The sequence below is a fragment of the Ranitomeya variabilis genome, chromosome 3 (assembly GCF_051348905.1).
Source record: "Ranitomeya variabilis isolate aRanVar5 chromosome 3, aRanVar5.hap1, whole genome shotgun sequence".
NCBI classification, from domain to species: Eukaryota; Metazoa; Chordata; class Amphibia; order Anura; family Dendrobatidae; genus Ranitomeya; species Ranitomeya variabilis.
Window position 1 is genome coordinate 471,393,840 of NC_135234.1, and position 72,089 is coordinate 471,465,928.

Consider the following 72,089-nt stretch of genomic DNA (forward strand, 5'->3'; position numbering starts at 1 on the left):
AGCATCATGCCCAGCCCCTCACAGGCAGCACCAGGCTGCCAGCATCATGCCCAGCCCCTCACAGGCAGCACCAGGCTGCCAGCATCATGCCCAGCCCCTCACAGGCAGCACCAGGCTGCCAGCATCATGCCCAGCCCCTCACAGGCAGCACCAGGCTGCCAGCATCATGCCCAGCCCCTCACAGGCAGCACCAGGCTGCCAGCATCATGCCCAGCCCCTCACAGGCAGCACCAGGCTGCCAGCATCATGCCCAGCCCCTCACAGGCAGCACCAGGCTGCCAGCATCATGCCCAGCCCCTCACAGGCAGCACCAGGCTGCCAGCATCATGCCCAGCCCCTCACAGGCAGCACCAGGCTGCCAGCATCATGCCCAGCCCCTCACAGGCAGCACCAGGCTGCCAGCATCATGCCCAGCCCCTCACAGGCAGCACCAGGCTGCCAGCATCATGCCCAGCCCCTCACAGGCAGCACCAGGCTGCCAGCATCATGCCCAGCCCCTCACAGGCAGCACCAGGCTGCCAGCATCATGCCCAGCCCCTCACAGGCAGCACCAGGCTGCCAGCATCATGCCCAGCCCCTCACAGGCAGCACCAGGCTGCCAGCATCATGCCCAGCCCCTCACAGGCAGCACCAGGCTGCCAGCATCATGCCCAGCCCCTCACAGGCAGCACCAGGCTGCCAGCATCATGCCCAGCCCCTCACAGGCAGCACCAGGCTGCCAGCATCATGCCCAGCCCCTCACAGGCAGCACCAGGCTGCCAGCATCATGCCCAGCCCCTCACAGGCAGCACCAGGCTGCCAGCATCATGCCCAGCCCCTCACAGGCAGCACCAGGCTGCCAGCATCATGCCCAGCCCCTCACAGGCAGCACCAGGCTGCCAGCATCATGCCCAGCCCCTCACAGGCAGCACCAGGCTGCCAGCATCATGCCCAGCCCCTCACAGGCAGCACCAGGCTGCCAGCATCATGCCCAGCCCCTCACAGGCAGCACCAGGCTGCCAGCATCATGCCCAGCCCCTCACAGGCAGCACCAGGCTGCCAGCATCATGCCCAGCCCCTCACAGGCAGCACCAGGCTGCCAGCATCATGCCCAGCCCCTCACAGGCAGCACCAGGCTGCCAGCATCATGCCCAGCCCCTCACAGGCAGCACCAGGCTGCCAGCATCATGCCCAGCCCCTCACAGGCAGCACCAGGCTGCCAGCATCATGCCCAGCCCCTCACAGGCAGCACCAGGCTGCCAGCATCATGCCCAGCCCCTCACAGGCAGCACCAGGCTGCCAGCATCATGCCCAGCCCCTCACAGGCAGCACCAGGCTGCCAGCATCATGCCCAGCCCCTCACAGGCAGCACCAGGCTGCCAGCATCATGCCCAGCCCCTCACAGGCAGCACCAGGCTGCCAGCATCATGCCCAGCCCCTCACAGGCAGCACCAGGCTGCCAGCATCATGCCCAGCCCCTCACAGGCAGCACCAGGCTGCCAGCATCATGCCCAGCCCCTCACAGGCAGCACCAGGCTGCCAGCATCATGCCCAGCCCCTCACAGGCAGCACCAGGCTGCCAGCATCATGCCCAGCCCCTCACAGGCAGCACCAGGCTGCCAGCATCATGCCCAGCCCCTCACAGGCAGCACCAGGCTGCCAGCATCATGCCCAGCCCCTCACAGGCAGCACCAGGCTGCCAGCATCATGCCCAGCCCCTCACAGGCAGCACCAGGCTGCCAGCATCATGCCCAGCCCCTCACAGGCAGCACCAGGCTGCCAGCATCATGCCCAGCCCCTCACAGGCAGCACCAGGCTGCCAGCATCATGCCCAGCCCCTCACAGGCAGCACCAGGCTGCCAGCATCATGCCCAGCCCCTCACAGGCAGCACCAGGCTGCCAGCATCATGCCCAGCCCCTCACAGGCAGCACCAGGCTGCCAGCATCATGCCCAGCCCCTCACAGGCAGCACCAGGCTGCCAGCATCATGCCCAGCCCCTCACAGGCAGCACCAGGCTGCCAGCATCATGCCCAGCCCCTCACAGGCAGCACCAGGCTGCCAGCATCATGCCCAGCCCCTCACAGGCAGCACCAGGCTGCCAGCATCATGCCCAGCCCCTCACAGGCAGCACCAGGCTGCCAGCATCATGCCCAGCCCCTCACAGGCAGCACCAGGCTGCCAGCATCATGCCCAGCCCCTCACAGGCAGCACCAGGCTGCCAGCATCATGCCCAGCCCCTCACAGGCAGCACCAGGCTGCCAGCATCATGCCCAGCCCCTCACAGGCAGCACCAGGCTGCCAGCATCATGCCCAGCCCCTCACAGGCAGCACCAGGCTGCCAGCATCATGCCCAGCCCCTCACAGGCAGCACCAGGCTGCCAGCATCATGCCCAGCCCCTCACAGGCAGCACCAGGCTGCCAGCATCATGCCCAGCCCCTCACAGGCAGCACCAGGCTGCCAGCATCATGCCCAGCCCCTCACAGGCAGCACCAGGCTGCCAGCATCATGCCCAGCCCCTCACAGGCAGCACCAGGCTGCCAGCATCATGCCCAGCCCCTCACAGGCAGCACCAGGCTGCCAGCATCATGCCCAGCCCCTCACAGGCAGCACCAGGCTGCCAGCATCATGCCCAGCCCCTCACAGGCAGCACCAGGCTGCCAGCATCATGCCCAGCCCCTCACAGGCAGCACCAGGCTGCCAGCATCATGCCCAGCCCCTCACAGGCAGCACCAGGCTGCCAGCATCATGCCCAGCCCCTCACAGGCAGCACCAGGCTGCCAGCATCATGCCCAGCCCCTCACAGGCAGCACCAGGCTGCCAGCATCATGCCCAGCCCCTCACAGGCAGCACCAGGCTGCCAGCATCATGCCCAGCCCCTCACAGGCAGCACCAGGCTGCCAGCATCATGCCCAGCCCCTCACAGGCAGCACCAGGCTGCCAGCATCATGCCCAGCCCCTCACAGGCAGCACCAGGCTGCCAGCATCATGCCCAGCCCCTCACAGGCAGCACCAGGCTGCCAGCATCATGCCCAGCCCCTCACAGGCAGCACCAGGCTGCCAGCATCATGCCCAGCCCCTCACAGGCAGCACCAGGCTGCCAGCATCATGCCCAGCCCCTCACCGGCAGCACCAGGCTGCCAGCATCATGCCCAGCCCCTCACAGGCAGCACCAGGCTGCCAGCATCATGCCCAGCCCCTCACCGGCAGCACCAGGCTGCCAGCATCATGCCCAGCCCCTCACCGGCAGCACCAGGCTGCCAGCATCATGCCCAGCCCCTCACCGGCAGCACCAGGCTGCCAGCATCATGCCCAGCCCCTCACCGGCAGCACCAGGCTGCCAGCATCATGCCCAGCCCCTCACAGGCAGCACCAGGCTGCCAGCATCATGCCCAGCCCCTCACAGGCAGCACCAGGCTGCCAGCATCATGCCCAGCCCCTCACAGGCAGCACCAGGCTGCCAGCATCATGCCCAGCCCCTCACAGGCAGCACCAGGCTGCCAGCATCATGCCCAGCCCCTCACAGGCAGCACCAGGCTGCCAGCATCATGCCCAGCCCCTCACAGGCAGCACCAGGCTGCCAGCATCATGCCCAGCCCCTCACAGGCAGCACCAGGCTGCCAGCATCATGCCCAGCCCCTCACCGGCAGCACCAGGCTGCCAGCATCATGCCCAGCCCCTCACAGCCCAGCCCCTCACAGGCAGCACCAGGCTGCCAGCATCATGCCCAGCCCCTCACCGGCAGCACCAGGCTGCCAGCATCATGCCCAGCCCCTCACCGGCAGCACCAGGCTGCCAGCATCATGCCCAGCCCCTCACCGGCAGCACCAGGCTGCCAGCATCATGCCCAGCCCCTCACCGGCAGCACCAGGCTGCCAGCATCATGCCCAGCCCCTCACCGGCAGCACCAGGCTGCCAGCATCATGCCCAGCCCCTCACCGGCAGCACCAGGCTGCCAGCATCATGCCCAGCCCCTCACCGGCAGCACCAGGCTGCCAGCATCATGCCCAGCCCCTCACCGGCAGCACCAGGCTGCCAGCATCATGCCCAGCCCCTCACCGGCAGCACCAGGCTGCCAGCATCATGCCCAGCCCCTCACCGGCAGCACCAGGCTGCCAGCATCATGCCCAGCCCCTCACCGGCAGCACCAGGCTGCCAGCATCATGCCCAGCCCCTCACCGGCAGCACCAGGCTGCCAGCATCATGCCCAGCCCCTCACCGGCAGCACCAGGCTGCCAGCATCATGCCCAGCCCCTCACCGGCAGCACCAGGCTGCCAGCATCATGCCCAGCCCCTCACCGGCAGCACCAGGCTGCCAGCATCATGCCCAGCCCCTCACCGGCAGCACCAGGCTGCCAGCATCATGCCCAGCCCCTCACCGGCAGCACCAGGCTGCCAGCATCATGCCCAGCCCCTCACCGGCAGCACCAGGCTGCCAGCATCATGCCCAGCCCCTCACCGGCAGCACCAGGCTGCCAGCATCATGCCCAGCCCCTCACCGGCAGCACCAGGCTGCCAGCATCATGCCCAGCCCCTCACCGGCAGCACCAGGCTGCCAGCATCATGCCCAGCCCCTCACCGGCAGCACCAGGCTGCCAGCATCATGCCCAGCCCCTCACCGGCAGCACCAGGCTGCCAGCATCATGCCCAGCCCCTCACCGGCAGCACCAGGCTGCCAGCATCATGCCCAGCCCCTCACCGGCAGCACCAGGCTGCCAGCATCATGCCCAGCCCCTCACCGGCAGCACCAGGCTGCCAGCATCATGCCCAGCCCCTCACCGGCAGCACCAGGCTGCCAGCATCATGCCCAGCCCCTCACCGGCAGCACCAGGCTGCCAGCATCATGCCCAGCCCCTCACCGGCAGCACCAGGCTGCCAGCATCATGCCCAGCCCCTCACCGGCAGCACCAGGCTGCCAGCATCATGCCCAGCCCCTCACCGGCAGCACCAGGCTGCCAGCATCATGCCCAGCCCCTCACCGGCAGCACCAGGCTGCCAGCATCATGCCCAGCCCCTCACCGGCAGCACCAGGCTGCCAGCATCATGCCCAGCCCCTCACCGGCAGCACCAGGCTGCCAGCATCATGCCCAGCCCCTCACCGGCAGCACCAGGCTGCCAGCATCATGCCCAGCCCCTCACCGGCAGCACCAGGCTGCCAGCATCATGCCCAGCCCCTCACCGGCAGCACCAGGCTGCCAGCATCATGCCCAGCCCCTCACCGGCAGCACCAGGCTGCCAGCATCATGCCCAGCCCCTCACCGGCAGCACCAGGCTGCCAGCATCATGCCCAGCCCCTCACCAGCATTCTGTGCCACCATGTGCCTCGGCAGCACAAATTGAGAGACTAGTAATGATACTGAGATGTCATATAGAACAGTCCAGCTGTAAATGCATCTTATAAAGTATACTACACTGTTTAATATATATATTTTTTTCTCTCCATAGGTCGAATGCTGGCAAGAAATATGTCGCCTATGCCAAGCTCTTTTATAACCGTTTTCTTGCTTGACATGTTATTTTTGACTTATGCCTAATTTCTTACAATAAATAAAATGTTATCAATGTTTGACATGTTTTTTGCCTCTTTATTATAGTAGTTGGGTGTAATGTTAATTGAATATAGTTGGGGATATTCAGCATGAGACTATATCTTTTTCAACTGATAATGCATCTTGGAGGCTGCTGCAACATGCATTATTGTTATGAAAATGCACTGGACACATGCAATTCAGCATCCAGGTTTATGCGAGGAAATAAGGGAAACACTCCCCACACACCTGCAGTAGTGACACCTGTCTTTTTGTCTTCACCAACAGTGATGCATGTGTGGGTGTCCCCAGTGTTCCCCACCCAAAAATATGCATCACTGCATGTGATTGGGCAAGCAAACCATGGGACATTCTTGCATGTTGTCAATGTGGGTGTAAACACCCATTGTATGTGGGTGAGAAATGACACCCCAGGAATACCCACACATGTGCCCTTGCCCACTATTAGTGATGAGTGAGCATGCTTGGCACTGCTCGACAATCGAGTAGCACCATTATTTAAGCAACATGCTCGGCTCACCATTGCTGGAAGTGATGTCCCCAGTATTCTCGGTCTACTGTGGATAAGTAAACGGAACACCCCAATCACCACTATGGTAGGGGACAGCTTGGCAATTCCCCCACAAATGGCACTGCATTCCTAGGCTGTGTCCACCAAAAGTAATGACTTGGGGTAGCCCAAGATTTACTCGCCCACTGGAAATTAGTAATGCATGCTGGTGGAGAAAACTGGGGACACCCTGCATGTCATCATTGTGGGCAGGAACAGGCCAGGAAAGCCAAAACACACATCGCTATTGTGATGGTTCTGGAAAAGTTCCCAGGCTTCCCCTGCAGTAACGTGTGCATGGTGGATTTGAGTATCACAGCTTAGATGCAACAATAATACAAATTCAGATGTAATGAAGAATTCTGGTGGTTTATTCAACGCATTTCACGGTCTCCGACCCCTTCATCAGGAAAACACAAAGACAAGGGGCCTTTAGGAGGCAGTGTGGCCTGCCACACAGGCTCAGTAACACAAATTGAGAGACGTCACGGGACGGAAATATGCCATAATGAACTGCTATGATTGTTGCCGATCAGCAACAGAAGATGTGAGTCCTCTCTCTCGCTTTCTGTGCCTCTGCGAGCCCCTCTCTGCCTATATGTGCTTTTCAATGACTATCGGTGCCTTTCTCTGCCTCACTATCATTCTCTGCCTTCATGTGCCTCTCTGCGCCTCACTGTGCCTCATTGCGCCGCTTTGTGCCTCTTTCTGTGCATCCCTGTGCCTCTCTCTCGCTCACTGTGTCTCAGCAATGCAAATTGAGAGACTGGTGAAGTGATTCAAATATGTCACATTGAACAGCCCAGCTTGTTGCTATTCAGCAACAGAAGATGTGAATCTTGTCTATCACATTCTGTGCCTCTGTGTGCCTGTCCCAGCCTATATGTGCTTTTCAATGACTATCGGTGCCTTTCTCTGCCTCTCTATCATTCTCTGCCTTCATGTGCCTCTCTGTGCCTCATTGCGCCGCTCTGTGCCTCCCTGTGCCTCTCTCTCGCTCACTGTGTCTAGGCAATGCAAATTGAGAGACTGGTGAAGTGATTCAAATATGTCACATTGAACAGCCCAGCTTGTTGCTATTCAGCAACAGAGGATGTGAGTCTTCTCTCTATTGCATTCTGTGCCTCAATGTGCCTCACTGTGGCTCTGTGCCCATCCCAGCCTAAATGTGCCTTTCAATGACTCTCCATCTTTATCTGCCTTCATGCGCCTCACTGTGCCTCATTGCGCCACTCTGTGCCTCTTTCTGTGCCTCCCTGAGCCTCTCTCTCGCTCACTGTGTCTAGGCAATGCAAATTGAGAGACTGGTGAAGTGATTCAAATATGTCCCATTGAACAGCCCAGCTTGTTGCTATTCAGCAACAGAAGGTGTGACTCTTTTCTCTATTATGTTCTGTGCCTCTCTGTGTCTCACTGTGCCTCATTTTGCCTCTGTGCATCTGAAAATGTTCAAAAGATGAGAGGCAGCTATTGCGCTCATGTTTGGCACAATCAGCCAGCTATCACTGTTGAAAAATGACATACTGAGGATGAGAGCCGTCTATTGTACTCATTTTTTGCACAATTAGCCGTCTCTCCCTGAACAAAATGACATACTGAGGATGAGAGCCGACTATTGTACTCATTTTTTGCACAATTAGCCGAGTCTCACTGATGAAAATGACATACCGATGATGAGAGCCGTCTATTGTACTCATTTTTTGCACAATTAGCCGAGTCTCACTGATGAAAATGACATGCTGAGGATGAGAGCCGTCTATTGTACTCATTTTTTTGCACAATTAGCCGAGTCTCATTGATGAAAATGACATGCTGAGGATGAGAGCCGACTATTGTACTCATTTTTTGCACAATTAGCCGAGTCTCACTGATGAAAATGACATACAGAGGATGTCACATTGAACAGCCCAGCTTGTTGCTATTCAGCAACAGAGGATGTGAGTCTTCTCTCTATTGCATTCTGTGCCTCAATGTGCCTCACTGTGGCTCTGTGCCCATCCCAGCCTAAACGTGCCTTTCAATGACTCTCCATCTTTATCTGCCTTCATGTGCCTTTCTGCGCCTCACTGTGCCTCATTGCGCCACTCTGTGCCTCTTTCTGTGCCTCCCTGAGCCTCTCTCTCGCTCACTGTGTATCGGCAATGCAAATTGAGAGACTGGTGAAGTGATTCAAATATGTCCCATTGAACAGCCCAGCTTGTTGCTATTCAGCAACAGAAGGTGTGACTCTTTTCTCTATCGTGTTCTGTGCCTCTCTGTGTCTCACTGTGCCTCATTTTGCCTCTGTGCATCTGAAAATATTCAAAAGGTGAGAGGCAGCTATTGCGCTCATGTTTGGCACAATCAGCCAGCTATCACTGTTGAAAATGACATACTGAGGGTGAGAGCCGTCTATTGTACTCATTTTTTGTACAATTAGCCGAGTCTCACTGATGAAAATGACATGCTGAGGATGAGAGCCGTCTATTGTACTCATTTTTTGCACAATTAGCCGAGTCTCACTGATGAAAATGACATACTGAGGATGAGAGCCGTCTATTGTACTCATTTTTTTGCACAATTAGCCGAGTCTCACTGATGAAAATGACATGCTGAGGATGAGAGCTGACTATTGTACTCATTTTTTGCACAATTAGCCGAGTCTCACTGATGAAAATGACATACAGAGGATGTCACATTGAACAGCCCAGCTTGTTGCTATTCAGCAACAGAGGATGTGAGTCTTCTCTCTATTGCATTCTGTGCCTCAATGTGCCTCACTGTGCCTCATTGCGCCACTCTGCCTCTTTCTGTGCCTCCCTGAGCCTCTCTCTCACTCACTGTGTATCGGCAATGCAAATTGAGAGACTGGTGAAGTGATTCAAATATGTCCCATTGAACAGCCCAGCTTGTTGCTATTCAGCAACAGAAGGTGTGACTCTTTTCTCTATTATGTTCTGTGCCTCTCTGTGTCTCACTGTGCCTCATTTTGCCTCTGTGCATCTGAAAATATTCAAAAGGTGAGAGGCAGCTATTGCGCTCATGTTTGGCACAATCAGCCAGCTATCACTGTTGAAAATGACATACTGAGGATGAGAGCCGTCTATTGTACTCATTTTTTGCACAATTAGCCGTCTCTCCCTGAACAAAATGACATACTGAGGATGAGAGCCGACTATTGTACTCATTTTTTGCACAATTGGCTGACTCTCACTGATGAAAATGACATACAGAGGATGTCACATTGAACAGCCCAGCTTGTTGCTATTCAGCAACAGAGGATGTGAGTCTTCTCTCTATTGCATTCTGTGCCTCAATGTGCCTCACTGTGGCTCTGTGCCCATCCCAGCCTAAATGTGCCTTTCAATGACTCTCCATCTTTATCTGCCTTCATGTGCCTTTCTGCGCCTCACTGTGCCTCATTGCGCCACTCTGTGCCTCTTTCTGTGCCTCCCTGAGCCTCTCTCTCGCTCACTGTGTATCGGCAATGCAAATTGAGAGACTGGTGAAGTGATTCAAATATGTCCCATTGAACAGCCCAGCTTGTTGCTATTCAGCAACAGAAGGTGTGACTCTTTTCTCTATTATGTTCTGTGCCTCTCTGTGTCTCACTGTGCCTCATTTTGCCTCTGTGCATCTGAAAATATTCAAAAGGTGAGAGGCAGCTATTGCGCTCATGTTTGGCACAATCAGCCAGCTATCACTGTTGAAAATGACATACTGAGGATGAGAGCCGTCTATTGTACTCATTTTTTGCACAATTAGCCGTCTCTCCCTGAACAAAATGACATACTGAGGATGAGAGCCGACTATTGTACTCATTTTTTGCACAATTGGCTGACTCTCACTGATGAAAATGACATACAGAGGATGTCACATTGAACAGCCCAGCTTGTTGCTATTCAGCAACAGAGGATGTGAGTCTTCTCTCTATTGCATTCTGTGCCTCAATGTGCCTCACTGTGGCTCTGTGCCCATCCCAGCCTAAATGTGCCTTTCAATGACTCTCCATCTTTATCTGCCTTCATGTGCCTTTCTGCGCCTCACTGTGCCTCATTGTGCCACTCTGTGCCTCTTTCTGTGCCTCCCTGAGCCTCTCTCTCGCTCACTGTGTATCGGCAATGCAAATTGAGAGACTGGTGAAGTGATTCAAATATGTCCCATTGAACAGCCCAGCTTGTTGCTATTCAGCAACAGAAGGTGTGACTCTTTTCTCTATTATGTTCTGTGCCTCTCTGTGTCTCACTGTGCCTCATTTTGCCTCTGTGCATCTGAAAATATTCAAAAGGTGAGAGGCAGCTATTGCGCTCATGTTTGGCACAATCAGCCAGCTATCACTGTTGAAAATGACATACTGAGGGTGAGAGCCGTCTATTGTACTCATTTTTTGTACAATTAGCCGAGTCTCACTGATGAAAATGACATACAGAGGATGAGAGCCGACTATTGTACTCATTTTTTGCACAATTAGCTGACTCTCACTGATGAAAATGACATACAGAGGATGTCACATTGAACAGCCCAGCTTGTTGCTATTCAGCAACAGAGGATGTGAGTCTTCTCTCTATTGCATTATGTGCCTCAATGTGCCTCACTGTGGCTCTGTGCCCATCCCAGCCTAAATGTGCTTTTCAATGACTCTCCATCTTTATCTGCCTTCATGTGCCTTTCTGCGCCTCACTGTGCCTCATTGCGCCACTGTGCCTCTTTCTGTGCCTCCCTGAGCCTCTCTCTCACTCACTGTGTATCGGCAATGCAAATTGAGAGACTGGTGAAGTGATTCAAATATGTCCCATTGAACAGCCCAGCTTGTTGCTATTCAGCAACAGAAGGTGTGACTCTTTTCTCTATTATGTTCTGTGCCTCTCTGTGTCTCACTGTGCCTCATTTTGCCTCTGTGCATCTGAAAATATTCAAAAGGTGAGAGGCAGCTATTGCGCTCATGTTTGGCACAATCAGCCAGCTATCACTGTTGAAAATGACATACTGAGGATGAGAGCCGTCTATTGTACTCATTTTTTGCACAATTAGCCGTCTCTCCCTGAACAAAATGACATACTGAGGATGAGAGCCGACTATTGTACTCATTTTTTGCACAATTGGCTGACTCTCACTGATGAAAATGACATACAGAGGATGTCACATTGAACAGCCCAGCTTGTTGCTATTCAGCAACAGAGGATGTGAGTCTTCTCTCTATTGCATTCTGTGCCTCAATGTGCCTCACTGTGGCTCTGTGCCCATCCCAGCCTAAATGTGCCTTTCAATGACTCTCCATCTTTATCTGCCTTCATGTGCCTTTCTGCGCCTCACTGTGCCTCATTGCGCCACTCTGTGCCTCTTTCTGTGCCTCCCTGAGCCTCGCTCTCGCTCACTGTGTATCGGCAATGCAAATTGAGAGACTGGTGAAGTGATTCAAATATGTCCCATTGAACAGCCCAGCTTGTTGCTATTCAGCAACAGAAGGTGTGACTCTTTTCTCTATTATGTTCTGTGCCTCTCTGTGTCTCACTGTGCCTCATTTTGCCTCTGTGCATCTGAAAATGTTCAAAAGATGAGAGGCAGCTATTGCGCTCATGTTTGGCACAATCAGCCAGCTATCACTGTTGAAAATGACATACTGAGGGTGAGAGCCGTCTATTGTACTCATTTTTTGCACAATTAGCCGAGTCTCACTGATGAAAATGACATGCTGAGGATGAGAGCCGACTATTGTACTCATTTTTTGCACAATTGGCTGACTCTCACTGATGAAAATGACATACAGAGGATGTCACATTGAACAGCCCAGCTTGTTGCTATTCAGCAACAGAGGATGAGTCTTCTCTCTATTGCATTCTGTGCCTCAATGTGCCTCACTGTGGCTCTGTGTACCCGTCCCATCCTAAATGTGCATTTCAATGACTCTCCATCTTTCTCTGCCTTCATGTGCCTCTCTGCTCCTCACTGTGCCTCATTGTGCCACTCTGTGCCTCTTTCTGTGCCTCCCTGTGCCTCTCTCTCGCTCACTGTGCATCGGCATTGCAAATTGAGAGACTGGTGAAGTCATTCAAATATGTCCCATTGAACAGCCCAGCTTGTTGCTATTCAGCAACAGATGATGCGAGTCTTTTCTCTATCGTGTTCTGTGCCTCTCTGTGTCTCACTGTGCCTCATTTTGCCTCTGTGCATCTGAAAATATTCAAAAGATGAGAGGCAGCTATTGCGTTCATGTTTGGCACAATCAGCCAGCTCTCACTGTTGAAAATGACATACTGAGGATGAGAGCCGTCTATTGTACTCATTTTTTGCACAATTAGCCGAGTCTCACTGATGAAAATGACATGCTGAGGATGAGAGCTGACTATTGTACTTATTTTTTGCACAATTAGCCGAGTCTCACTGATGAAAATGAGATACTGAGGATGAGAGCCGTCTATTGTACTCATTTTTTGCACAATTAGCCGAGTCTCACAGATGAAAATGACATACCGATGATGAGAGCCGTCTATTGTATTCATTTTTTGCACAATTAGCCGAGTCTCACTGATGAAAATGACATGCTGAGGATGAGAGCCGTCTATTGTACTCATTTTTTGCACAATTAGCCGAGTCTCACTGATGAAAATGACATGCTGAGGATGAGAGCCGACTATTGTACTCATTTTTTGCACAATTGGCTGACTCTCACTGATGAAAATGACATACAGAGGATGTCACATTGAACAGCCCAGCTTGTTGCTATTCAGCAACAGAGGATGAGTCTTCTCTCTATTGCATTCTGTGCCTCAATGTGCCTCACTGTGGCTCTGTGTACCCGTCCCATCCTAAATGTGCATTTCAATGACTCTCCATCTTTCTCTGCCTTCATGTGCCTCTCTGCTCCTCACTGTGCCTCATTGCGCCACTCTGTGCCTCTTTCTGTGCCTCTCTCTCGCTCACTGTGCATCGGCATTGCAAATTGAGAGACTGGTGAAGTCATTCAAATATGTCCCATTGAACAGCCCAGCTTGTTGCTATTCAGCAACAGATGATGCGAGTCTTTTCTCTATCGTGTTCTGTGCCTCTCTGTGTCTCACTGTGCCTCATTTTGCCTCTGTGCATCTGAAAATATTCAAAAGATGAGAGGCAGCTATTGCGTTCATGTTTGGCACAATCAGCCAGCTCTCACTGTTGAAAATGACATACTGAGGATGAGAGCCGTCTATTGTACTCATTTTTTGCACAATTAGCCGAGTCTCACAGATGAAAATGACATACCGATGATGAGAGCCGTCTATTGTATTCATTTTTTGCACAATTAGCCGAGTCTCACTGATGAAAATGACATGCTGAGGATGAGAGCCGTCTATTGTACTCATTTTTTGCACAATTAGCCGAGTCTCATTGATGAAAATGACATGCTGAGGATGAGAGCCGACTATTGTACTCATTTTTTGCACAATTAGCCGAGTCTCACTGATGAAAATGACATACAGAGGATGTCACATTGAACAGCCCAGCTTGTTGCTATTCAGCAACAGAGGATGTGAGTCTTCTCTCTATTGCATTCTGTGCCTCAATGTGCCTCACTGTGGCTCTGTGCCCATCCCAGCCTAAATGTGCCTTTCAATGACTCTCCATCTTTATCTGCCTTCATGTGCCTTTCTGCGCCTCACTGTGCCTCATTGCGCCACTCTGTGCCTCTTTCTGTGCCTCCCTGAGCCTCTCTCTCACTCACTGTGTATCGGCAATGCAAATTGAGAGACTGGTGAAGTGATTCAAATATGTCCCATTGAACAGCCCAGCTTGTTGCTATTCAGCAACAGAAGGTGTGACTCTTTTCTCTATTATGTTCTGTGCCTCTCTGTGTCTCACTGTGCCTCATTTTGCCTCTGTGCATCTGAAAATATTCAAAAGGTGAGAGGCAGCTATTGCGCTCATGTTTGGCACAATCAGCCAGCTATCACTGTTGAAAATGACATACTGAGGATGAGAGCCGTCTATTGTACTCATTTTTTGCACAATTAGCCGTCTCTCCCTGAACAAAATGACATACTGAGGATGAGAGCCGACTATTGTACTCATTTTTTGCACAATTGGCTGACTCTCACTGATGAAAATGACATACAGAGGATGTCACATTGAACAGCCCAGCTTGTTGCTATTCAGCAACAGAGGATGTGAGTCTTCTCTCTATTGCATTCTGTGCCTCAATGTGCCTCACTGTGGCTCTGTGCCCATCCCAGCCTAAATGTGCCTTTCAATGACTCTCCATCTTTATCTGCCTTCATGTGCCTTTCTGCGCCTCACTGTGCCTCATTGCGCCACTCTGTGCCTCTTTCTGTGCCTCCCTGAGCCTCGCTCTCGCTCACTGTGTATCGGCAATGCAAATTGAGAGACTGGTGAAGTGATTCAAATATGTCCCATTGAACAGCCCAGCTTGTTGCTATTCAGCAACAGAAGGTGTGACTCTTTTCTCTATTATGTTCTGTGCCTCTCTGTGTCTCACTGTGCCTCATTTTGCCTCTGTGCATCTGAAAATGTTCAAAAGATGAGAGGCAGCTATTGCGCTCATGTTTGGCACAATCAGCCAGCTATCACTGTTGAAAATGACATACTGAGGGTGAGAGCCGTCTATTGTACTCATTTTTTGCACAATTAGCCGAGTCTCACTGATGAAAATGACATGCTGAGGATGAGAGCCGACTATTGTACTCATTTTTTGCACAATTGGCTGACTCTCACTGATGAAAATGACATACAGAGGATGTCACATTGAACAGCCCAGCTTGTTGCTATTCAGCAACAGAGGATGAGTCTTCTCTCTATTGCATTCTGTGCCTCAATGTGCCTCACTGTGGCTCTGTGTACCCGTCCCATCCTAAATGTGCATTTCAATGACTCTCCATCTTTCTCTGCCTTCATGTGCCTCTCTGCTCCTCACTGTGCCTCATTGTGCCACTCTGTGCCTCTTTCTGTGCCTCCCTGTGCCTCTCTCTCGCTCACTGTGCATCGGCATTGCAAATTGAGAGACTGGTGAAGTCATTCAAATATGTCCCATTGAACAGCCCAGCTTGTTGCTATTCAGCAACAGATGATGCGAGTCTTTTCTCTATCGTGTTCTGTGCCTCTCTGTGTCTCACTGTGCCTCATTTTGCCTCTGTGCATCTGAAAATATTCAAAAGATGAGAGGCAGCTATTGCGTTCATGTTTGGCACAATCAGCCAGCTCTCACTGTTGAAAATGACATACTGAGGATGAGAGCCGTCTATTGTACTCATTTTTTGCACAATTAGCCGAGTCTCACTGATGAAAATGACATGCTGAGGATGAGAGCTGACTATTGTACTTATTTTTTGCACAATTAGCCGAGTCTCACTGATGAAAATGAGATACTGAGGATGAGAGCCGTCTATTGTACTCATTTTTTGCACAATTAGCCGAGTCTCACAGATGAAAATGACATACCGATGATGAGAGCCGTCTATTGTATTCATTTTTTGCACAATTAGCCGAGTCTCACTGATGAAAATGACATGCTGAGGATGAGAGCCGTCTATTGTACTCATTTTTTGCACAATTAGCCGAGTCTCACTGATGAAAATGACATGCTGAGGATGAGAGCCGACTATTGTACTCATTTTTTGCACAATTGGCTGACTCTCACTGATGAAAATGACATACAGAGGATGTCACATTGAACAGCCCAGCTTGTTGCTATTCAGCAACAGAGGATGAGTCTTCTCTCTATTGCATTCTGTGCCTCAATGTGCCTCACTGTGGCTCTGTGTACCCGTCCCATCCTAAATGTGCATTTCAATGACTCTCCATCTTTCTCTGCCTTCATGTGCCTCTCTGCTCCTCACTGTGCCTCATTGCGCCACTCTGTGCCTCTTTCTGTGCCTCTCTCTCGCTCACTGTGCATCGGCATTGCAAATTGAGAGACTGGTGAAGTCATTCAAATATGTCCCATTGAACAGCCCAGCTTGTTGCTATTCAGCAACAGATGATGCGAGTCTTTTCTCTATCGTGTTCTGTGCCTCTCTGTGTCTCACTGTGCCTCATTTTGCCTCTGTGCATCTGAAAATATTCAAAAGATGAGAGGCAGCTATTGCGTTCATGTTTGGCACAATCAGCCAGCTCTCACTGTTGAAAATGACATACTGAGGATGAGAGCCGTCTATTGTACTCATTTTTTGCACAATTAGCCGAGTCTCACAGATGAAAATGACATACCGATGATGAGAGCCGTCTATTGTATTCATTTTTTGCACAATTAGCCGAGTCTCACTGATGAAAATGACATGCTGAGGATGAGAGCCGTCTATTGTACTCATTTTTTGCACAATTAGCCGAGTCTCACTGATGAAAATGACATGCTGAGGATGAGAGCCGTCTATTGTACTCATTTTTTGCACAATTAGCCGTCTCTCCCTGAACAAAATGACATACTGAGGATGAGAGCCGACTATTGTACTCATTTTTTGCACAATTGGCTGACTCTCACTGATGAAAATGACATACAGAGGATGTCACATTGAACAGCCCAGCTTGTTGCTATTCAGCAACAGAGGATGTGAGTCTTCTCTCTATTGCATTCTGTGCCTCAATGTGCCTCACTGTGGCTCTGTGCCCATCCCAGCCTAAATGTGCCTTTCAATGACTCTCCATCTTTATATGCCTTCATGTGCCTTTCTGCGCCTCACTGTGCCTCATTGCGCCACTCTGTGCCTCTTTCTGTGCCTCTCTGAGCCTCTCTCTCGCTCACTGTGTATCGGCAATGCAAATTGAGAGACTGGTGAAGTGATTCAAATATGTCCCATTGAACAGCCCAGCTTGTTGCTATTCAGCAACAGAAGGTGTGACTCTTTTCTCTATTGTGTTCTGTGCCTCTCTGTGTCTCACTGTGCCTCATTTTGCCTCTGTGCATCTGAAAATGTTCAAAAGATGAGAGGCAGCTATTGCGCTCATGTTTGGCACAATCAGCCAGCTATCACTGTTGAAAATGACATACTGAGGATGAGAGCCGTCTATTGTACTCATTTTTTGCACAATTAGCCATCTCTCCCTGAACAAAATGACATACTGAGGATGAGAGCCGACTATTGTACTCATTTTTTGCACAATTGGCTGACTCTCACTGATGAAAATGACATACAGAGGATGTCACATTGAACAGCCCAGCTTGTTGCTATTCAGCAACAGAGGATGTGAGTCTTCTCTCTATTGCATTCTGTGCCTCAATGTGCCTCACTGTGGCTCTGTGCCCATCCCAGCCTAAATGTGCCTTTCAATGACTCTCCATCTTTATCTGCCTTCATGTGCCTTTCTGCGCCTCACTGTGCCTCATTGCGCCACTCTGTGCCTCTTTCTGTGCCTCCCTGAGCCTCTCTCTCGCTCACTGTGTATCGGCAATGCAAATTGAGAGACTGGTGAAGTGATTCAAATATGTCCCATTGAACAGCCCAGCTTGTTGCTATTCAGCAACAGAAGGTGTGACTCTTTTCTCTATCGTGTTCTGTGCCTCTCTGTGTCTCACTGTGCCTCATTTTGCCTCTGTGCATCTGAAAATATTCAAAAGGTGAGAGGCAGCTATTGCGCTCATGTTTGGCACAATCAGCCAGCTATCACTGTTGAAAATGACATACTGAGGGTGAGAGCCGTCTATTGTACTCATTTTTTGTACAATTAGCCGAGTCTCACTGATGAAAATGACATGCTGAGGATGAGAGCCGTCTATTGTACTCATTTTTTGCACAATTAGCCGAGTCTCACTGATGAAAATGACATACTGAGGATGAGAGCCGTCTATTGTACTCATTTTTTTGCACAATTAGCCGAGTCTCACTGATGAAAATGACATGCTGAGGATGAGAGCTGACTATTGTACTCATTTTTTGCACAATTAGCCGAGTCTCACTGATGAAAATGACATACAGAGGATGTCACATTGAACAGCCCAGCTTGTTGCTATTCAGCAACAGAGGATGTGAGTCTTCTCTCTATTGCATTCTGTGCCTCAATGTGCCTCACTGTGCCTCATTGCGCCACTCTGCCTCTTTCTGTGCCTCCCTGAGCCTCTCTCTCACTCACTGTGTATCGGCAATGCAAATTGAGAGACTGGTGAAGTGATTCAAATATGTCCCATTGAACAGCCCAGCTTGTTGCTATTCAGCAACAGAAGGTGTGACTCTTTTCTCTATTATGTTCTGTGCCTCTCTGTGTCTCACTGTGCCTCATTTTGCCTCTGTGCATCTGAAAATATTCAAAAGGTGAGAGGCAGCTATTGCGCTCATGTTTGGCACAATCAGCCAGCTATCACTGTTGAAAATGACATACTGAGGATGAGAGCCGTCTATTGTACTCATTTTTTGCACAATTAGCCGTCTCTCCCTGAACAAAATGACATACTGAGGATGAGAGCCGACTATTGTACTCATTTTTTGCACAATTGGCTGACTCTCACTGATGAAAATGACATACAGAGGATGTCACATTGAACAGCCCAGCTTGTTGCTATTCAGCAACAGAGGATGTGAGTCTTCTCTCTATTGCATTCTGTGCCTCAATGTGCCTCACTGTGGCTCTGTGCCCATCCCAGCCTAAATGTGCCTTTCAATGACTCTCCATCTTTATCTGCCTTCATGTGCCTTTCTGCGCCTCACTGTGCCTCATTGCGCCACTCTGTGCCTCTTTCTGTGCCTCCCTGAGCCTCTCTCTCGCTCACTGTGTATCGGCAATGCAAATTGAGAGACTGGTGAAGTGATTCAAATATGTCCCATTGAACAGCCCAGCTTGTTGCTATTCAGCAACAGAAGGTGTGACTCTTTTCTCTATTATGTTCTGTGCCTCTCTGTGTCTCACTGTGCCTCATTTTGCCTCTGTGCATCTGAAAATATTCAAAAGGTGAGAGGCAGCTATTGCGCTCATGTTTGGCACAATCAGCCAGCTATCACTGTTGAAAATGACATACTGAGGATGAGAGCCGTCTATTGTACTCATTTTTTGCACAATTAGCCGTCTCTCCCTGAACAAAATGACATACTGAGGATGAGAGCCGACTATTGTACTCATTTTTTGCACAATTGGCTGACTCTCACTGATGAAAATGACATACAGAGGATGTCACATTGAACAGCCCAGCTTGTTGCTATTCAGCAACAGAGGATGTGAGTCTTCTCTCTATTGCATTCTGTGCCTCAATGTGCCTCACTGTGGCTCTGTGCCCATCCCAGCCTAAATGTGCCTTTCAATGACTCTCCATCTTTATCTGCCTTCATGTGCCTTTCTGCGCCTCACTGTGCCTCATTGCGCCACTCTGTGCCTCTTTCTGTGCCTCCCTGAGCCTCTCTCTCGCTCACTGTGTATCGGCAATGCAAATTGAGAGACTGGTGAAGTGATTCAAATATGTCCCATTGAACAGCCCAGCTTGTTGCTATTCAGCAACAGAAGGTGTGACTCTTTTCTCTATTATGTTCTGTGCCTCTCTGTGTCTCACTGTGCCTCATTTTGCCTCTGTGCATCTGAAAATATTCAAAAGGTGAGAGGCAGCTATTGCGCTCATGTTTGGCACAATCAGCCAGCTATCACTGTTGAAAATGACATACTGAGGGTGAGAGCCGTCTATTGTACTCATTTTTTGTACAATTAGCCGAGTCTCACTGATGAAAATGACATACAGAGGATGAGAGCCGACTATTGTACTCATTTTTTGCACAATTAGCTGACTCTCACTGATGAAAATGACATACAGAGGATGTCACATTGAACAGCCCAGCTTGTTGCTATTCAGCAACAGAGGATGTGAGTCTTCTCTCTATTGCATTATGTGCCTCAATGTGCCTCACTGTGGCTCTGTGCCCATCCCAGCCTAAATGTGCTTTTCAATGACTCTCCATCTTTATCTGCCTTCATGTGCCTTTCTGCGCCTCACTGTGCCTCATTGCGCCACTGTGCCTCTTTCTGTGCCTCCCTGAGCCTCTCTCTCACTCACTGTGTATCGGCAATGCAAATTGAGAGACTGGTGAAGTGATTCAAATATGTCCCATTGAACAGCCCAGCTTGTTGCTATTCAGCAACAGAAGGTGTGACTCTTTTCTCTATTATGTTCTGTGCCTCTCTGTGTCTCACTGTGCCTCATTTTGCCTCTGTGCATGTGAAAATATTCAAAAGGTGAGAGGCAGCTATTGCGCTCATGTTTGGCACAATCAGCCAGCTATCACTGTTGAAAATGACATACTGAGGATGAGAGCCGTCTATTGTACTCATTTTTTGCACAATTAGCCGTCTCTCCCTGAACAAAATGACATACTGAGGATGAGAGCCGACTATTGTACTCATTTTTTGCACAATTGGCTGACTCTCACTGATGAAAATGACATACAGAGGATGTCACATTGAACAGCCCAGCTTGTTGCTATTCAGCAACAGAGGATGTGAGTCTTCTCTCTATTGCATTCTGTGCCTCAATGTGCCTCACTGTGGCTCTGTGCCCATCCCAGCCTAAATGTGCCTTTCAATGACTCTCCATCTTTATCTGCCTTCATGTGCCTTTCTGCGCCTCACTGTGCCTCATTGCGCCACTCTGTGCCTCTTTCTGTGCCTCCCTGAGCCTCGCTCTCGCTCACTGTGTATCGGCAATGCAAATTGAGAGACTGGTGAAGTGATTCAAATATGTCCCATTGAACAGCCCAGCTTGTTGCTATTCAGCAACAGAAGGTGTGACTCTTTTCTCTATTATGTTCTGTGCCTCTCTGTGTCTCACTGTGCCTCATTTTGCCTCTGTGCATCTGAAAATGTTCAAAAGATGAGAGGCAGCTATTGCGCTCATGTTTGGCACAATCAGCCAGCTATCACTGTTGAAAATGACATACTGAGGGTGAGAGCCGTCTATTGTACTCATTTTTTGCACAATTAGCCGAGTCTCACTGATGAAAATGACATGCTGAGGATGAGAGCCGACTATTGTACTCATTTTTTGCACAATTGGCTGACTCTCACTGATGAAAATGACATACAGAGGATGTCACATTGAACAGCCCAGCTTGTTGCTATTCAGCAACAGAGGATGAGTCTTCTCTCTATTGCATTCTGTGCCTCAATGTGCCTCACTGTGGCTCTGTGTACCCGTCCCATCCTAAATGTGCATTTCAATGACTCTCCATCTTTCTCTGCCTTCATGTGCCTCTCTGCTCCTCACTGTGCCTCATTGTGCCACTCTGTGCCTCTTTCTGTGCCTCCCTGTGCCTCTCTCTCGCTCACTGTGCATCGGCATTGCAAATTGAGAGACTGGTGAAGTCATTCAAATATGTCCCATTGAACAGCCCAGCTTGTTGCTATTCAGCAACAGATGATGCGAGTCTTTTCTCTATCGTGTTCTGTGCCTCTCTGTGTCTCACTGTGCCTCATTTTGCCTCTGTGCATCTGAAAATATTCAAAAGATGAGAGGCAGCTATTGCGTTCATGTTTGGCACAATCAGCCAGCTCTCACTGTTGAAAATGACATACTGAGGATGAGAGCCGTCTATTGTACTCATTTTTTGCACAATTAGCCGAGTCTCACTGATGAAAATGACATGCTGAGGATGAGAGCTGACTATTGTACTTATTTTTTGCACAATTAGCCGAGTCTCACTGATGAAAATGAGATACTGAGGATGAGAGCCGTCTATTGTACTCATTTTTTGCACAATTAGCCGAGTCTCACAGATGAAAATGACATACCGATGATGAGAGCCGTCTATTGTATTCATTTTTTGCACAATTAGCCGAGTCTCACTGATGAAAATGACATGCTGAGGATGAGAGCCGTCTATTGTACTCATTTTTTGCACAATTAGCCGAGTCTCACTGATGAAAATGACATGCTGAGGATGAGAGCCGACTATTGTACTCATTTTTTGCACAATTGGCTGACTCTCACTGATGAAAATGACATACAGAGGATGTCACATTGAACAGCCCAGCTTGTTGCTATTCAGCAACAGAGGATGAGTCTTCTCTCTATTGCATTCTGTGCCTCAATGTGCCTCACTGTGGCTCTGTGTACCCGTCCCATCCTAAATGTGCATTTCAATGACTCTCCATCTTTCTCTGCCTTCATGTGCCTCTCTGCTCCTCACTGTGCCTCATTGCGCCACTCTGTGCCTCTTTCTGTGCCTCTCTCTCGCTCACTGTGCATCGGCATTGCAAATTGAGAGACTGGTGAAGTCATTCAAATATGTCCCATTGAACAGCCCAGCTTGTTGCTATTCAGCAACAGATGATGCGAGTCTTTTCTCTATCGTGTTCTGTGCCTCTCTGTGTCTCACTGTGCCTCATTTTGCCTCTGTGCATCTGAAAATATTCAAAAGATGAGAGGCAGCTATTGCGTTCATGTTTGGCACAATCAGCCAGCTCTCACTGTTGAAAATGACATACTGAGGATGAGAGCCGTCTATTGTACTCATTTTTTGCACAATTAGCCGAGTCTCACAGATGAAAATGACATACCGATGATGAGAGCCGTCTATTGTATTCATTTTTTGCACAATTAGCCGAGTCTCACTGATGAAAATGACATGCTGAGGATGAGAGCCGTCTATTGTACTCATTTTTTGCACAATTAGCCGAGTCTCACTGATGAAAATGACATGCTGAGGATGAGAGCCGTCTATTGTACTCATTTTTTGCACAATTAGCCGAGTCTCATTGATGAAAATGACATGCTGAGGATGAGAGCCGACTATTGTACTCATTTTTTGCACAATTAGCCGAGTCTCACTGATGAAAATGACATACAGAGGATGTCACATTGAACAGCCCAGCTTGTTGCTATTCAGCAACAGAGGATGTGAGTCTTCTCTCTATTGCATTCTGTGCCTCAATGTGCCTCACTGTGGCTCTGTGCCCATCCCAGCCTAAATGTGCCTTTCAATGACTCTCCATCTTTATCTGCCTTCATGTGCCTTTCTGCGCCTCACTGTGCCTCATTGCGCCACTCTGTGCCTCTTTCTGTGCCTCCCTGAGCCTCTCTCTCACTCACTGTGTATCGGCAATGCAAATTGAGAGACTGGTGAAGTGATTCAAATATGTCCCATTGAACAGCCCAGCTTGTTGCTATTCAGCAACAGAAGGTGTGACTCTTTTCTCTATTATGTTCTGTGCCTCTCTGTGTCTCACTGTGCCTCATTTTGCCTCTGTGCATCTGAAAATATTCAAAAGGTGAGAGGCAGCTATTGCGCTCATGTTTGGCACAATCAGCCAGCTATCACTGTTGAAAATGACATACTGAGGATGAGAGCCGTCTATTGTACTCATTTTTTGCACAATTAGCCGTCTCTCCCTGAACAAAATGACATACTGAGGATGAGAGCCGACTATTGTACTCATTTTTTGCACAATTGGCTGACTCTCACTGATGAAAATGACATACAGAGGATGTCACATTGAACAGCCCAGCTTGTTGCTATTCAGCAACAGAGGATGTGAGTCTTCTCTCTATTGCATTCTGTGCCTCAATGTGCCTCACTGTGGCTCTGTGCCCATCCCAGCCTAAATGTGCCTTTCAATGACTCTCCATCTTTATCTGCCTTCATGTGCCTTTCTGCGCCTCACTGTGCCTCATTGCGCCACTCTGTGCCTCTTTCTGTGCCTCCCTGAGCCTCGCTCTCGCTCACTGTGTATCGGCAATGCAAATTGAGAGACTGGTGAAGTGATTCAAATATGTCCCATTGAACAGCCCAGCTTGTTGCTATTCAGCAACAGAAGGTGTGACTCTTTTCTCTATTATGTTCTGTGCCTCTCTGTGTCTCACTGTGCCTCATTTTGCCTCTGTGCATCTGAAAATGTTCAAAAGATGAGAGGCAGCTATTGCGCTCATGTTTGGCACAATCAGCCAGCTATCACTGTTGAAAATGACATACTGAGGGTGAGAGCCGTCTATTGTACTCATTTTTTGCACAATTAGCCGAGTCTCACTGATGAAAATGACATGCTGAGGATGAGAGCCGACTATTGTACTCATTTTTTGCACAATTGGCTGACTCTCACTGATGAAAATGACATACAGAGGATGTCACATTGAACAGCCCAGCTTGTTGCTATTCAGCAACAGAGGATGAGTCTTCTCTCTATTGCATTCTGTGCCTCAATGTGCCTCACTGTGGCTCTGTGTACCCGTCCCATCCTAAATGTGCATTTCAATGACTCTCCATCTTTCTCTGCCTTCATGTGCCTCTCTGCTCCTCACTGTGCCTCATTGTGCCACTCTGTGCCTCTTTCTGTGCCTCCCTGTGCCTCTCTCTCGCTCACTGTGCATCGGCATTGCAAATTGAGAGACTGGTGAAGTCATTCAAATATGTCCCATTGAACAGCCCAGCTTGTTGCTATTCAGCAACAGATGATGCGAGTCTTTTCTCTATCGTGTTCTGTGCCTCTCTGTGTCTCACTGTGCCTCATTTTGCCTCTGTGCATCTGAAAATATTCAAAAGATGAGAGGCAGCTATTGCGTTCATGTTTGGCACAATCAGCCAGCTCTCACTGTTGAAAATGACATACTGAGGATGAGAGCCGTCTATTGTACTCATTTTTTGCACAATTAGCCGAGTCTCACTGATGAAAATGACATGCTGAGGATGAGAGCTGACTATTGTACTTATTTTTTGCACAATTAGCCGAGTCTCACTGATGAAAATGAGATACTGAGGATGAGAGCCGTCTATTGTACTCATTTTTTGCACAATTAGCCGAGTCTCACAGATGAAAATGACATACCGATGATGAGAGCCGTCTATTGTATTCATTTTTTGCACAATTAGCCGAGTCTCACTGATGAAAATGACATGCTGAGGATGAGAGCCGTCTATTGTACTCATTTTTTGCACAATTAGCCGAGTCTCACTGATGAAAATGACATGCTGAGGATGAGAGCCGACTATTGTACTCATTTTTTGCACAATTGGCTGACTCTCACTGATGAAAATGACATACAGAGGATGTCACATTGAACAGCCCAGCTTGTTGCTATTCAGCAACAGAGGATGAGTCTTCTCTCTATTGCATTCTGTGCCTCAATGTGCCTCACTGTGGCTCTGTGTACCCGTCCCATCCTAAATGTGCATTTCAATGACTCTCCATCTTTCTCTGCCTTCATGTGCCTCTCTGCTCCTCACTGTGCCTCATTGCGCCACTCTGTGCCTCTTTCTGTGCCTCTCTCTCGCTCACTGTGCATCGGCATTGCAAATTGAGAGACTGGTGAAGTCATTCAAATATGTCCCATTGAACAGCCCAGCTTGTTGCTATTCAGCAACAGATGATGCGAGTCTTTTCTCTATCGTGTTCTGTGCCTCTCTGTGTCTCACTGTGCCTCATTTTGCCTCTGTGCATCTGAAAATATTCAAAAGATGAGAGGCAGCTATTGCGTTCATGTTTGGCACAATCAGCCAGCTCTCACTGTTGAAAATGACATACTGAGGATGAGAGCCGTCTATTGTACTCATTTTTTGCACAATTAGCCGAGTCTCACAGATGAAAATGACATACCGATGATGAGAGCCGTCTATTGTATTCATTTTTTGCACAATTAGCCGAGTCTCACTGATGAAAATGACATGCTGAGGATGAGAGCCGTCTATTGTACTCATTTTTTGCACAATTAGCCGAGTCTCACTGATGAAAATGACATGCTGAGGATGAGAGCCGTCTATTGTACTCATTTTTTGCACAATTAGCCGAGTCTCATTGATGAAAATGACATGCTGAGGATGAGAGCCGACTATTGTACTCATTTTTTGCACAATTAGCCGAGTCTCACTGATGAAAATGACATACAGAGGATGTCACATTGAACAGCCCAGCTTGTTGCTATTCAGCAACAGAGGATGTGAGTCTTCTCTCTATTGCATTCTGTGCCTCAATGTGCCTCACTGTGGCTCTGTGCCCATCCCAGCCTAAATGTGCCTTTCAATGACTCTCCATCTTTATCTGCCTTCATGTGCCTTTCTGCGCCTCACTGTGCCTCATTGCGCCACTCTGTGCCTCTTTCTGTGCCTCCCTGAGCCTCTCTCTCACTCACTGTGTATCGGCAATGCAAATTGAGAGACTGGTGAAGTGATTCAAATATGTCCCATTGAACAGCCCAGCTTGTTGCTATTCAGCAACAGAAGGTGTGACTCTTTTCTCTATTATGTTCTGTGCCTCTCTGTGTCTCACTGTGCCTCATTTTGCCTCTGTGCATCTGAAAATATTCAAAAGGTGAGAGGCAGCTATTGCGCTCATGTTTGGCACAATCAGCCAGCTATCACTGTTGAAAATGACATACTGAGGATGAGAGCCGTCTATTGTACTCATTTTTTGCACAATTAGCCGTCTCTCCCTGAACAAAATGACATACTGAGGATGAGAGCCGACTATTGTACTCATTTTTTGCACAATTGGCTGACTCTCACTGATGAAAATGACATACAGAGGATGTCACATTGAACAGCCCAGCTTGTTGCTATTCAGCAACAGAGGATGTGAGTCTTCTCTCTATTGCATTCTGTGCCTCAATGTGCCTCACTGTGGCTCTGTGCCCATCCCAGCCTAAATGTGCCTTTCAATGACTCTCCATCTTTATATGCCTTCATGTGCCTTTCTGCGCCTCACTGTGCCTCATTGCGCCACTCTGTGCCTCTTTCTGTGCCTCTCTGAGCCTCTCTCTCGCTCACTGTGTATCGGCAATGCAAATTGAGAGACTGGTGAAGTGATTCAAATATGTCCCATTGAACAGCCCAGCTTGTTGCTATTCAGCAACAGAAGGTGTGACTCTTTTCTCTATTGTGTTCTGTGCCTCTCTGTGTCTCACTGTGCCTCATTTTGCCTCTGTGCATCTGAAAATGTTCAAAAGATGAGAGGCAGCTATTGCGCTCATGTTTGGCACAATCAGCCAGCTATCACTGTTGAAAATGACATACTGAGGATGAGAGCCGTCTATTGTACTCATTTTTTGCACAATTAGCCATCTCTCCCTGAACAAAATGACATACTGAGGATGAGAGCCGACTATTGTACTCATTTTTTGCACAATTGGCTGACTCTCACTGATGAAAATGACATACAGAGGATGTCACATTGAACAGCCCAGCTTGTTGCTATTCAGCAACAGAGGATGTGAGTCTTCTCTCTATTGCATTCTGTGCCTCAATGTGCCTCACTGTGGCTCTGTGCCCATCCCAGCCTAAATGTGCCTTTCAATGACTCTCCATCTTTATCTGCCTTCATGTGCCTTTCTGCGCCTCACTGTGCCTCATTGCGCCACTCTGTGCCTCTTTCTGTGCCTCCCTGAGCCTCTCTCTCGCTCACTGTGTATCGGCAATGCAAATTGAGAGACTGGTGAAGTGATTCAAATATGTCCCATTGAACAGCCCAGCTTGTTGCTATTCAGCAACAGAAGGTGTGACTCTTTTCTCTATCGTGTTCTGTGCCTCTCTGTGTCTCACTGTGCCTCATTTTGCCTCTGTGCATCTGAAAATATTCAAAAGGTGAGAGGCAGCTATTGCGCTCATGTTTGGCACAATCAGCCAGCTATCACTGTTGAAAATGACATACTGAGGGTGAGAGCCGTCTATTGTACTCATTTTTTGTACAATTAGCCGAGTCTCACTGATGAAAATGACATGCTGAGGATGAGAGCCGTCTATTGTACTCATTTTTTGCACAATTAGCCGAGTCTCACTGATGAAAATGACATACTGAGGATGAGAGCCGTCTATTGTACTCATTTTTTTGCACAATTAGCCGAGTCTCACTGATGAAAATGACATGCTGAGGATGAGAGCCGTCTATTGTACTCATTTTTTGTACAATTAGCCGAGTCTCACTGATGAAAATGACATGCTGAGGATGAGAGCCGTCTATTGTACTCATTTTTTGCACAATTAGCCGAGTCTCACTGATGAAAATGACATGCTGAGGATGAGAGCCGACTATTGTACTCATTTTTTGCACAATTAGCCGAGTCTCACTGATGAAAATGACATACAGAGGATGTCACATTGAACAGCCCAGCTTGCTGCTATTCAGCAACAGAGGATGTGAGTCTTCTCTCTATTGCATTCTGTGCCTCAATGTGCCTCACTGTGGCTCTGTGCCCATCCCAGCCTAAATGTGCCTTTCAATGACTCTCCATCTTTATCTGCCTTCATGTGCCTTTCTGCGCCTCACTGTGCCTCATTGCGCCACTCTGCCTCTTTCTGTGCCTCCCTGAGCCTCTCTCTCACTCACTGTGTATCGGCAATGCAAATTGAGAGACTGGTGAAGTGATTCAAATATGTCCCATTGAACAGCCCAGCTTGTTGCTATTCAGCAACAGAAGGTGTGACTCTTTTCTCTATTATGTTCTGTGCCTCTCTGTGTCTCACTGTGCCTCATTTTGCCTCTGTGCATCTGAAAATATTCAAAAGGTGAGAGGCAGCTATTGCGCTCATGTTTGGCACAATCAGCCAGCTATCACTGTTGAAAATGACATACTGAGGGTGAGAGCCGTCTATTGTACTCATTTTTTGTACAATTAGCCGAGTCTCACTGATGAAAATGACATACTGAGGATGAGAGCCGACTATTGTACTCATTTTTTGCACAATTAGCTGACTCTCACTGATGAAAATGACATACAGAGGATGTCACATTGAACAGCCCAGCTTGTTGCTATTCAGCAACAGAGGATGTGAGTCTTCTCTCTATTGCATTCTGTGCCTCAATGTGCCTCACTGTGGCTCTGTGCCCATCCCAGCCTAAATGTGCCTTTCAATGACTCTCCATCTTTATCTGCCTTCATGTGCCTTTCTGCGCCTCACTGTGCCTCATTGCGCCACTCTGTGCCTCTTTCTGTGCCTCCCTGAGCCTCTCTCTCACTCACTGTGTATCGGCAATGCAAATTGAGAGACTGGTGAAGTGATTCAAATATGTCCCATTGAACAGCCCAGCTTGTTGCTATTCAGCAACAGAAGGTGTGACTCTTTTCTCTATTATGTTCTGTGCCTCTCTGTGCCTCAATGTGCCTCACTGTGGCTCTGTGCCCATCCCAGCCTAAATGTGCCTTTCAATGACTCTCCATCTTTATCTGCCTTCATGTGCCTTTCTGCGCCTCACTGTGCCTCATTTTGCCTCTGTGCATCTGAAAATATTCAAAAGGTGAGAGGCAGCTATTGCGCTCATGTTTGGCACAATCAGCCAGCTATCACTGTTGAAAATGACATACTGAGGATGAGAGCCGTCTATTGTACTCATTTTTTGCACAATTAGCCGTCTCTCCCTGAACAAAATGACATACTGAGGATGAGAGCCGACTATTGTACTCATTTTTTGCACAATTGGCTGACTCTCACTGTTGAAAATGACATACTGAGGATGAGAGCCGACTATTGTACTCATTTTTTGCACAATTAGCCACCTCTCACTGAAGAAATTGACGTTCTAAGGATGAGACCCGGCCAATGTACTCCTTTTTGGCACAATTAGCCGGCTCTTACTGTTAAATATGACACACCGAGGATGAGACCCGGCCATTATTTACATTTTTGGCACAATTAGCCACCTCTCACTGAAGAAAATGATGTACTGAGGATGAGGCCCGGCCATTGTATTCATTTTTGGCACAATTAGCCGGCTCTTACTGTTAAATATGACGTACTGAGGATGAGACCCGGCTATTATTTTCATTTTTGGCACAATTAGCCACCTCTCACTGAAAAAAATGACGTACTGAGGATGAGACCCGGCCATTGTATTCATTTTTGGCACAATCAGCCGGCTCTGACTTTTAAATTTAAGTTTCGTAATGTAAAGTGTCATTTTTCACAAAATCGGAAATTTCTCAAAATTTTTCTAAGTCCCAAGGACGCTTCCAGAAAATCTTGCCCAGGCTCCTGGAAGCGTCCCCGGTACACCTCCGGCGGCTGCCCCCGCCTGGAAGTCTGACACACGCCTGAAATTTTTTAAAGTATGAAAATATGGATTTTCATCCAAAAATTCAACTTTCCGCCCGTGCACCGCAAACTTTACCCACATTCAGGTCACTGCCCTGGGGTGCTTTACAACATATTGACGCCCCCCTGGGATGGAAGTAGGGGAAATGTGACATTTTTCACAAAATCGGAAATTTCTCAAAATTTTTCTAAGTGTCAAGGACTCTTCCTGAAAATCTTCCCCAGGCTCCTGGAAGCGTCCCCGGTACACCTCCGGCGGCTGCCCCCGCCTGGAAGTCTGACACACGCCTGAAATTTTTAAAGTATGAAAATACGCATTTTCATCCAAAAATTCAACTTTCCGCCTGTGCACCGCAAACTTTACCCGCATTTAGGTCACTGCCTTGGGGTGCTTTACAACATATTGACGCCCCCCTGGGGTGGAAGTAGGGGAAATGTGACATTTTTCACAAAATCGAGATTTTCTCAAAATTTTTCTAAGTGTCAAGGACGCTTCCAGAAAATCTTCCCCAGGCTCCTGGAAGCATCCTCGGTACGCCTCCAGCGGCTGCCCCCGCCTGGAAGTCTGACACACGCCTGAAATTTTTAAAGTATGAAAATATGGATTTTCATCCAAAATTCGACTTTCCGCCCGTGCACCGCGAACTTCACCCGCAGTTAGGTCACTGCCCTGGGGTGCTTTACAACATATTGACGCCCCCCTGGGGTGGAAGTAGGGGAAATGTGATATTTTTCACAAAATCGAGATTTTCTCAAAATTTTTCTAAGTCCCAAGGACGCTTCCAGAAAATCTTCCCCAGGCTCCTGGAAGCGTCCTCGGTACACCTCCGGCGGATTCCCCCGCCTGGAAGTCTGACACACGCCTGAAATTTTTAAAGTATGAAAATATGGATTTTCATCCAAAAATTCAACTTTCCGCCCGTGCACCGCAAACTTTACCCACATTTAGGTCACTGCCCTGGGGTGCTTTACAACATATTGACGCCCCCCTGGGGTGGAAGTAGGGGAAATGTGACATTTTTCACAAAATCGAGATTTTCTCAAAATTTTTCTAAGTGTCAAGGACTCTTCCAGAAAATCTTCCCCAGGCTCCTGGAAGCGTCCCCGGTACACCTCCGGCGGCTGCCCCCGCCTGGAAGTCTGACACACGCCTGAAATTTTTTAAAGTATGAAAATATGGATTTTCATCCAAAAATTCAACTTTCCGCCCGTGCACCGCAAACTTTACCCACATTCAGGTCACTGCCCTGGGGTGCTTTACAACATATTGACGCCCCCCTGGGATGGAAGTAGGGGAAATGTGACATTTTTCACAAAATCGGAAATTTCTCAAAATTTTTCTAAGTGTCAAGGACTCTTCCTGAAAATCTTCCCCAGGCTCCTGGAAGCGTCCCCGGTACACCTCCGGCGGCTGCCCCCGCCTGGAAGTCTGACACACGCCTGAAATTTTTAAAGTATGAAAATACGCATTTTCATCCAAAAATTCAACTTTCCCCCCGTGCACCGCAAACTTTACCCGCATTTAGGTCACTGCCCTGGGGTACTTTACAACATATTGACGCCCCCCTGTGGTGGAAGCAGGGGAAATGTGTCATTTTTCACAAAATCGGAAATTTCTCAAAATTTTTCTGTGTCAAGGACGCTTCCAGAAAATCTTCCCCAGGCTCCTGGAAGCGTCCTCGGTACGCCTCTTAATTAGCCGGCTCTTACTGAAGAAAATGACAGACTGAGGATGAGACCCGGCCATTGTATTCATTTTTGGCACAATTAGCCACCTCTCACTGAAGAAAATGACGTACTGAGGATGAGACCCGGCCAATGTACTCCTTTTTGGCACAATTAGCTGGCTCTTACTGTTAAATATGACACACCGAGGATGAGACCCGGCCATTATTTACATTTTTGGCACAATTAGCCACCTCTCACTGTTGAAAATGACATACTGAGGATGAGAGCCGTCTATTTTACTCATTTTTTGCACAATTAGCCGAGTCTCACTGATGAAAATGACATGCTGAGGATGAGAGCCGTCTATTGTACTCATTTTTTGCACAATTAGCCGAGTCTCACTGATGAAAATGACATGCTGAGGATGAGAGCTGACTATTGTACTCATTTTTTGCACAATTAGCCGAGTCTCACTGATGAAAATGACATGCTGAGGATGAGAGCCGTCTATTGTACTCATTTTTTGCACAATTAGCCGAGTCTCACTGATGAAAATGACATGCTGAGGATGAGGGCCGTCTATAGTACTCATTTTTTGCACAATTAGCCGAGTCTCACTGATGAAAATGAGATACTGAGGATGAGAGCTGTCTATTGTACTCATTTTTTGCACAATTAGCCGAGTCTCACTGATGAAAGTGACATGCTGAGGATGAGAGCTGACTATTGTACTTATTTTTTGCACAATTAGCCGAGTCTCACTGATGAAAATGAGATACTGAGGATGAGAGCCGTCTATTGTACTCATTTTTTGCACAATTAGCCGAGTCTCACTGATGAAAGTGACATGCTGAGGATGAGAGCTGACTATTGTACTTATTTTTTGCACAATTAGCCGAGTCTCACTGATGAAAATGAGATACTGAGGATGAGAGCCGTCTAGTGTACTCATTTTTTGCACAATTAGCCGAGTCTCACTGATGAAAATGACATACTGATGATGAGAGCCGTCTATTGTATTCATTTTTTGCACAATTAGCCGAGTCTCACTGATGAAAATGACATGCTGAGGATGAGAGCCGTCTATTGTACTCATTTTTTGGCACAATTAGCTGACTCACTGATGAAAATGACATACAGAGGATGTCACATTGAACAGCCCAGCTTGTTGCTATTCAGCAACAGAGGATGTGAGTCTTCTCTCTATTGCATTCTGTGCCTCAATGTGCCTCACTGTGGCTCTGTGCCCATCCCAGCCTAAATGTGCCTTTCAATGACTCTCCATCTTTATCTGCCTTCATGTGCCTTTCTGCGCCTCACTGTGCCGCATTGCGCCACTCTGTGCCTCTTTCTGTGCCTCCCTGTGCCTCTCTCTCGCTCACGGTGTATCGGCAATGCAAATTGAGAGACTGGTGAAGTGATTCAAATATGTCCCATTGAACAGCCCAGCTTGTTGCTATTCAGCAACAGAAGGTGTGACTCTTTTCTCTATCGTGTTCTGTGCCTCTCTGTGCCTCATTTTGCCTCTGTGCATCTGAAAATATTCAAAAGATGAGAGGCAGCTATTGCGCTCATGTTTGGCACAATCAGCCAGCTATCACTGTTGAAAATGACATACTGAGGATGAGAGCCGTCTATTGTACTCATTTTTTGCACAATTAGCCGTCTCTCCCTGAACAAAATGACATACTGAGGATGAGAGCCGACTATTGTACTCATTTTTTGCACAATTGGCTGACTCTCACTCATGAAAATGACAGAGGATGTCCCATTGAACAGCCCAGCTTGTTGCTATTCAGCAACAGAAGGTGTGAGTCTTCTCTCTATCGTGTTCTGTGCCTCAATGTGCCTCCCTGTGCCTGTGTGCCCGTCCCAGCCTATATGTGCTTTTTAATGACTATCGGTGCCTTTCTCTGCCTCTCTATCATTCTCTGCCTTCATGTGCCTCTCTGCGCCTCACTGTGCCTCATTGCGCCGCTCTGTGCCTCCCTGTGCCTCTCTTGCTCACTGTCTCGGCAATGCAAATTGAGAGACTGGTGATGTCCTATTGAACAGCCCAGCTTGTTGCTATTCAGCAACAGAAGATGTGTGTCTTTTCTCTATCGTGTTCTGTGCCTCTGTCTCACTGTGCCTCATTTTGCCTCTGTGCATCTGAAAATATTCAAAAGATGAGAGCCAGCTTTCACTGTATAACATGACTGTAGAAAATGACACTGGATTTGAAGTTGAGGTCAGCGGCAGATTTTGGGATTCTAAAACCCCACAACTACCTAGCAGGAGGTACCAGGCAAAAAAAAAAATCTTGGCAGCAATATTGTGCAGATTGCCACCTACACAGACTTTATTTGTCCCCTTTTTACCTTTTTTTGGCCTTTAATCTGTAATTTTCAAATCCTTCAGTTTCCCTGAATAAGACATTCCATTAACATTACACCCAACTACTACACTATAAAGAGGCACAAAGCATGTCAAACATTTATAACATTTTATTTATTTATTTTAAGAAATTAGGCGTAGGCCAAAAAAAATAACATGTCAAGCAAGAAAACTGTGATAAAGGAGCTTGGCATAGGTGACATATTTCTTGCCAGCATTCGACCTGTGGAGAGAAAAAAAAAAAATATTAAACAGTGTAGTATACTTTATAAGATGCATTTACAGCTTGACTGTTCTATATGACATTTCAGTCCTATTACTTGTCTCAATTTGTGCTGTTGAGCCAGTGGGGCCTGAGAGAACTTGTGTGGCTCTCCACAAGTCTGTACAACGCTGTGGCTTTAAGAGGCAGTGTGGCTATGCAAGGGGCTGAAAGAGGCCGCGTGCGGAGGGGGCTTAAGGAGACTGTGGCCCTCCATGGGGCTGCGGGAGCCTGTGACAGGCTGTGTGGTTGTTAGCCTGACAAATCATTCTATGAAAACACTTGCGTATTTTTCAATGATCCTGTTGCTTAACTTTGTTTCCTGACCATTCACTTTAATTGTCATTAAGCATCCTGCAGCAACAGAATCCTTAAAATATACTGAAGTGTTAAACACTGTAGCTTTGTGGTTACTTACAGTTTCATGTTGTCTGCTGCAGCTCGAGCTTCCAGGGCTTTCCTGATTTGCCTCAATAGCAAGACGTGCTTCTGACCTTTGACAAACAGAAAGGTGTGCATGAGAGAGGCTTAGGGAGTCATGGAAAGGTATAAGTGAGAGCATGCCAGAGAGCGATGCACTGGGGACAGAGCAAGAGGGACAGAAAGGTGCACTGGGGAGAGAGAGAGCACACGAGAGATTGGTGCACTGACTGGACAAGAGGTCATTTCTACAGACAGTGCTACATGTCAGGACCCTGGACTCCTGGGGGTCCTACTTACCGTTAGTGGTGGTAATATTTTCTGCATACCTAGGCCCGATTTCCAGGGACTACAGTGCTCTGACTGGCAGAAAAACTTTGCTGGCTATCTGCCCTTTAAATTATGATTTTATTCTAGTGATACTGACAAAGCATTCGAATAAACAGCTCAGAAACCTGACGGTAGTAAATGGTTATGCCATTTAATCTACATTTGTCAGATTAGTCTCATCATAGCCGTTGACCTCCACTTTATCTTTATTACTAAAATAAAACGATATTACCACTAATACAAACAGTATGTTTATAACAACAACAAAAAAAAAAAATCTTCTCCCATTTCTTCGAGGGCCCCGTTCACCTGGAATTGAACACCACCTAGAATAGAGGGAAAAAAACAAATACAACATTAATTCAAAACCGTTAACAAGACCAGGACTTAAGTCGTCGGAATGCCTCAATTATAGGTGGGGAACATTTTCTTGAGAGCTGATCACTGCCGTCTTCTTAATATCTTTAAACGAAAGAAGAATACATATATTAAAACAATTGTTTATTGTTCAAGGATAATGTCAATGAGCATATTCACCAATTACCAGGGGCGTTTCCTTTTCCTTAACTGCATCCCTGTCATCATGGACTCTGTTCTGGCCCTAGGTTCGATTGGTGCTCTCCGCCTGATAAAAATAACAATACATTTTCTGGGCACTTTGAGTGGTATAAGTTGATTAGACTGAACAGTTTGAGCTGTTGCTCTTCAGGGTAAAAAGTCATCAACCCCAAATTCATAGGGTTTGTTGATGAAATTTAGGGCTACAAGGACTACTTTGTGACTTTTGAATCAGACTTACAGAACTGGAGTTACGGGAACCTACTGATACCCGAACATAGGCAGTTTCCAAACTCCTGTTTATTTAGTCTTTTGGACTCATTCAGTGGTCCTCCAGAGCCACCCACACAGACAGACATACATTAGGACTTATCGTCACCTATCTGTTTCCCATCTAATCTCACAACCTCCTCTCTTCCTCAAAATACTCAGTGACTGGCAACTCTTGAGTGACAGCCACTGAGTGCCCTGTGATGTGCCATGTTTACACGGCCTGACAGTCAACCAAATGTGCTCATTTGAGCAATAACTCAGTTTGGCCATGTACAGCTACCCTTATTCTGTAGAGCCCTTCTATATAACTTGTAATTTTAGCGTTGATTTAAACGATACTCACTTTTGAGTCCTTTGAGTCCTAATATTTGAACTTGAGTCACTGGGGCCATCTCTTTCACCCTGTGCATTGCCGTCTTCCTGGACCCTTTGCTCCTCTTCTCTGTTGCTCCCTTCTGCTTCTCTTTAGGGGAGATAGAAAACAGAATATTAAAATTTGTCAATAGTTTGTTGAAATAGGAGAGCAAAACTGCTTTGCAATAAATTACCTTGAGCTGCTGGGTAGGGGTTCATTTTCTGGTGCTCTCCCTGCTGCTGAGACCAGTGTGTGTGCTTCACAAAGGTCCCCTAGAGTTCTCTCTCTGTAATTCCTCTCTGCTGTCATGTTTGAATGACTGAGGTATTTAGAAAAAAGATATCTCTCTTTTTCTGTTAAGTTAGACACGGTCCATGTCTGACAGGTTTTTCTGGCCACCTGACTGGAGATGTTTTTAATTTTATACCTAGATAGGAATAAATTTGATCATAAATACATGGCACAAGATTTAAAATGTTAAAAAGTAAAAGAAATCTAAGACTTACTTTTTCTGGTAGCGGCCAATGTCATTGGATACATTATAAATCCGTCTTCCTGAAGTCGATAGAAAGAATGTATCTGGACTGTCTTGTGTGGCCAGAACCGGTCTCACTTTTGTAAAGTAGGCATCAAACCACTAAACAAAGAAAAAAGTACATCACTTGATAAAGTTTGAGTTGTGCTCTTCAATCTTAAAGCAAGAAAATTTAAAAACAATTACTTGCTGGAGTCAATCATAGCACCCTCATGAGAAAGGGACCTGCCTGACCTGGCAGGGAACCTAGACTAAAAGGGTGGCATCTCTCCTCCGCCTCAGTTAAATTTCAGAGCATGTGAGGGACTACACAATCTAAATATATTAAAAAGTCACCTCACACCAACAATATGTCATAATATAAACTATACCCACCATTCATTAAGAGTGCAGAACATCTGTGATAAGGGACAGAATATCAATTACTATTGATAATGCATTTTGGAGGCTCCTGCAATATGCATTATTGTTAAGAAAATGCACTATCCTTCACACAGGTGCTGCAATGTAGCATCCAGGATACTGCAGGGAAATAAAGAAAGACTCCCCACACACCTGGAGAAGACTTTAACACCAACCTGTCCTGTGAAACTTGGATAAAGGAGGCTCCACTGAAAGGGACTGAATATTGCTAATCCTACGGGCTGAAGTCATGACAACAAACAGATCCCTCTAATGTGGGTGCTGTCGTAGCGACAGGAAAATCTTACCATTTCTTCTTCTTCAGTAATCACAAAACAGGCCACTTGTTGGGCAGCAGTCTTATGGGATTTAACTCCAACAATTATCCGCTGTTCATTTTGATAGCTGTGACGCATCCTCTCTGTCCACTCAGACACCTGTGAGTCAAGATATGGGAAAGTTAAATAGACATGTTTTAAATACCAATAATGAGTAGGTTGTTACTTACGGTCATATTTCTGACAACTCCTGGTCTTTGCAAGTGGTTTAGTACGAGTAAGGCCTCAAGATAATAAAGTATCTCTAACTGATAATCTGTATTCTGGGATCCTCTTTTGACCTTCTTGATGGCTTTCAAGAAAACTGGCTTTGCGACGTTCAGAATCTCCCGGCATTGCTGTGGTGTTTTGTCAGATTTTTGCAACTCCAGGTACCTAAGAGAAAGATTAGTAAATGTGATTGTTAAGTAAAGCATGCATGGAAAAACCTGGTAGGGGCCGAGAGATACATTACTATATATATATATATATATATATATATATATATATATATATATATATATATATATATATAGTAATGTATTTGTGCATACCTCTGTAAGGATAAATATTAGATGACATACCTTTTGCCGACAACCTCTTTTGCAACCCCCTTGGAAAATGTCTTCTGGATGTCCGCAGTCACATTTTTGAAATATTTCATTTGCTTGTAGAGTCTTTTATTTTGCTGAATTAAACTTGTCGCAAAGAGTAGATAATGCACAAATCTCCGGACATGTTTTAGGTAGTTTGTCACCGTTTGGTTGCACAGGCCAATGTCTTGCAGCTTTTTGAAAAATAGACGGGCTTTTTCTATTCTGTTTGCAAAATTGAGGCTCACACGGCGCTTGTTCATAAAATATAAAAACCTTGCAACATCTTCCACATTTTGTTTATATCTCTCCAGCCTGCAATGGTTCTTCAAGTAATCAGAAAATCCTTTCATTATTGGATCAGACAAAGGATGGCGATTATAAAAACCTGCTTCCTTCATCTTGATCCTCTTGTCAATGGTCCATTTCTGGCTTTGAATTCTACAAATTTTTGGGGAAAGAACAGATCAGACTAGAGACAAATTGTAACTTTGAGAAAAAAAAAAAATATGTATTTACATTATAAATAAAGTGGCGTACCACCAATAGCAGCAGATCATGTGGACGCTATGGGGCTTGTGAGTCATGGGGGCCCTGTGTCACCATATTTACTGGGCCCACACCAAGGGCCGGCGGCAGAAACTGGGCAAATGTCAGGGCCCTCGACAGCTAGGGGGTCTCATTCACCGTTGTCAGGGGTGGTAAGAGTGAGTGAGAGAGACAAAAAAAAAACTGACCTCAGACCGTCATCTTCATCTGTTTCGCTGGGATTCTCCCTACTTTCTCTGGTCTCTGGTTGTTGATCGGCTTCGTCATTGTCCTCTTCACCACTTTCAGAGTTAGAATCATCTTCATTTGCTTCAGAGTGGTCATCACTGGACTCTGAAGTTGTAGAGTGGTCATCACTGGACTCTGAAGTTGTAGAGTCTTCTTGAATTTGTGCACCTTGCAGCTGCAGATTTGGCATCGCTGAGTGTGCCGATATGGCAGTGGATGTAGATGGCTCCTCATCTTCATCAGTACTGTAAATTATAAAAAAAAAAATTCTTAGAAAGAAATACAAGTTGAAACTTGAGTAGGCCAGCGGTGTTCACGTTATATAAAAGGTGACCTAAAAGCCAGGTTGTGCTGAGGTATATGCAATATTCGAGCAAGGGGTTGAAGTAAATTAATTGCATGAATTTACACTGACCTGTTGCCATCATGATCATCCATGCTGTGAAGCTCTTCTTCCATGATAGGTGGATCCTCCTCCACAACTGGCAGCTCTTCCTCCACAACTGGCGGCTCTTCCTCCACAACTGGCGGCTCTTCCTCCACAACTGGCGGCTCTTCCTCCACAACTGGCGGCTCTTCCTCCACAACTGGCGGCTCTTCCTCCACAACTGGCGGCTCTTCCTCCACAACTGGCGGCTCTTCCTCCACAACTGGCGGCTCTTCCTCCACAACTGGCGGCTCTTCCTCCACTGGTAAAGCACTGGAAGTAGATGCCCCCTCATCTTGAAACATCCTGTAAATGAAGAATCCATGTGATTATTGTGCATAGTTCTAAACTATAAAGCCCACACAAGCATGAGTGTCAGTATTCACAGCATAAGATGTTAATGGGGCATACCTGGCCATAGGTGGTTTATCGGGAATGGTAAACCCTCTGTCCTCGAGGAAAGTGATAAAATCATCCTTTGTTTTGATTTCTAAAATCTTTTCATAAGGGATGTATGTTCCCTTGGTTGCAATTTTTATCAATGTCATCTTGGACTCTTCCAATGCTGCATTCCTCTCTTCTTTTGTACCATATCTAAGGCATTGTCGTGTAAGATGCTGTGCCAGTTGATGAAAAGTTTTGTGACATATTGGACATGTCTTTGGCATCCTGAACTGGCTGTAACAAGAAAAAAAAAAAAAAACAAAACATAAGAGCAGAAACAATATCCCTGAGAATTTAGCCTGTCCACCCATTAACATACCATTAATCCCATCCCACCCAGCATTTGTTTTTGGTTTAAGCCAGACAATTGGATATTTTGTGTTATGTTTCCAAGATGACAATTGGCTAACTGAGTTTAATGCTTAATGTTCAATTGTCCTGCTAAAAAAAATGGATAAAAACATATGTGGTTCTAGAACAAGCGAGTGCACATATGGTTTAGCGCAACAGTTATGCAGATTGACAAAATTTTGGCAAACACACTTGCAGTTTTGACCACACAGATGCTTATACAGTTTTGCACAAGACCTGCCCTCATTTTTGGTAAAAAACAGACAAACGTACATGGTTTTTGAACAAGTAGTTGCACATATGGTATAGTGCATGTCTGAGCGTTTTTATAGCATAATTCACAAATTGTAGCAAAATGACGCTAATAACACATACCTTATACAACATACATGCCCATAGAAGTTAACCCCTTTCTGCCAGCTGATGGAATAGTATGTCAGCTGTCAGATCCCCTGCTTTAAAGGTGGGCTCCGGCGGTGAGCCCACCTTTAAGCCGCGACATATCAGCTGTTTTGTACAGCTGACATGTGCACGCAATGAGCGCGAGCGGAATCGCGATCTGCCCGCACCCATTAACTAGTTAAATGTCGCCGTCAAGCGCTGACAGCGGCATTTAACTAGCGCTCCTGGCCGGAAGTGCTCGCACCGCTGACCCCCGTCACATGATCGGGGGTCAGCAGTGCATTGCCATAACAACCAGAGGTCTCCTTGAGACCTCTATGGCTGTTGATGGCCGATTGCTTTGAGCGCCACCCTGTGGTCGGCACTCAAAGTACACCTGGATTTCTGCTACATAGAGGTGATCTTTACTTCACCTCTATGTAGCAGAGCCGATCGAGTTGTGCATGCTTCTATTGAAGCATGCCAAAAATTAAAAAAAAAAAAAAAAAAGTGTTAAAAATATAAAAAAAAATAAAAGTTTAAATCACCCCCCCCCCCTTTCGCCCCAATCAAAATAAAACAATTAAAAAAAAAAAAAAAAAAAAAAATCAAGCCTACACATATTTGGTATTGCCGTGTTCAGAATCGCCCGATCTATCAATAAAAACAAAGGATTAACCTGACCGCTAAGTGGCGTAGCGAGAAAAAAAAATCAAAACGCCAAAATTATTATTTTTTGGTCACCGTGACATTGCATTACAATGCAATAACGGGCGATCAAAAGAACGTATCTACACCAAAATGGTATCATTAAAAATGCCAGCTTGGCACACAAAAAAATAAGCCCTCACCTGACCCCAGATCACGAAAATTGGAGACGCTATGTGTATTGGAAAATCGCACAATTTTTTTTTTTTTTGAAACTTTGGATTTTTTTTTACACCACTTAGATAAAAAATAACCTAGACATATTAGGTGTCTATAAACTCGTAATGACCTGTAGAATCATAATAGCAGGCTAGTTTTAGCATTTGGTGAACCTAGCAAAAAGCCAAACAAAAAACAAGTGTGAGATTGGTGAAATTGCACAAAAAGTGCACACTTGGAATTTTTTTCCCGTTTTCTGTTACACGGCATGGTAAAACCAATGGTATCGTTCAAAAGTACATCTTGTCCCGCAAAAAATAAGCCCTCACATGGCCATATTGATGGAAAAATAAAAAAAGTTATGGTTCTGGGAAGGAGGGGAGCGAAAAACGAAAACAGCACCGGGAGTGAAGGGGTAAAACAAAACTGATTTTTTGCAACAAATATGCAGATTAAAAAAATACCATGGAAAAACCACTTGTGGTTTTGACCACACAAATGCTTACAGTTTTGCACAGGAACAGCATTCATTTTTCAGGCAAAATGCAACAAAAACAGTTTGAATGAGCAAGTGCATATACAGTTTAGAGCATTTTCACTGCAGAAAAAAGATACAGAAAGACTACACCAAAAACGTACACTTTCTGCAACTGAGCCTGAATTGCAAGCCCTAACATGATAAAATACACTTTCACAGAGCAATCCTGCCCCATCCCCCACCACATTGTTACAAGAAGCTAACAATATTGCAGACGTCACAGAGAAAACATCAGATAATGCTGCAGTGCAATCTGGCACACTATCCAAGTATAAACTATGATAACCTCTCCTACAAATCCCCCCCATGGTCTGAGTACAGCCAAATAAGAGTCCTCCTAGAAACAACAACATACTTCTGCAGATGCACATTATTCTCCCACTCACTGCCCCCCAGGTCCACTTGCCTCTCTTTAGATGCCATAGTAGTAATCAGTGTAGACTTCAGCTTCTCCTGTGTGGAACAAATAATGGCTGTACTCCTGAGCACCGATTTCAAAAAGTGAGCCCTGTTTCAGTTCAAAAAAGAGCTCCTCCTCTTAAAATGCTGCACTTGCAAGTGATTGGTTCAATTGAATCTAAATATTGAGTCTGCTGTGATTGGCTAATGCAACTTAGTAGGTGTGGCTTTTTCTATGAGGGCTGGCTCATGGTTCCAAAAATGAGCGCAATAGTCGGCTCTCACCCAGGGTGTATCACATTCAACTGTGAGACCTGGCTATTAAAAAGAATTCAGAGGGTGATAGCTGGCAATTGGAATGGATATTTTGCATATAGAGCTGGCTGTCAGAGATAGATATATATATATATATATATATATATATATATATATATCTATGTTTTAGAATCACAGGTTACAGGCAAAAAATGTCTTATTCTGGGAAACTGAAGGATTTTAAAATTACAGATTATAGGCCAAAAAAGGGAAACGGGACAAATAAAGTCTTTGTGTAGGTGGCAATCTGCACCATATTGCTGCCAAGATTTTTTTGCCTGGTACCTCCTGCTGGGTAGTTGTGGGGTTTTAGAATCCCGAAATCTGCCGCTGACCTCAAAATTTCAAATCCAGTATGTCATTTTCTACAGTCTGTGTTTGCCTGTGCATTCAAACACATGCATACTTGCAAACGCATGCCTAGTTTAGAAGGAGGCCTATGGATGCTTTTTCCCCTAATAAGACATTGCATTTTTTGGCCTGTAACCTGTGATTCTCAAATTCTTCTATATATAATATAATTTTATATATATACATATAATTTTTTTTTTTTTTTTAAAGTGATGGCCGTCTCATGGGTTGAATTGCCACACAAACATTTGTTTTTCAAATGCTTCCTCAGTGTATATAAGGTAGCTTACAGTATTCCAAAAATCACTCTATTCAGGTTCTTGAAGGAGCAACTTATATCTTACCATTGATGGAAAATGGCATCTTCTGCAAAGCCAGGCCTTCTTCTCTGTAAGAGATGTCTTAAGTTTTACAGAAACCTCCGCATTCATCTTAGCCATGTTTGCATGAAAACCATGAAGGCAGAGATCAACAAAGAGGTGAAGACTGCAAAAAGGAACATGCAGAGGGTGGCCCAATCCCTGTCTGTTGTTCCTTATAACAGTCTAAATTTCCAGAACAGCCAATTTACCAATGCCCAGGACTTCTTCAAACTTTTTGGAAAGTCGTGGTTGCATTGTGACAGGAAAACCTTCTGAAAGGTATGTATATGTTTCTTCACAATATTTCAGGGTTTTCTTGCATTTAACTATAACCTATCCTAATTTTACACATGTAATTTAATTTTTAGCTATATAGTTATTTTTATGCAATATATATATCTTAGTTTAGTGCCATCAAAATGTCTGACAGACATGTCAACACAATGCCAAAAAGTCTACCCCTACTATTATATTGATAAGTAAGGTTCACACTTTAGACTTTTAGTATATACCTGCGTGTCATCTCCCCTGTATATAGTATAGACCTGTGTGTCATCTCCCCTGTATATAGTATAGACCTGTGTGTCATCTCCCCTGTATATAGTATACACCTGTATGCCATCTCCTCCTGTATATAGTATATACCTGTGTGTCATCTCCTCCTCTATACAGTATATACCTGTGTGTCATCTCCTCCTGTATACAGTATATACCTTTGTGTCACCTCTATGGGCAACACAAGCAGTGTCACCTGTTGAGGTGAAGAACATGCACACTGTATTATACATAGATAATATATAATATAATATATTATAAAATATAATAATAATGTAATATATACTCATAAATCAGATGTTTCAAAGCCCTCTTTTGCAATTGAGCCAAAACTAAGATTGTTGCCACTATAGTGGCCCTACAGGCACCACCATAGTGGTAAAGGGCCTTGGCCCTTTATACAAAGTTCTATATGTTCTTAATCTCATTTATAGATGAATTAATGCATATTTTGTTTTTCTATTTTAGCCCATCCACGGAGGAGCCTATTGTTCTCCCTACTGTTGTTGAAAAAGCTAGGTAAGAACTATGTAACAAATTTCTAAAAACATTTGTAACCGCTTTAATATGAGTAAAGGAAGCTTCTGGTGCCAATCACCACCTTAATATTTCCTTGTTTTTTCCAGTTCAAGTGCCAATATGCCCCTGCGGAAAAAAATCACTGTGGTTGGGTTTCACAAAAAGCATGATTTAAAATCCACTATTTTACGGAGTTTTAAAAAATATTTGAAGGGGAAATGTTCAGCATCGACCATAAAGCCAATGGTAAATGTGATTTTATCAGTCTGCATGTATTTGATGAATCCTTACAGATGTGAACCCAATTGTATGATCATTTGTTTAATTTTAGATACAAATCGTTTCCCGCTTTCTCTACTTTATAAACTCTGAAGAGATCTCTGTGGACTTTTTAAAAAACTTGAGGGCTACCAGAGAATATTTTCTTTCCCTGGAAAGACTGAAGACCAGTGAAGAAACCATTAAAAAGCATGTTAGTCACCTGCGGAAATTTATACGTTTCCTACTCTCAGAGGACTACCCCAGTGACCTCGACGACGAAGCTAAAAATGCAGTTGGTCCCTTTATGGAGACCCTAAAGGTCATAGAGAATAAATTGAACCAGAAGCTTGCTAAAGGCAGGAAGAGGGGGTAAGTAGCTCAAGTTTATACTGCACCTGCAATTTGAATTTCTACTGTCATGGGGATGGAAAATGCCATAAAAAATCATCATGGGAAAGGAGGATTATCAGAAAGTCTATATTTCATTACTTGTACCGCCATCCAAGGCTGGGACAAAGTAATGTTTAGCTCATCTTGCCAATCCACAATTCCCGTGCAATCCAATAAAAACATCCAAACGAATGTACCTGTAACATACCTACTTTTATCACCCACAGATTGGAATCTGCGCCTCTCACCATGGCTGATTGTCGCAAAATTTTGACAGTGGCCAAGCCTCACATCTCTGATATCTTTACACGAGCACAATTGGGCATTAAGCTGATTGATAAGGAGAAGACTTTGGCATGTTATTATCTTCAGGCTGTTCTCGTCTATAAATATTTGCGTAACCCATCTGAGATCAAAAATCTAATGGTAGGTTTAATATATAATTAACCAACTTAGCATATTGGGGACAGATGCAGCTTCGCCATATCTTATGTATTTTCTATGTTCCTCATCTTATAGGTAAAAGAATGGATTGAGAGGGAGAAATTGCATGTTGATGGACAGCTGGTGACAATAGTAAAGTCAATAAAAAGTATTGTTATACTGCAGGATGAGGATGAGCAGGTAAATATTAAAAACATGAACATACAGCACAGCATTATATGAATTAAGGTTTTGCTATTGGCAATCATATTTTTTACACATTTCCCTTTGACAGAATTTCTGCACATACTTTGAAAAGATTAGGCCAACTTTTCAGCCAGAGGATGTAAAAAAGGCGCTTGAATTCTTTGTGTCCTGCAAGGGGAAAAGAATCTTGAATCCTGGCAAAGACATGGAGCGCTTCCAGAAGAAGTTAGTAATAAATGAGGCCCTCCTTGTATTTTCTGCCAAGCATTTACCACTACTAACAAATGTTTTATCCGCAGGTATGGGCTGCCCATAATAACATGGACGAGGTCAATAAACATATATAAAAAGTGGGCTGAAGAAAATCTTTCCCAAGTGGAAAGAGACCAGGCCAATGCATATTTGCAGCTTGACACCAAACCAGACACCGTGGATACATCTCTATTGGCGGCCGGGATGTTATTAGTAGCCACACTAAAGGGAGACGATGAAGCAGGAACCTCCGAGTAAGAGACCTAACTTTATCTCCACAGGCATTCCCAAAATCCATCTTTTCATTGCATGAGACTTAAGTAATTATGCCTTTTAGCATAAATGATTCCTACTAAATTCTTGGTTAAGTAGTCTACTAGGTAACAACACCTTTTATCAGTTTTTCATATCTTAACGGTCTTTTTTTAACTTCACAGATCTACATTGCCCAAGAGGCGGAGGATCACAGCAGAAGAAGGCAGCGAGGGACAAACTAATGAGGAAGAGACAGAAGGCGCTGGGTAGGAGACCAAAAACATACTGTATGATGCCCCCACAATTCCTCCACAATACCATCCACACACTATGATAACCCAACTGTACCCCCTTCAACTACCCTGGCAATGAATAGTAGCCCCAGCACAGTATAATCCACAAATGTGACCTCCCCGTACAGCCCTGCATGCAGTACAAGGGGCCTATATATAGTATAATGGCCCTTACCATCCCTGCACATAGTATAATGACCCCCACACAGATCTCCGCACGGTCTTTTGAACCCCACACAAGCTTCACATTGTATATTTGCTTGCTCACAATATAGTGACCCTCAATTAGGCCTCCATAAAGTATAAAGGCTCCGTCATAGCCATACACATAATATAATGCCCTCCACAAAGCCATCCAAATATTATAATGGCCCTACATAGTCCTCCATTTGGTATAATGTAACCCCATTGCCTTCTATAAAAAAAGTGTAAAAAAATGATTCCCCATAGTCTATCTATATATATATATATATATATATATATATATATATATATATATATATATATATATATATATATATATATATATATATATATATATATATATATATAATTGTCTAAGGGTTTTTCTGTCTGTCCTGGAAATCCCGCGTCTCTGATTGGTCGAGGCCCAGGCGCCCTCGACCAATCAGCGACGGGCACAGTATCGACGTAGATGTCATAATGGTTGCCATGGCGACGATGATGTCATAAAGGTTGCCTCGACCAATCAGCAGACGGGCACAGTCTGCCGCGAATTCTGGAATCATCATTGTCCATATACTACGGGGACATGCATATTCTAGAATACCCGATGTGTTAGAATCGGGCCACAATCTAGTATATTATACACCACACATAGTCCTCAATATAATTTAATCTAGCCTTTACCTGTATATAATATTATGCAATCTCCATAGTACTCAATTATAAAGCAGCTTCTATAGTTCTTCATATAGTATAATGTAGCCTCTATAATCCTCCACGTAGTCTCTATATTTATCAATATTGCAAAATGTAGCCTCTATACTACTCTGCATAGGATACAGCCTCTATTATCCATATAGCATAATGTGTAACTACAGTCCTATCACCAATAGCGTAATGTGGCCCTACAGTCCTGTGATCCCTAACCTAATGGGGCCATGCAGTAAATAATAGTTAATATATTTAATTGTGTATTAAACATAAATTGATTATATAGTCAATAATTTTTACCACAAATAACTTTGCGGCACCTTCCCTTTAAGCAATTATGTCTTTTAGCATATGATTAATTCCAAATTCTTGGTTAAGTCGTCTAGTAAGGAACAACACCACTTTCAGGATCTCATAACTTATAATCTCTCTCTTTTTAACTTTACAGAAGTTCCATTGGCACTGCAGGAGAAGGCGGCAATCGAGGACATTCTGAGGCGGAACAAACAGACAAGGAAAAAACAGTCCAACAGGCTGAAAAACTGTTCCATTTCAGCAGACTAATTAAAAAGTACCCTGTTGGAGTGGACGATGATCCGCCGACCCTGTCCGCCTGCAGTCAGTACACCGAGAATTTTGCGAAGTACTGTCAGGATAAATGGAGGCGGGAACAGTACAATTTACGGGTTTCAAATGCAATAGGTAAGTTTTTAATGGACTGTTTTCCAAATTTCATTTTAATTATGTCTAGCAGAAGATGTATTCTTTGGGATGTGCTGCCTTATCATTTTATGTTTGCTGAATATTTACAGTATTGTTTTTTTCTTGTAGATTTTTTCAGGCATTTCCCCAAAGAAAATGACTTAAAGAACTATTTGAAAAGACAGCATTGGACAACCAATCTACCTGTCCTACAAGATGTCCAACGTGGATGGAAGCCAAAACCAAAAAGAGGGGATCCAGAGCACAATATCAAGCTTCAAGAAATGATTAGGTCACAAAACTGGAATGGCCTTATCATCACAAATGATAAAACGAAAGGTGAAGGACTCCACACTACTCATGGATTTACTAAGGGTGACATCATTTGTGACTATCATGGGGCGCTTATAGCAGGAAATGAGGCTGAAATATTACAATCAACCGTGCATGAAAATGAATGCTATATGTTTTTTTTTAATATTGGAAAAGAGGTGTGGTGTTTTGATTCCAGGGAGGCTCCATGCAAATGCCACCCAGACATGCCATCAACATTTGGACGAAAGATCAATCATTCACAAAAAAATTACAATGTGAAACCTGTCGTTAAATACATACTTGACGATCACACCCCATCAATCCTATTTACGGCTATTTGTGATCTCAAACCAGGGGTAGAACTTTTGTTTGATTATGGTGTCAAAAAGAATCAATTTGGAGAAGCTTCAAATATCTCATGGCTGAACACATGACTGTAACATTTAAAAAAGTATTTTACTTTATAGGTTTCCCCTTTTTTGCACAGCTTTCCTCAAGTTAATTTGGTTTCCTTCCACACCCCAAAGACATGCTGATAGGGAATCTGGATTGTGGACCCAATGTGGACACTGTTTTGGGTTTATGGAAAGCACTGTGAAGTTAATTGCACTTTATGGCTGCCATCACACTAGCAGTATTTGAACAGTATTTTACATCAGTATTTGTAGCCAAAACCAGGAGTGGGTGATAAATGCAGAAGTGGTGCATATGTTTCTATTATACTTTTCCTCTAGTTGTTCCACTCCTGGTTTTGGCTTACAAATACTGATGTAAAATACTGACCAAATACTTCTAGTGTGACGGCAGCCTATAACTGAATAAATTTTTGTTGCTATTGTTATTATTGTCAAAAGTAATATAAATAAATATTTTCCTTTTACCATTTCCTTACTGGTGATATGTTTAAATTAGTTGGGCCCACACTTTGAAAAAAAATTTAAATATTCAGAGGATGAGAGCCGGCTATTGTTTTTTTTTGGCACTAGTAGCCGGCTCTCACTGTAGATTATGACATTGAGGATGAGGTGGATATTGGGCTCTCTGCCTCTCTATCATTCTCTGTCTTCATGCGCCTGTCTGCGCCTCACTGTGCCTCATTGCGCCTCTCTGTGCCTCTTTCTGTGCCTCACGGTGACTCTCTCTCGCTGTGCCTTGGCAATGCAAATTTAGAGACTGGTGAAGTGATCCAAATATGTCACATTGAACAGCCCAGTTTGTTGCTGATTAGCAGCAGAAGATGTGAGTCTTCTCTCTGTCGCGTTATGTGTCTCACTGTACCTCACTGTGCCCGACCCAGCTTATATGTGCCTTTAAATAACTGTCTGTGACTTTCTCTGCCTCTCTATCATTCTCTGCCTTCATGCGCCACACTGTGCCTCATTGCGCCTCTCTGTGCCTCTTTCTGTGCCTCACTGTGCCTCTCTCTCGCTCACTGAGCCTCGGCAATGCAAACTGAGAGACTGGTGAAGTGATCCAAATATGTCACATTGAACAGCCCAGCTTGTTGCTGATCAGCAACCGAAAATGTGAGTCTTCTCTTTATCGCGTTATGTGCCTCACTGTGCCTCTTTTTGCCTCTGTGCATCTGAAAATATTCTGAGGATGAGACCCGGCCATTGTACTCATTTTTGGCACAATTAGCCACCTCTCACTGAAAATGACGTACTGAGGATGAGACCCGGCCATTGTATTCATTTTTGGCACAATTAGCCGGCTCCTACTGAAGAAAATGACGTACTGAGGATGAGACCCGGCTATTATTTTCATTTTTGGCACAATTAGCCACCTCTCACTGAAAGAAATGACATACTGAGAATGAGACCCGGCCATTGTACTCATTTTTTGCACAATTAGCCGAGTCTCACTGATGAAAATGACATAATGAGAATGAGAGCCGACTATTGTACTCATTTTCTGCACAATTAGCCAAGTCTCACTGATGAAAATGAGATACTGAGGATGAGAGCCGACTATTGTACTTATTTTTTGCACAATTAGCCGAGTCTCACTGATGAAAATGAGATACTGAGAATGAGAGCCGTCTATTGTATTCATTTTTTGCACAATTAGCCGAGTCTCACTGATGAAAATGACATGCTGAGGATGAGAGCCGACTATTGTACTCATTTTTTGCACAATTGGCTGACTCTCACTGATGAAAATGACATGCTGAGGATGAGAGCCGCCTATTGTACTTATTTTTTTGCACAATTAGCCGTGTCTCACTGATGAAAATGAAATACTGATGATGAGAGCCGTCTATTGTACTCATTTTTTGCAGAATTAGCCGAGTCTCACTGATGAAAATGACATGCTGAGGATGAGAGCCGACTATTGTACCTATTTTTTGCACAATTAGCCGAGTCTCACTGATGAAAATGAGATGCTGAGGATGAGAGCCATCTATTGTACTCATTTTTTGCACAATTAGCCGAGTCTCACTGATGAAAATGAGATACTGAGGATGAGAGCCGAATATTGTACTTATTTTTTGCACAATTAGCCGAGTCTCACTGATGAAAATGAGATACTAAGGATGAGAGCCGTCTATTGTATTCATTTTTTGCACAATTAGCCACCTCTCACTGAAGAAAATGACGTACTGAGGATGAGACCCGGCTATTATTTTCATCTTTGGCACAATTAGCCACCTCTCACTGAAGAAAATGACGTACTGAGGATGAGACCCGGCAATTGTATTCATTTTTGGCACAATTAGCTGGCTCTTACTGAAGAAAATGACATATTGAGGATGAGAGCCGTCTATTGTACTCATTTTTTGCACAATTAGCCGAGTCTCACTGATGAAAATGACATACTGATGATGAGAGCCATCTATTGTATTCATTTTTTGCACAATTAGCCGAGTCTCACTGATGAAAATGACATACAGAGGATGAGAGCCGTCTATTGTACTCATTTTTTGCACAATTAGCCGAGTCTCACTGATGAAAATGACATGCTGAGGATGAGAGCTGACTATTGTACTTATTTTTTGCACAATTAGCCGAGTCTCACTGATGAAAATGAGATACTGAGGATGAGAGCCGTCTATTGTACTTATTTTTTGCACAATTAGCCGAGTCTCACTGATGAAAATGACATTCTGAGGATGAGAGCCGACTATTGTACTTTTTTTTTGCACAATTAGCCGAGTCTCACTGATGAAAATGAGATGCTGAGGATGAGAGCCATCTATTGTACTCATTTTTTGCACAATTAGCCGAGTCTCACTGATGAAAATGACATACTGAGGATGAGAGCCGACTATTGTACTCATTTTTTGCACAATTAGCCGAGTCTCACTTATGAAAATGAGATACTAAGGATGAGAGCCGTCTATTGTATTCATTTTTTGCACAATTAGCCACCTCTCACTGAAGAAAATGACGTACTGAGGATGAGACCCGGCTATTATTTTCATCTTTGGCACAATTAGCCACCTCTCACTGAAGAAAATGACGTACTGAGGATGAGACCCGGCCATTGTATTCATTTTTGGCACAATTAGCTGGCTCTTACTGAAGAAAATGACATACTGAGGATGAGAGCCGACTATTGTATTTATTTTTTGCACAATTAGCTGACTCTCACTGATGAAAATGACATGCAGAGGATGTCACATTGAACAGCCCAGCTTGTTGCTATTCAGCAACAGAGGATGTGAGTCTTCTCTCTATTGCATTCTGTGCCTCAATGTGCCTCACTGTGGCTCTGTGCCCATCCCAGCCTAAATGTGCCTTTCAATGACTCTCCATCTTTATCTGCCTTCATGTGCCTTTCTGCGCCTCACTGTGCCTCATTGCGCCACTCTGTGCCTCTATCTGTGCCTCCCTGAGCCTCTCTCTCGCTCACTGTGTATCGGCAATGCAAATTGAGAGACTGGTGAAGTGATTCAAATATGTCCCATTGAACAGCCCAGCTTGTTGCTATTCAGCAACAGAAGGTGTGAGTCTTTTCTCTATCGTGTTCTGTGCCTTTCTGTGTCTCACTGTGCCTCATTTTGCCTCTGTGCATCTGAAAATATTCAAAAGATGAGAGGCAGCTATTGCGTTCATGTTTGGCACAATCAGCCAGCTCTCACTGTTGAAAATGACATACTGAGGATGAGAGCCGTCTATTGTACTCATTTTTTGCACAATAAGCCGGCTCTCCCTGAACAAAATGACATATTGAGGATGAGAGCCGTCTATTGTACTCATTTTTTGCACAATAAGCCGGCTCTCCCTGAACAAAATGACATATTGAGGATGAGAGCCGTCTATTGTACTCATTTTTTGCACAATTAGCCGAGTCTCACTGATGAAAATGACATGCTGAGGATGAGAGCCGACTATTGTACTTTTTTTTTGCACAATTAGCCGAGTCTCACTGATGAAAATGACATGCTGAGGATGAGAGCCGACTATTGTACTTATTTTTTGCACAATTAGCCGAGTCTCACTGATGAAAATGACATACAGAGGATGAGAGCCGTCTATTGTACTCATTTTTTGCACAATTAGCCGAGTCTCACTGATGAAAATGACATGCTGAGGATGAGAGCTGACTATTGTACTTATTTTTTGCACAATTAGCCGAGTCTCACTGATGAAAATGAGATACTGAGGATGAGAGCCGTCTATTGTACTTATTTTTTGCACAATTAGCCGAGTCTCACTGATGAAAATGACATTCTGAGGATGAGAGCCGACTATTGTACTTTTTTTTTGCACAATTAGCCGAGTCTCACTGATGAAAATGAGATGCTGAGGATGAGAGCCATCTATTGTACTCATTTTTTGCACAATTAGCCGAGTCTCACTGATGAAAATGACATACTGAGGATGAGAGCCGACTATTGTACTCATTTTTTGCACAATTAGCCGAGTCTCACTTATGAAAATGAGATACTAAGGATGAGAGCCGTCTATTGTATTCATTTTTTGCACAATTAGCCACCTCTCACTGAAGAAAATGACGTACTGAGGATGAGACCCGGCTATTATTTTCATCTTTGGCACAATTAGCCACCTCTCACTGAAGAAAATGACGTACTGAGGATGAGACCCGGCCATTGTATTCATTTTTGGCACAATTAGCTGGCTCTTACTGAAGAAAATGACATACTGAGGATGAGAGCCGACTATTGTATTTATTTTTTGCACAATTAGCTGACTCTCACTGATGAAAATGACATGCAGAGGATGTCACATTGAACAGCCCAGCTTGTTGCTATTCAGCAACAGAGGATGTGAGTCTTCTCTCTATTGCATTCTGTGCCTCAATGTGCCTCACTGTGGCTCTGTGCCCATCCCAGCCTAAATGTGCCTTTCAATGACTCTCCATCTTTATCTGCCTTCATGTGCCTTTCTGCGCCTCACTGTGCCTCATTGCGCCACTCTGTGCCTCTATCTGTGCCTCCCTGAGCCTCTCTCTCGCTCACTGTGTATCGGCAATGCAAATTGAGAGACTGGTGAAGTGATTCAAATATGTCCCATTGAACAGCCCAGCTTGTTGCTATTCAGCAACAGAAGGTGTGAGTCTTTTCTCTATCGTGTTCTGTGCCTTTCTGTGTCTCACTGTGCCTCATTTTGCCTCTGTGCATCTGAAAATATTCAAAAGATGAGAGGCAGCTATTGCGTTCATGTTTGGCACAATCAGCCAGCTCTCACTGTTGAAAATGACATACTGAGGATGAGAGCCGTCTATTGTACTCATTTTTTGCACAATAAGCCGGCTCTCCCTGAACAAAATGACATATTGAGGATGAGAGCCGTCTATTGTACTCATTTTTTGCACAATAAGCCGGCTCTCCCTGAACAAAATGACATATTGAGGATGAGAGCCGTCTATTGTACTCATTTTTTGCACAATTAGCCGAGTCTCACTGATGAAAATGACATGCTGAGGATGAGAGCCGACTATTGTACTTTTTTTTTGCACAATTAGCCGAGTCTCACTGATGAAAATGACATGCTGAGGATGAGAGCCGACTATTGTACTTATTTTTTGCACAATTAGCCGAGTCTCACTGATGAAAATGACATGCTGAGGATGAGAGCCATCTATTGTACTCATTTTTTGCACAATTAGCCGAGTCTCACTGATGAAAATGACATACTGAGGATGAGAGCCGACTATTGTACTCATTTTTTGCACAATTAGCCGAGTCTCACTGATGAAAATGACATGCTGAGGATGAGAGCCGACTATTGTACTTATTTTTGGCACAATTAGCCGAGTCTCACTGATGAAAATGACATGCTGAGGATGAGAGCCGACTATTGTACTTATTTTTTGCACAATTAGCCGAGTCTCACTGATGAAAATGAGATGCTGAGGATGAGAGCCATCTATTGTACTCATTTTTTGCACAATTAGCCGAGTCTCACTGATGAAAATGACATACTGAGGATGAGAGCCGACTATTGTACTTTTTTTTTGCACAATTAGCCGAGTCTCACTGATGAAAATGACATGCTGAGGATGAGAGCCGACTATTGTACTTATTTTTTGCACAATTAGCCGAGTCTCACTGATGAAAATGAGATGCTGAGGATGAGAGCCATCTATTGTACTCATTTTTTGCACAATTAGCCGAGTCTCACTGATGAAAATGACATACTGAGGATGAGAGCCGACTATTGTACTTTTTTTTTGCACAATTAGCCGAGTCTCACTGATGAAAATGACATGCTGAGGATGAGAGCCGACTATTGTACTTATTTTTTGCACAATTAGCCGAGTCTCACTGATGAAAATGACATGCTGAGGATGAGAGCCGACTATTGTACTCATTTTTTGCACAATTAGCCGAGTCTCACTGATGAAAATGACATACTGATGATGAGAGCCATCTATTGTATTCATTTTTTGCACAATTAGCCGAGTCTCACTGATGAAAATGACATACAGAGGATGAGAGCCGTCTATTGTACTAATTTTTTGCACAATTAGCCGAGTCTCACTGATGAAAATGACATACTGATGATGAGAGCCGTCTATTGTACTAATTTTTTGCACAATTAGCCGAGTCTCACTGATGAAAATGACATACTGAGGATGAGAGCTGACTATTGTACTCATTTTTTGCACAATTAGCCGACTCTCACTGTATAACATAATGCATAAGGAGCAATGCTGCCATCTGGTGGTTTTACACTCATGTTTTAAAAAATCAAGTTTTTAGGCAACAGTGTCACCCGGTGGAATTTTCAATTATTACACTTTCATAAAATTTCATAAGTTAGAGCTCGCTAATTGTCCAAAAAAGCAGCGTCAAAAAGCGTGCTAGCTGGCTCTAACGAAAAAACTTTTTTACGTTTTTTGTGCGTAGATCCTCTCAGGAGGCCTATCGGAGGCCGCAGTTTGTGAGCTTTCGAACAGAAACTTTCCCGGACCCCAGAATAAAAACGTGCTATTTTTATCGCGTGCGTAAGCGTCCCGTAGCGCCAAATATAAAATTTTCCCCCGTCAGTCCCTATATTTTACTATAGAGAGAGGGTGACCCACCCAAAATGACCCTCGGCAAATTTAAATGGGCCAAAGTCATGCGTGTTGCTATTCAGCAACGTTCGTTGCAATCCAGCAACAAGATGGCCGACTTTTGTTGCTGGATAGCAACAACAGAGTCAAACCTTGTTGCTAATCTGCAACATTTGCCGATATTTTCTAAGTTTTTCACCGAAGGTGCACCTCATAAAAAGTAGGCAGGAAGATCTCTTGGGATCTATGAAACTTAGTAGCAACTTTAGGAAGATAGGACGGGTCCGTCTTTAGAATTATTTTGTCAGATGTTACTGATAAAAACGGAGGGTCTATTGACAAGGCTTGGAGATCGCTCACCCTCCTAGGAGATACCAATGCTACTAACAATACTGTCTTTAATGAGATATTTTTTTACTGAGGCTGTATGAAGGTGTTTGAAAGGGCTCTCTGTTAATGAGTCTAGGACCAAACTTAGATCCCACTGTGGGACCTGAGGTATACAGATCAGTTTTGACCGTTCACATGCAGATATAGAACGGGATATCCACCTATCCACCTATCCGCCTGCAATATCATAATTGAAGAGAGCTCCTAGAGCTGAAATTTGAACTTTTAGAGTAGTTACAGAGAGACCTAACTCAAGTCCCTTCTGCAGAAACTCCAAAATTGGAAATATAGGTATTTCAGAAGAAAATTGTGCTGTGTGGAACTCGAGAAATTTTCTCCAGACTCTGACATAAATTTTGGTAGTAGATGATTTTCTACTTTTCATGAGGGTATCTATCAACCCTTTAGAGAATCCTCTAAGATATAATAACTGCCTTTCAAATTCCGGACTGTTAAGTTCATGCACTTTACATGAGGGTGGAAAAATGGCCCTTGAGATAGCAGGTCTATGGTCTGAGGAAGAATCCAAGGGTCTGTAATCGACATTGCCCTGAGCCATGAAAACCATGGCCTCTTGGGCCAAAATGGAGCTATCAACAGTACTCTTGCCCCTTCTTCCCTTATTTTTCTGATAACTATGGGTAGAAGATTCCATGGGGGAAAGGCATAAGCTACACTGAATGTCCATGGAACCTAGAGGGCATCGAATATATCCAGATGGTCCTGTCTGCACAACTAGGCAAATGTTCTGACCTGTCGGTTGGATCTTGTTGAAAATAAGTCTATCTGAGGCACCCCCCATCGGGCAGTTATCAGTCTGAAGATTCTTTTGTTGAGCATCCATTCTCCTTGATGAAGGGTGTGGCGGCTGAGAAAATCATCTCAAAAAATGTCTATACCCCTGATGTGTACTGCCGATAGGGACAAAAGATGATTTTCGACTAAATTCATGATGTCTGATGTAACGTTCATGAGAGTGTCCGACCGCGTACCTCCTTGATGGTTTAGGTAAGCCACCGCGGTGGTGTTGTCGGAAAGGACCCTTGTATGGGAGCCTCGCAGCTGAGGAAGAAAGTGGAGTATGGAATAATATATTGCTCTTAATTCTTTTACATTAGAAGAATTGTAAGATTCTGTTCTAGACCAAAGACCCTGAACAATCTGCTCCTGAAAATGTGTACCCCAGCATTCTCGACTAGCGTCTGTGGTCACTATGTTTGAAGGAGTTATTACCCAAAGAATTCCCCTCGAGAGATTTTCCCAGTCCAACCACCATGTAAGGGAGCGAACCACATCTAAAGTTAGGAAAACTGTCTGATCTAAATGTCCCCACTTTTTAATGTCCTCTTCTAATACAAAACTCTGCAGTTGTCTAGTATGAAATTGTGCCCATTGAACCACAGGAATACATGAAGTTAATGTACCTAGCAAGGACATGGCACTTCTTAATGACATACTACGTTTCTCAATCGCTAGGTTCACCTTATTAATTATGGAGGTCTTCTTATCCTCAGGAAGCAAACATTCCTGGCTCACTGAGTCTAGAAGAAGTCCAAGAAACTATTGACATGTTACCGGCTGGAGCCTGGATTTTTCCCAATTGATAATCCAGCCAAGTCTTTGCAGAGAAATCACAACTTCCTCCAACCTCTGTTCACACTGAAGGGGGGGATCTACCTACTATCAGTAAGTCGTCTAGGTACGGAATAATCAGTGTATCTTTCACCCGTAGATAGGACATCACCTCTAATAATAGCTTGGTAAAAACTCTCGGGGCCATAGACAACCCAAAGGGCATTGCTCAGAACTGCAGATGACAAATCTGACCATTCATTATTACCGCCACCCTGAGAAATTGCTGGTGTGATTTGTGTATGGGAAGATGATAATAAGCATCTTTAAAGGGAACCTATCACCCCGTTTTTTAAAGATTAGATAAAAATAGTGTGAAATAGGGGCAGAGCTGGGCTTTACATTAGTGCCTTTTTGGTGCCTTTACACCCCCGTTAGGCTGCCGAAATACCTTTGTGAAGTGGCCGTTTTGTCCTGTCACTCAAGTTGGTCAGGTCGGATGGGCGTGGTCACAGCGCTGTTTCTCCCCCAGAATCCTGCTCATCATTACGTTGGTGGCGTAGTGGTGTGCGCATGTCCAAAGAGAAGATCCACTGCCCAGGAGATTCAAAACAGCGCGGTCTTCGCTATTCGCCGTTTACCGGTGGGCGCAGCCATCTTTCCTGTGGCCGCGCGTGCGCAGATGGAGCGCTCTGCTGCCCGGGGCTTCAGGAAAATGGCCGCGGGATTCCTCGCATGCGCAGATGGAGATCGCGGCGGCCATTTTCCTGAAGCCCCGGGCAGCAGAGCGCTCCATCTGCGCACGCGCAGCCACAGGAAAGATGGCCGCGCCCACCGGTAAACGGCGAATAGCGAAGACCGCGCTGTTTTGAATCTCCTGGGCAGTGGATCTTCTCTTTGGACATGCGCACACCACTACGCCACCAACGTAATGATGAGCAGGATTCTGGGGGAGAAACAGCGCTGTGACCACGCCCATCCGACCTGACCAACTTGAGTGACAGGACAAAACGGCCACTTCACAAAGGTATTTCGGCAGCCTAACGGGGGTGTAAAGGCACCAAAGAGGCACTAATGTAAAGCCCAGCTCTGCCCCTATTTCACACTATTTTTATCTAATCTTTAAAAAACGGGGTGATAGGTTCCCTTTAAGATCCAAGACTACCATTATAGCAGCTCGGAAACAGATTTTTTATAGCTGAACGAATGGACTCCATCTTAAATGTCTTAAATTTAAAAAGATTGGACACCTTTTTAAGATCCATTATAGTTCTGAAAGATCCATCAGGTTTAGTAATGAAAAATAAGGGAGAGTAAAATCCTTTCCCTATTTGAGATGACGGAACTTCTATTAATACCTGTTTGGCTAAGAGAGACTTAATTTCAAGCTCAAGTGCTTCCTGCTGTGGTTTAGATTTTAAAGAAGTCAGAAGGAAAGAATCTGGAGGTGGCCGGCTAAAGTCTAAGGTCAGGCCTGAAGATACTAGATTTATAGCCCAAGAATTAGTTCTTATTTCTTTCCATTGATTAGTAAATTTTAACAATCTACCTCCTACAGGTAGAATTGGATTAACGGGATCTATCGGCCGATTTGAAGGGACGCTTATTGAATAAGTTCCCTTTTTGTCTGAACTCCTTTTTATTCCAGCGGTCCTTAAAGGGAAGGTGCCATCAAAAAAATTTTTTTTCCAGCGATTGAAAAAATGTAAAGAATTAATGTTTACATTTTCTTAAAAAATATTATCATTTGTTTTTAATTTAGTAAAATATGAAAAATAATTTTAAAAGGTTTGGCATTTCCACTTTTAAACACTAGGGGGAGCAGCTAATGAAATTTTTTCTTGCCAAATGGTGGCTTTCTGAACGCCCTTCTGAAAGAAGGAATAAAGGGATTAGGGAACCCTTTCTTCCTCTCATCTGCCTTGGTCAGTATATCATCCAGAACAGTCACGAAAAGGTACTCACCCTGACAGGGTATGGCACACAGCTTAGATCTAGACTGGGCTTCCCCCTTCCAATTCATTAACCATAACGCTCGTCGAGCTGTATTAGTTAGATTAGCTGTTCTGGCTGCTAAGCGGAGCGAGTCTATTGAGGCATTTGATAAAAAGGCCACAGCACCCTTAATCAAGGGAATAAAGGTACGCAATTTTTCTCTGGACATACCATTCTTAATGTTCTGATCCAGCTGGTCTAGCCAAACCAGCATAGACCTGCCAGCCAGTGCACGTGGCTGAAATCGCTGGCTTAAAGGGAACCTGTCACCCCCCCAGGCGTTTGTAACTAAAAGAGCCACCTTGTGCAGCACTAATGCTGCATTTTGACAAGGTGGCTCTTTTAGCTGTAACTTCAGAAATAATCCATTTTACAATTTGTACCAAATACCTTTTATCAGTCCTGGAGGCAGGCCTTTCCCCCCTGCTGCAAACGCAGCACCGCCGTCACTCAAGTCTTGTTGGCGCCGCCTCCTCAGCGCTGCTTTCAAATGAGCCGGCGCCTGCGCTCTTTTCTCACGCCTTGGGCATGCAGTGAGCACTGTCCGTCCTCTCTCCTCATTTGCAGTCTAGCTGACTGCGCCTGTGCGGCCGCCCTGCCCGAGATCCCACCCTGCAGTGAGAATAAATCAGAAGACACTGCCAGAATGCAGCATTAGTGCTGCACAAGCTGGCTCTTTTACTTACAAACGCCTGGGGGGGGTGACAGGTTCCCTTTAAATGCGGTGATACAAGCTTCCCATGACCTCTTTAGAAGCGCATCTGATTTCCTATCCATTGGATCAGACAGAGAACCTGAGTCTTCTACAGGTAAAGAGGAACGACGAGAAGTGGATGCAACTGCCACATCTACTTTAGCCCAGGTGGCCAAGTCCTCATCGTCAAAGGGGTAACGCCTTTTACAAGATACTGATACAAACCCCTTCTGTCCTTGCTCACTCCATTCATTTTTAACAAGGTCCTTAATGGTCTGAATTACAAGAAACACATGACCCTTTCGCTGGCAGAGACCTGCAAACATAACCTCTTGCGGCGTCTTAGGCTCCTTGGATTCTGATAAACACATTGTGTTTCTTACAGATTTTACCAAATTCTTTATACCGTCAATAGGAAAACACACATAGTCCTCCTCCTCTGAGGAACCCGAAGCCTGAGAGATATCAGAATCAATTTCCCCACTTTCTGCAGACGTGTCTGCTCTAGGTGAGGGTGCTCTCTTGCTTCTCCTCTCAATATTCATAGGACCACCTCCTAAGGACTGAAGCTCCTCACGGATCATAAGACGAATCTCATCCATCTTGACCGATCCCTCCTGTTATAAGGTATTATCTATACAACTCTGACACAATCTTTTTACATTGGAGTTAGGCAGGGGTTCGGTACATATTGCACACTGCCTATGTTTAGATTTCCCAGTCTTTTTTGCCTATAATAAAAGCAGAAGAGACTACTATAAGCTTCAATGAAGCTGTCTTTAAACTCACCAGGAGTTATAATCATATACCGGCTGTAGGGTTGTTTGGCTGGCCTGGGTTGTAGAACGGGTTGATCCTCTGTTCTTTCCCGATTTCTCAGTGTCCACTACCAATTTCTTTCGCGTGTCCACTACCTTTCCTCCTGGTATTACCAATAGCTAATATTGAGGCCACGTTCACACTTTGCGGCCTGCTCTGCGGGTTAATCCCGCAGCGGAATTGATAAATCTGCAGGGCAAAACCGCTGCGGTTATCCCTGCAGCGGTTTCCGCTGCGGGTTTCCGCCTATACTATTGATGCTGCATATGCAGCAATATGCAGCATCAATAGTAATGTAAAAAATAATAAAAATTGGCTATACTCACCCTCCGATGTCCGGATCTCCTCGGTGCTGCAGGCGGATGTGCCGACAAGGACCTTCGTGACGTCACGGTCATGTGACCGCGGCGTCATCACGGTCATGTGACCGCGACGTCACCACAGGTCCTGCTAGCACAGCAACTGAGACCGGACGCCGCGGGCAGCGCTGAGAGGTGAGTATAGCATCATTTTTTATTTTAATTCTTTTTTTTACACCAAAATATGGTTCCCAGGGCCTGGAGGAGAGTCTCCTCTCCTCCACCCCGGGTACCACCCGCACATTATCCGCTTAACTGCCCGCAACGTGGGCACAGCCCCATGCGGAAAGTGAGTGGATCAATGCATTTCTATGGGTGCAGAATCGCTGCGATTCTGCACAAAGAAGTGACATGCTCCTTTTTTCCGCAGAAAAGCCGCGCGGCTTTTTCCGCGGAAATCCGCAGCGTGGGCACAGCGGGTTTTGTTTTCCATAGGGTAACATTGTACTGTACCCTGCATGGAAAACTGCTGCGGATCCGCAGTGTTAAATCCGCTGCGGATTCGCGGCAAAACCCGCAAAGTGTGAACGTAGCCTAACTCCTCCAGTGGGCGTTCGGCCATATCATCCTGAGACGACATGATTGCGCACACTCCAGCCTGCCGACATACTTTTTATATGCTTTTCCTCAAACACACCCTTTTCTGCATCTTCCTTTTTTTTTTTTTTTTCAATTACCTCTCCATCCGGATAAAGGCTTTGCCGCCAGAATGGACCAGACCGCACAGAAAAAAAACCCCATGGCGTCTCCACAGGAAATGGCATTCTAACGCTGGGACCCCGGAAGTACATCCAACAACTTCTGGGACGCCAATGCTACTGCGCATGCATCTCTGCGGTGCGGTCAGAAGACACCACTACTAATGGGTATGCGCTGCACCTGCAGCCACATTGCGTCCACTGCACACATTCCGGCTCGTTCCCCTATGCGGCCGGAAGGTTTATTACAGAGGGGGTAAGCGCTGCTGCAGCCATACGGCCATCTCTCACATGTATGCACTTACTGTGTCTCCCACTCAGGGCCGGCCGAGGTGGGTGCATCTCCATACGGCCATTTCTCAGCGGTGGACCTTGCAACAGTGTCCCAGCAGGGGGACTGTTGAAAAAACCTCCAGGCATCGCCATAGCGTAACCAGATGAGGGGGGAGCCAGCAGGATCATTCCCCCGACTCTGTTACCCGATCTGGAGCCCCTGCCGCTCAACAGAGTCGTACAGGCGGCAGTCCAAGTGGGTTTTCCTCTTCATTAGCAAACGTCAGCTAGAGTCTTCTCTGTGGGTTCCCATCTAGGAACAGGTAACCAACTGAGGAGTGAGGGGGGACCACCCCTTTTATCTCTCTGTATTTTTCCTGTTCCTAGGGGCGGATCCCCTCTCTAGTGGGTGCTGTCGTGGTGAATAGAAAAAAAGCATCATGGCATTGCACACGGATGAGATACGGGTCACCATACGGAGAACATTTGTACGATTCTCAGCAGACAACATTGGACAGATTTTTTTATACATTGTGTGTGACCCAGGCCTAAATCAGAGAGTGGTGTCACACAATACTTAATATTTCCCACATGAAAACTCTACAACAGCACAATTTTGGAAACAATTTTAGGACATTATAAGGGTTAAAAGTTGACCAGCGATTTCTAATTTTTCCAAAAAATTTTTTGCACAAAATCACATTCAAGAAGTTTATTAACCCTTCATGTGCTTCACGAGAACTAAAGCAATGTGGAAGGGAAAAAAACACAAAAACATTTACTGTTTTCACAAAAAAAAAAAAAATCACTTTAGAACCAAAGTTTATTTTCACAAGGGTATCAGGAGAAAGTGAACCACAATATTTGTTGTGCAATTTCTCCCGAGTACACCGATACCCCGTATGTGGGAAAAGCCGGATTACTCACCGGTAATGCTCTTTTAGTGAGTCCACGACAGCACCCCACTGGAGAGAGGCATCCGCCCCGCAGGAACAGGAAACCTATTGAGAAATAAAAGGGGGCGGTCCGCCTCTCCTCCTCAGTTTTGATTTCAGAGTACCCGGAGGACCGCCAGTGTTAGGCAAATATCATTTATTTCATTCTTTAAACTTATTTGCTTATGATTAAAAAGGATTTTACTCAATCAGTATTATATTAATCTAGGGAGGGATGTAAGAGGGTGCTGTCGTGGACTCACTAAAAGAGCATTACCGGTGAGTAATCCGGCTTTTTACTCTTCGCCACGACAGCACCCCACTGGAGATCTTTCAGAGACCATCACCTAGGGAGGGGACCACCGTGCTGAGGACAGTCCTGCCAAAGTCTAGGTCAGAAGTTGACGATAGGTCTAGCCTATAGTGGTTATAAAATGTAGAAGGATTTGACCAAGTTGCCGCCTTACATATAGTTTCAATCAGGACGTCTCCCCTCTCTGCCCAGGAGGATGCCATCGCTCTGGTGGAGTGTGCCGTTATGCCTTCCGGAGGGATTTCTTTCCTCGCGGAGTAAGCCAGTCTGATAGATTCTCTGATCCACCGGGATAAGGTGCTTTTTGTTACTCCATGACCCTTCTTGACACCCTGGAAGGAAACAAACAGAGCCCTACTCTGTCGCCAGCTGCTGGTCTTTTCAATGTATTTTAACACTACTCTTTTAACGTCTAGAGTGTGATATTTTTGTTCTTCAGGAGTGGATGGATTACTGAAGAAAGTGGGCAAGATTATTTCTTGTGACCTGTGGAATTTTTTCGCTACTTTGGGCAGGTAGGAAGGGTCTGGTTTAAGAATTAACTTATCCTGAAAGGCTAACAGAAAAGGTAGATCTATAGAGAGTGCTTGGATGTCACTGATTCTCCTAGCTGAAGTCAGTGCTACCAAGAGGGCCGTTTTTAGTGATAGACATTTAATTGGTATTGAGTCTATTGGCTCGAATGGAGAGTCTATTAGGGCTTGTAAGACTAAATTTAAATCCCAGGGTGGAATCCTAGGTATGTTAACTGGATTCATTCTTTCGCAGGCCGTAATAAATCTGGATACCCATCTGTCATGATCTCTGCAGGCAGAGATCATAGCAAGCCTATAGAGGGACAAGCTCTCGGAAGATGGAACTATACTGACCATGAACTAAGCCTGCCGCGCAACTAGAAATAGCCAGGTAGCATTTCCTATTTATCGCTAGATGCCCAGCTCTGGCCTAAGACCTAAATAGCTAGCAGAGGGAAATATAAGACCTGGCTCACCTCTAGAGAAATATTCCAAAGAAGACAGTAGCCCCCCACATATAATGACGGTGAGTTCAGATGAAACAACAAACGCAGCAGGAAAATAGTCTTAGCAAATTTGAGGTCCGCTTACTAGATAGCAGAAGACAGATAGTATACTTTCATGGTCAGCAGAAAAACACTAACAAAACACCATCCAGAGATTACCTTAAACTCTGGCATTAACTCATAACGCCAGAGTAGCAATCCCTGATCAACGAGAGCTTTCCAGACACAGTAACAAAACTTCAGCTGTGAACTGGAACAAATAGGCAAAACAAAACATGGACAAAAGTCCAACTTATCTAGTAGTTGTCTAGAAGCAGGAACAAGCACTGAGAGGCATCAGATAACATTGTTGACCGGCAAGAAACCACCAGAGAAATGAGCTTAAATAGCGACACCCACTACTGATGGAACCAGGTGAAACAGGAAAGAGGATGACAAGTCCAATTCCACAAGCGGCCACCGGGGGAGCCCAGAATCCAAATTCACAACAGTACCCCCCCCTCAAGGAGGGGGCACCGAACCCTCACCAGATCCACCAGGGCGACCAGGATGAGCCCTATGGAAGGCACGAACAAGATCAGAAGCATGAACATCAGATGCATTGACCCAAGAATTATCCTCCTGGCCGTAACCCTTCCAGTTGACCAGATACTGGAGTTTCCGTCTGGAAACACGAGAGTCCAAAATTTTCTCCACAACGTACTCCAACTCACCCTCAACCAACACCGGAGCAGGAGGCTCAACTGAAGGTACAACAGGTACCTCATACCTGCGCAATAACGACCGATGAAAAACGTTATGAATGGAAAAGGACGCAGGGAGGTCCAAACGGAAAGAAACAGGATTAAGAATCTCCAATATTCTATAAGGGCCGATGAACCGAGGTTTAAACTTAGGAGAAGAGACCCTCATAGGGACAAAACGAGAAGACAACCACACTAAATCTCCAACACAAAGCCGAGAACCAACACGACGATGACGGTTGGCAAAACGCTGAGTCTTCTCCTGGGACAACTTCAAATTGTCCATAACCTGCCCCCAGATGTGATGCAATCTCTCCACCACCGCATCCACTCCAGGACAATCCGAGGATTCCACCTGACCGGAGGAAAATCGAGGGTGAAACCCCGAATTACAGAAAAACGGGGACACCAAGGTGGAAGAACTGGCCCGATTATTGAGGGCGAACTCTGCCAATGGCAAAAAAGCAACCCAATCATCCTGGTCAGCAGAGACAAAACACCTCAGATATGTCTCAAGGGTCTGATTAGTCCGCTCGGTCTGGCCATTAGTCTGAGGGTGAAAAGCAGATGAAAAAGACAAATCTATGCCCATCCTAGCACAGAATGCCCGCCAAAATCTAGACACAAATTGGGTACCTCTGTCAGAAACAATATTCTCAGGAATACCGTGCAATCGGACAACATTCTGAAAAAACAGAGGAACCAACTCAGAAGAAGAAGGCAACTTGGGCAGAGGAACCAAATGGACCATTTTAGAGAAACGGTCACAGACCACCCAGATGACAGACATCTTCTGGGAAACAGGCAGATCTGAAATAAAATCCATCGAGATGTGTGTCCAAGGCCTCTTAGGAATAGGCAAGGGCAACAGCAGTCCGCTAGCCCGAGAACTACAAGACTTGGCCCGAGCACAAACGTCACATGACTGCACAAAGACTCGCACATCTCGTGACAGGGAAGGCCACCAGAAGGATCTTGCCACCAAATCCCTGGTACCAAAAATTCCGGAATGACCTGCCAATGCAGAAGAATGTACCTCAGAGATGACTCTGCTGGTCCAATCATCCGGAACAAACAGTCTATCAGGCGGACAACGATCCGGTCTATCCGCCTGAAACTCTTGCAAGGACCGCCGCAGATCAGGAGAAACGGCCGACAAAATTACTCCCTCCCTAAGGATACCTGTGGGTTCAGAATTACCAGGAGAGTCCGGGTCAAAACTCCTAGAAAGGGCATCTGCCTTAACATTCTTAGAACCCGGTAGGTATGACACCACAAAATTAAAGCGAGAAAAAAATAAAGACCAGCGCGCCTGTCTAGGATTCAGGCGTCTGGCAGTCTCAAGATAAATCAAATTTTTGTGGTCAGTCAATACCACCACCTGATGCCTAGCCCCCTCGAGCCAATGGCGCCACTCCTCAAACGCCCACTTCATGGCCAAAAGCTCCCGATTCCCAACATCATAATTCCGCTCTGCGGGCGAAAATTTGCGAGAAAAGAAGGCACAAGGCCTAATGACGGAGCAGTCGGAACCTTTCTGCGACAACACTGCCCCAGCTCCGATCTCCGAAGCGTCAACCTCAACCTGAAAAGGCAGATTCACATCAGGCTGACGCAACACAGGGGCAGAGGCAAAACGGCGCTTAAGCTCCTGAAAGGCCTCTACAGCATGAGGGGACCAATTAGCAACATCAGCGCCTTGTCTGGTCAAATCAGTCAGTGGTTTAACGACATCCGAAAAACCAGCAATAAATCGGCGGTAAAAGTTGGCAAAGCCCAAAAATCTCTGAAGACCCTTAAGAGAGGAGGGCCGAGTCCAGTCACAAATAGCTTGCACCTTGACGGGATCCATCTCAATGGAAGAGGGAGAAAAAATATACCCCAAAAAGGAAATTTTCTGGACCCCAAAAACGCACTTAGACCCCTTCACACATAAAGAATTAGACCGCAGAACCTGAAAAACTCTCCTGACCTGCTGGACATGAGAGTCCCAGTCATCAGAAAAAATCAGAATATCATCCAGATATATTATCATAAATTTATCCAGAAAATCGCGGAAAATATCATGCATAAAAGACTGGAAAACTGAAGGGGCATTAGAAAGACCAAAAGGCATGACCAAATACTCAAAGTGGCCCTCGGGCGTATTAAATGCGGTCTTCCACTCATCCCCCTGCCTGATCCGCACCAAATTATACGCCCCACGAAGATCAATTTTAGAGAACCACTTAGCACCCTCTATACGAGCAAACAAATCAGTAAGCAATGGCAATGGGTATTGATACTTAACAGTGATCTTATTCAGAAGCCGATAATCAATACATGGTCTCAAAGAGCCGTCTTTTTTTGAGACAAAGAAAAACCCAGCTCCCAAGGGAGAAGAAGATGGACGAATATGTCCCTTTTCCAAAGACTCCTTTATATATTCCCGCATAGCAGCATGTTCCGGCACAGACAAATTAAACAAACGACCCTTTGGATATTTACAACCCGGTATCAAATCTATGGCACAATCGCACTCACGGTGCGGAGGTAACGACCCAAGCTTGGGTTCGTCAAAGACGTCTTGATAATCAGAGAGGAACTCAGGGACTTCAGAGGGAATGGACGACGAAATAGAAACCAAAGGTACGTCCCCATGAATACCCTTACATCCCCAGCTCAACACAGACATTGCTCTCCAGTCCAAGACTGGGTTGTGAGACTGCAACCATGGCAATCCCAGTACCAAATCGTCATGTAAATTATACAGCACCAGGAAACGAATAATCTCCTGGTGATCCGGATTGATACGCATGGTTACTTGTGTCCAGTATTGTGGTTTATTATTAGCCAATGGGGTGGAGTCAATCCCCTTCAGAGGAATAAGAGTCTCCAAAGGCTCTAAATCAAAACCACAACGATTGGCAAAGGACCAATCCATAAGACTCAGAGCGGCGCCAGAGTCAACATAGGCGTCCGTGGCAATGGATGACAAAGAACAAATCAGGGTTACAGACAAAATAAACTTAGACTGAATGGTGCCAATGGAAACAGACTTATCAAGCTTCTTTGTACGCCTAGAGCATGCTGATATAACATGAGTAGAATCCCCACAATAGAAACACAATCCATTCTTCCGTCTAAAATTCTGTCGCTCGCTCCTGGACAGAATTCTATCACACTGCATACTTTCTGGCGTCTTTTCCATAGACACCGCCAGATGGTGCACCGGTTTGCGCTCCCGCAGACGCCTATCAATCTGAATAGCCATTGTCATGGACTCATTCAGACCTGCAGGCAAAGGGAACCCCACCATAACATCCTTAACGGCATCAGAGAGACCCTCTCTGAAAGTTGCCGCCAAGGCGCACTCATTCCACTGAGTAAGCACAGACCATTTACGGAATTTTTGGCAGAAAACTTCAGCTTCGTCTTGCCCCTGAGATAGTGCCATCAAAGTTTTTTCTGCCTGAAGTTCCAAATGAGGTTCCTCATAAAGCAAGCCCAAGGCCAGAAAAAACGCATCCACATCGCGTAACGCAGGATCCCCTGCTGGCAATGAGAAGGCCCAATCTTGAGGGTCACCCCTGAGCAAGGAAATCACAATCCTAACCTGCTGAGCAGGGTCTCCAGCTGAACGAGACTTCAGGGACAAATAAAGCTTACAATTATTTCGGAAATTCTGGAAGCTAGCTCTATTCCCTGTGAAGAACTCCGGCAAAGGAATTCTCGGCTCAGATACCGGAGCATGTACCACAAAATCTTGTAAATTTTGTACTTTCGTGATGAGATTATTCAAACCCGCAGTTACACTCTGGAGATCCATTATTGTCAGGTGCACACAGAGCATACAGAGATTAGGAGGAGAGAGAGAAAAAAGACTGCAGCAAGGCAGACTGGAGGAAAAAAAAAAAAAAAAAAAATTCCAGCAGACTTCTTATAACTCTCCTTTCTCAACCTGGGTCTTTAACACTTTACGGGCCGGTCAAACTGTCATGATCTCTGCAGGCAGAGATCATAGCAAGCCTATAGAGGGACAAGCTCTCGGAAGATGGAACTATACTGACCATGAACTAAGCCTGCCGCGCAACTAGAAATAGCCAGGTAGCATTTCCTATTTATCGCTAGATGCCCAGCTCTGGCCTAAGACCTAAATAGCTAGCAGAGGGAAATATAAGACCTGGCTCACCTCTAGAGAAATATTCCAAAGAAGACAGTAGCCCCCCACATATAATGACGGTGAGTTCAGATGAAACAACAAACGCAGCAGGAAAATAGTCTTAGCAAATTTGAGGTCCGCTTACTAGATAGCAGAAGACAGATAGTATACTTTCATGGTCAGCAGAAAAACACTAACAAAACACCATCCAGAGATTACCTTAAACTCTGGCATTAACTCATAACGCCAGAGTAGCAATCCCTGATCAACGAGAGCTTTCCAGACACAGTAACAAAACTTCAGCTGTGAACTGGAACAAATAGGCAAAACAAAACATGGACAAAAGTCCAACTTATCTAGTAGTTGTCTAGAAGCAGGAACAAGCACTGAGAGGCATCAGATAACATTGTTGACCGGCAAGAAACCACCAGAGAAATGAGCTTAAATAGCGACACCCACTACTGATGGAACCAGGTGAAACAGGAAAGAGGATGACAAGTCCAATTCCACAAGCGGCCACCGGGGGAGCCCAGAATCCAAATTCACAACACCCATCTATCCCCCGCAATGTTATAGCCATAGAGGGCTCCTAGTGCTGATACATGAACCTTTAAGGTGTTTACAGTTAGACCCAGTTCTCTCCCTTTTTGAAGAAATTCCAGGATAGAATATATAGGAATTTCTGACGTGTTGGTAGATGTATGGAATTGTAGGAATTTTTTCCATACTCTCGTATAGATCTTTGTTGTGGAGGGTTTCCTACTATGGAGAAGTGTATCAACCAAACCCCCCGAGAACCCTCTTGATCTTAGCATCTGCCTCTCAAGTTCCAGGCCGTCAGGTGAAGATTGTCCACCTGAGGGTGGAAAAACGGACCTTGGAAGAGAAGATTGGGCGTTGAGGGGAGGACCCAAGGATCTGAGACCGACATGGTCTGTAGCCATGAAAACCATGGTCTCTTGGGCCAGAATGGAGCTATTAGAACGATTCTCGCTCCTTCTTCTCTGATCTTGCGTATAACTTGAGGTAGCAATATGATCGGAGGAAATGCGTACGCCAGACTGAACTGCCAGGGGGCTTGGAGAGCGTCCAGAATGTCCGGATGATCCGCTGGAGATAGGGAGGCGAATCTCTGAACTTTTCTGTTTCTCCTTGTGGCGAAGAGATCTATCTGAGGACGGCCCCAAAGAGATACTATGTTCAGGAAAATTTGCTGGTTTAGACACCACTCTCCTTGTCTTAGGGTGTGTCGACTTAGAAAGTCCGCCTGCTGGTTGTTTGCTCCTCTTATGTGCAGTGCAGTAAGGGATGCTAGATGACTTTCTGCTAGATTTAAAATTTCCGTAGCAGAAGACATCAGAGTCTCTGATCGCGTACCTCCTTGACGGTTTAGATACGCCACGGTGGTGGTGTTGTCGGACAGGACTCTGACGTCTTTCCCCCGAAGCTGTGGGAGGAAATGGTATAAGGCGTACTTTACAGCATTTAGTTCTTTGAAGTTAGAGGAGCTGCAGCTTTCCTCTATGCTCCATGATCCCTGGCAATAATCATTCCCCATATGAGCGCCCCATCCATGAGGACTGGCGTCAGTGGTTATGGTATGAGATGGCGTTATTACCCATGGAACCCCACTCATCAAATGGTTTGAGTCTAGCCACCACTCTAAGGATGTTAAAACCTCCTGAGACAAGGTTATTTTTGCATTTAGGTGACCCAATAACCGTTTATCCTCTTGTAAAACTTGATGTTGCAGTGTTCTAGTGTGGTGTTGAGCCCATCTTACTGCAGGTATACAAGAGATAAGAGACCCTAATAATGACATAGCCTGTCTTAGGGATATACGTGGATTGTTTATTGCGGCTAGGACTTTGTGTCTGATCAGCGGAATTTTTACCTGTGGCAGAAGACACTTTTGAGATATAGAGTCTAAATGGAACCCCAAGAATGCTTGACGGGAAAGTGGAGTGAGTCTGGATTTGTCGGTATTGATTATCCAGCCCAGGCCCTGTAGAGAGGAAATTGTGTGAGCTAAACTGTCGGTACATTGAGTAGCTGAATTTCCTATTACCAGAAAGTCATCCAGATAGGGCACAATTAAGGTTTCCTTCTGGCGAAGGTAGGCCATCACCTCTAGCATTATCTTGGTGAAGATCCTCGGCGCTGTTGAGAGGCCGAAGGGCAGGGCCACATATTGGAAATGATGAACCTCGTTGTTGATTTTTACTGCCACCCTGAGGAATTTCTGGTATCTGTTATGAATAGGGATATGATAATATGCATCTTTTAGATCAATGCCCCCCATCATACAGTTTGGGAAGAGGAGCTTTATGGTGGATC

The 72,089-nt window shown here is 45.5% G+C and overlaps 2 protein-coding genes and 1 long non-coding RNA gene across 5 annotated transcripts in view; 2 read left to right on the top strand and 1 right to left on the bottom strand.

The window, feature by feature from the left end:
- LOC143818320 (uncharacterized) overlaps window positions 1-5,544 on the top strand; it is a 22,239-nt gene extending 16,695 nt beyond the window's left edge. Inside the window, exon 2 of the long non-coding RNA XR_013224464.1 lies at window positions 5,424-5,544. This is a non-coding gene — a long non-coding RNA (uncharacterized LOC143818320). The remainder of the gene's footprint in view (window positions 1-5,423) is intronic.
- A 28,556-nt stretch (window positions 5,545-34,100) lies between these two features.
- LOC143816390 (uncharacterized) lies at window positions 34,101-44,135 on the bottom strand. 3 transcript variants are annotated; one of them, XM_077296676.1, is made up of 13 exons: window positions 43,246-44,135; window positions 39,667-39,933; window positions 39,244-39,561; window positions 38,789-39,073; window positions 38,043-38,492; window positions 37,650-37,854; window positions 37,450-37,578; window positions 36,711-36,841; window positions 36,398-36,631; window positions 36,193-36,312; window positions 35,563-35,643; window positions 34,687-35,480; window positions 34,101-34,229 (listed from the first exon to the last, which is right to left on the bottom strand). In XM_077296676.1, coding segments are annotated over exons 2-12 (2,211 nt in total). In that variant the 5' UTR covers window positions 39,924-39,933; window positions 43,246-44,135; the 3' UTR covers window positions 34,101-34,229; window positions 34,687-35,479. The 3 variants fall into 3 exon arrangements, with proteins under 3 accessions (XP_077152791.1, XP_077152790.1, XP_077152789.1); XM_077296675.1 differs by lacking the exon at window positions 43,246-44,135 and adding an exon at window positions 42,243-42,574; XM_077296674.1 differs by lacking the exon at window positions 43,246-44,135 and having other exon boundaries at window positions 39,667-40,183.
- Window positions 44,136-44,273: 138 nt separating this feature from the next.
- LOC143817716 (uncharacterized) lies at window positions 44,274-48,766 on the top strand. The gene is made up of 8 exons (XM_077299204.1): window positions 44,274-44,967; window positions 45,216-45,414; window positions 45,508-45,612; window positions 45,707-45,843; window positions 45,918-46,124; window positions 46,308-46,391; window positions 47,764-48,017; window positions 48,147-48,766. Exons 1-8 carry the CDS (start codon window positions 44,903-44,905, stop codon window positions 48,764-48,766), a joined length of 1,671 nt encoding a protein of 556 aa, XP_077155319.1. The 5' UTR covers window positions 44,274-44,902.
- The last annotated feature ends 23,323 nt before the right edge of the window (window positions 48,767-72,089 follow it).

Bases quoted from the DNA above. Each gene is read 5' to 3' on its own strand.
- LOC143816390 (XM_077296674.1), bottom strand. From the start codon at position 40,016: ATGTTAATGGGTGGACAGGCTAAATTCTCAGGGATATTGTTTCTGCTC. The intron at 37,855-38,042 runs GTATGTCATCTA...TCTTTCTCTTAG, and splicing joins AAAGAGGTTGTCGGCAAAAG to GTACCTGGAGTTGCAAAAAT. The intron at 36,313-36,397 runs GTAATTTATTGC...TCTCCCCTAAAG, and splicing joins CCCCTACCCAGCAGCTCAAG to AGAAGCAGAAGGGAGCAACA.
- LOC143817716 (XM_077299204.1), top strand. From the start codon at position 44,903: ATGGAGACCCTAAAGGTCATAGAGAATAAATTGAACCAGAAGCTTGCT. The intron at 45,613-45,706 runs GTAAATATTAAA...TCCCTTTGACAG, and splicing joins TGCAGGATGAGGATGAGCAG to AATTTCTGCACATACTTTGA. The intron at 48,018-48,146 runs GTAAGTTTTTAA...TTTTTCTTGTAG, and splicing joins ACGGGTTTCAAATGCAATAG to ATTTTTTCAGGCATTTCCCC.